A 61,581-nucleotide genomic window follows, 5' to 3' on the forward strand; every position below is an offset into this window, starting at 1 on the left:
AATTATACTCAGCGTTGAGCCTTGTGCCACGTACTTTGGATTTCTCTCTTTTAAAAAAGAAGTTAATATATAAGATAGCACTTTGTATAGCAGATTTTGGATACATGACCTAAAATATTTCCTATTCTTGGATTCTAATGTATTATGAATTAATCATTAAAAATATTTTGCACGATATTCCTAATGTTATCCTGCCTTTTAATATCCAAAATGATTTTTTTACAAAAAAGAATATTCTTAATGATCCTCTCCAAAAACACATGCTAAGAGTCAAGATGATGGCTTGTATTTGCTTATTTTGAAAGCATGAAATACAAATGAAGTCACTGGAATGGTTAATAGTAGCCCAAATAATGAACATGAAAAAAAAAGAAAAGCATTGCTGGAATTGTTTCGTCGAGAGGTTGTTGGTAATTGCATTAGGAAGAAAGTACTTTTTCTAGCAGATATGAACTGGAATATATTCTCATTCATAGAATAGAAGTATGGTGACACTACGCTGTAGGACATCATTGATGTAGTTTAGTCTGAGAATAAAGTGTATCCAAAGAGTTAGTAGAGTTTGATGGGAAGAAGTGTTGAAATGCCCATAAAGCTCAACAGTTGTGGACAATCACCGGAAAGAGGGAATGATGTTGTGTAGATGGATACTAAAAATGGGAGTGATTTTTGTGTTGGCACAATGCCTTTCAACAATATTACCCCTATCTTTGTGGGTTATTGAAAATTCTTTCATGCACTATTTGTTAAGATACTCTTCAGATGTTACATCTCTTTTTGTTGCTCACTAGGCTTGTCTTTGTAATTGATATCTGAACATAGTTTGTCTTTCTCTACATCCTTAGCCATCTCCAGTTTGTTTTTTATTCCATAATCTACGGGTGAACATCTTGGTTGCAACCTTGCAATTAATTTTAGAGAACCTCAATAACTCGCTGTCGCAGTCCTTGAGAAATGACTCTATGTCGTAGTTAGAGAAGTTTTGCAATTTGGCCATGTCAATTAGACCCCTTAATTCCTTGCAGCTAAGAGGGGAGCATGTCATAATGGGAAGAGTCGTTGCTTTGCACAATTAGTCATTGCGTTTGATTAATTGCCTGTGGGGTGAAGCTACTAACACCTCAAAGTCAGAATCTAGGTTGCTTATAGAAAAGGTCAGAATTGAACCAGAGGCCTTCTCAGTAAAGTCTCTGTATTGGCAGCTAAATCAAAGAGGTCATGTAAAGGAGAATTGGCCTTGGAAGCAAGTCTAAAGTAAACATCCCTTTGAAGGTGTCAGTTTTTCCTCAAGATAAGCGACAAAGAAGAGGTTTTCAGATTTGTCCAAGACGTCCTTTGTGTGAACAGGAGGGTGAAAGCAATGCACACTTATTCCAGCACTGCAGGACAACTACAAATCTCTGGCATATATTTTTTTTTAAATGAGTAAGATGGGTTATGCGAGTTCTATGGCACTGTAGAATAACTAGTGGAAGTGGAGTATTGGGAACATAGGCGGGGAGGACAACTGGTTGAAGATCATTGCATTTGGTGGATAGTGTGGAAAGAGAGGAATTCTAGACATTTTGAAGGCACTAGGAGTTCTATCCAGAAAATCAGGACGAATTGTCATAGCTTATCCTTTTTTTGGGTGTAAAAGAATATATGTGATGAGTGGGAGAATTAGTATATTTAATTGACAATGTACAAGTGATAAGGTTCTAGTCAGGGGTTTAAGCACCTTTTTCCTCTTTGTAAAGTTTCGAACTTAGAACCTTTTTTCTTTTGGATGGCTAAGCTTTTTACTTAAAACAATTGTTGTCTAAAAAAAGGCTCAGATTCAAGGCTAGATGAAACACACTTGTTGCCTTCTTTCCTATTGTAGAGCTTTTTGCCCCAGGGACATTTGTCGTTAACTAAGTTGCTGCAGTGGAATGATTGCAGTGACAGCCTTGAAATACAATTTTTATTGACTAGTCGGTAAAATGCTTTGATAAATGATTTCAATAAGCAATGTGATATTCCAAGTGGCAGAGTGACATTGTTTTCATAATCTACTAGGATTCAACCCTTTTGTAGCTCCAGTTCATGTATTATCTCCCTTGTTAAGGTCTTCGCTTTAAGACTTCGACGGATTTGTTGAAAGTCTAGAAAATCTTGAAAAATATTCCACACAATTTTCTTTATAATTCTCTTGACTGAAAAGAATGATCTGGAAACTAAGCAATGATGTAGTTAGAGGGACATGCATTCTTTTATTGTTTTAAAAGGACGCGTTTTTGAGGACTAGATTCTGGCGGGAGTTTTAACATTCCTTGGTTCAAATAGAGGAGCTCTTTTATGGTTTTGCTGTTTCACTTTTTGATAATCGGGTACATTGGCATATTTTGGTGACATTTTGGGGTTTCAAACAGTCAAACCTAATTAAATAACTAAAAGTGTGTATTTTTCAGTAGAACAAACTTTTAAATTGGTTATTCAAGCAAGTGAATGCAATATGAAAGTGGGTAGTGGTTCTGAATTGGAATCCTATTGTCATCCATTAGCAACTCAAGGGTATTCCAACTTGTTTAGTCCACTAAATATAGTTTGGGGAGGGGGTTAACCGGTTAAGTGTGTCAGTCCTATCTGTAATGATACTAGTTTCGCCCTAACTGGCGTGCACCTTGCTATTCCAGCAGGCACTTTGGTACAAGCTTACAACCCTTTTAAGTCCATGCATTGGGTAAACCTGCAGTTTGAAGCGGATGGTCTCTCACTGAGTTATACTTTATTATAAGTGGCTTGCAAGTAACTAATAATGGAATGATGGTTTAAGAGGAATGATGAGTGCGACTTAAAATCATAGCAGAAAACTGAGTTTATTGTTTCTTTCAGTTAATAATGGTTTTGATATGGTGCTGTTTCCTCTTGTTATCCGTTACTCCTGGCCTTAACCGTGCTTTATTATAAAAGTTAGTGTATTGTTTCTTTCAGTTAATAATGGTTTTGATCTGGTGGTGTTTTCTCTTCTATCCACTTCTCCTGTTCTATAATTGTATATATGTATATATTTTTTAGAATTTCTCAATTTTGACGTTCTATTTAAGGTATCTAACTCAGATTCTGACTCCCTTTTGCAGGGTAGTGGATCATCAACTCAAGGTGAAATTTCTTACGTCTCTTGGAATAACAAGGTTCAGCATATATTGGCGTCTACTTCACTTAACGGGACAACAGGTGAGTGAGAGCGGAAGTTGCCTGAGTTATTCTTTCTTCCTAAAGGTCGTCATAATAGCTCCCTTCTTTTTTTCTTGTTTCAGTTGTGTGGGATTTGAAGAAGCAGAAGCCAGTGATAAGGTAAAAGATGTATATAAAATGTAGGCTTTAATTTTGTTAGTATATTTGAGAGTTACTATAAGGTGTACTGTGGAGGTCTTGGAGTTAAAGAACTTGAAGGTTTTTAACAAAGCTCTTTGGGGCAAATAATTTTGGTCTTGTGGAGATTTGGGGAGGGAGAAGCTTTACGGAGAGGGGTAATAGCGGATAAATATGGAGAAAGGAAGGGTGATGGAGAACAAATAGAATAACTTTGCCTTTCAGGTGTGGTGTGTGGAGAAACATTATGAAGGGGTAGGAAGCTTTTAGTGATAATATTGGGTTTAAGGTTGGGGAAGGGAGTAGAGTTAGCTTTTGGGGGCAAAAGTGGTGTTGGAGGCTTGGTGCTTAAGGATGAATTCCCAAGTTTGTTTAGGGTTTCTTGTCAAAGGGAGTTGTCTGTTCCACAAATTAGGGGGACACAAGGGGATGAGACTTCTTGGAATTTGAGGTTCAGAAGGAATTTCCAATTCTGGAGGTGGCTGAGCTCCAGAGACTGTTAGCTATACTGCAAAATCATTGCGAACTAGTCAACAGATATGGGGTTGGGGAATAACAAAGTGTTCTCTGTTAAGTCCTTTTACGAGAAGCTTTTGGCTAGGGTGAATGAGAGATTTCCTTATGGTTCTGTTTGGATACCTAAGGTGCCGAAGAAAGTGAGCTTCTTCATGTGGTTTAGCTACTAGGAGGGGTAATCTTGACGGTGGAGAATCTTAGAAACGAAAGGTTGTATGCTTGAGTTGGTGCTTCCTTTGCAAGGAGACGGGTGAGGACGTGGATCATATTCTATTACACTGCAAATAAGGCACGAGGTTATGGGGGGATATCTTCAAATGGTTTGGCGTTTCTTGGGTGATGCTAGGATCTGTGGAGGAGTTGATGTTCAGTTGGAGGAGCGGAGTTAGAAGAAAAAAGCAAAAGGCATGGAATGTTACTCCTCTTCTTCTAATGTGGGCCATTCGGAACGAGATAAATAGGAGAGCTTTTGAAGGGGTGGAACCGATCCCTTATTTTCTTTTGGTGCACCCATGTAGTTCCTGTTTGTATAGAGGATTGGGTGTCTTTTGGAGAGAACCTTATTTCGTAGTTCTTTTCTTTTTTGGTATACCCCTTGTATACAGCCAAGATGGCCTTGTTATTATCAATGAAATCTTTTACTTGATAAAAAAAAATGATTTAACACCACTAATGAAAAATAAACCTGCATTGGGCAATTCTGCAGTTTCACAGATTCTGTTAGAAGGCGGTGCTCTGTATTGCAATGGCATCCTGATGTTGCCACACAGCTCATCGTTGCTTCTGATGAAGATGGTTCACCTGCACTTAGGGTAAGAATCCCACTCTCTCATCTTTCTCGAACTTGTTACAATTAATAACTACCTAATATATTATTATTTCAGATGTGGGATATGCGGAATATACTGTCTCCTGTGAAAGAGTTCGTGGGTCACACTAAAGGTAAGTGAAGCTGAAAAGCTTGTCTCTTCCTTCTTTGCAAACTTGTCACCAAACCTATAATTTCCATGCTTCAGTTGTCTTAGAATTTGCAAGTTAAAGAGACAAATGATGGGAGAATTCTATCCTACAGATGAAGGCTGAATTCTATTGAAGATTGGAAATGCGAGATGCAGTAATTATCTTTATAGTCACTTATCAAAAAAAAAGTGGGGTGGGGTGGGTGCAACAACTGTTATAGACTGGTATGGCAGTGGTAGTATATTCTGGTGGACTACAAATGATATGCAAGCTTCATTTTATATGAGTGAACTAATTTTTCTAAAGAACGTGGCTGGACAAGTCTGTACGATGGTTGTTTCTTAAGGTGATTCAAGAGTAAAAATTAGTAATTAGTTTGTTCCTGCTCCTTTACTTTGGAGCCTTTTCTTCTTTGCTGCTCTCTCAATGTATTCCTGTCTTTTGCCATTGAGGCATCCATCTGAAATGCTTCACCACTTTGGGATATGGGGGTTTTGGTACTGAATGGCCGTATCCGTGCATGATAATCATACTACATTATCTGGTGGTTTTTGGCAAAAGAAAGAAAACTGTTGCAGCACTTAACTGGTTTCTGAATACAAGTTATTGGACATGTTGTCAGTGGGTACAAAGGATTCTGATTAGCAATTACATGGCTTAGAGTTTAACCTCATGATTGGATGGTAGAATTTGGAAGGAAAGGAAGGAGGGATAATTATGCTAATTTTGTGTTTAGATCACCCCAGTCCAACTGTATCCCCCTATTTCTTTTCATTCTTATGAATGCCAGCTAGGATTAGTTCAGCTCTGTATCCCCCAAGAAATGCTGAAAACTGAGATGAGGAGTGGGGGGAAGAAGAGTCTCTTCTGAAGAGAGTACATGGAAAGATGTAAAGGGATGCGAAGTAGAGGGAGCACAAACTGCCTTTGCCAGATTTAAGTAATATCAATCACATGTCACTTAGTTCAATCGTTTAAGCTTGGGACCTTTGTTTTTAATAGAAATTGAAGATCTTTTAGAGTGAGTTTTTTTTTTTTTTTTTTTTAACTTTCCTAACGTGTAACGAAGTATACTATACTAAATATAAACCGACGGCCCAGTTCCCATGATCTCAGTCTTCAGATATTCAACATAATTACATTCAAAGTCCTTATGCAACCAATAAGGGCAGCATCTTGGTTTACAAGATAATTTGATCTTAAAGTAAAAAATTTAACTTTAAGTTCGTCCTTTTTGTGAGGATTACAGTTCTATTTTGCACTTCATATTATATTGATGTCTTAAACAAATTTCCTTTAATCCTGGATATTTTTCACTCAGGTGTCATTGCAATGTCCTGGTGTCCCATTGATAGCTCCTACTTGCTTACTTGTGCAAAAGATAACCGCACTATCTGCTGGGATGTTGTGTCTGGAGAGGTGAATGAAAACTCAGTTTATTCATTCATATCCTCATGTTGTCAATTTCTGCTTTTTTGTTTCAGAACTGTTGTTCTCTGTTGACCTTCACTTTGTGGTTAAGGTTCTTGAACTAGTGAATGGTTGCTTTTTTGGGTTATCTATGGAAAGTTTTGAAGAAGTACTGATTGTTGTTATCTAATTTGCAGATTGTCTCCGAATTACCAGCTGGAACCAATTGGAGTTTTGATGTGCACTGGTATCCGAAGTGTCCAGGGGTTATCTCAGCTTCATCATTTGATGGAAAAATTGGCATTTATAACATAGAGGTCTTTTCCTTTTAATTTTTATGCTTTATTTATCAGATTGCAATGTAGAGCACAGAATTCTGAATATAAATAAAGAACTCCGGAAGGATTTTCTTTGCCTCCTCCTCTTACCAGTTCTGTTATTATGCTGCAATTTTTGAGTTGAGATATGTTGACTAGCTAAAGTAATGTAGTAGGAAGGGCGGCCTGTATGACAATATCCCTCACTAGACTTAAACATTCAAATAATAAATGTTTTTCATGTTCCGGATGGTTAGTGCTTGGAATTTTGATTGCTTTTGACGACCACATGATATGGTGAGCAGGGAATTTTTTTTTTCCTTCTATTTTATGAAATTTATTTTCCTGTGCCATAACATTTTTATTTTGATTGGTGATTGTGGCACTCAAATTAATATGTTTTGTAGGGCTGTGGTCGAGCTGGCGACGGAGATGGTTATTTTGGCACAGGTTTGATGTAATTTTGTCGACGTTCTTCCTTCCCCCTCTCTTAAACATTTACTATCAACATCTTTGAGGTTCAGCTGTATGTTTCCATTTGAATGTAGGAAGAAGTGCTTTGCTCAGAGACATTTCTTACCTATGGTCAACATCTAGTAACATAAATTTCTGATCTTGTTAAAATTAGCTTGGCTACTTTCGAAACTTGTGGGATCTCTAGATATCAAGAAAGGAATTGGGCCGTAACTCAAAAGCCAAAATATAGAAAAAGGCAAAAATGCACTGCCAATTATGCCTATATTATGAATATAAGAAGATAGAAAGGTTGTACATGAAGTGTGCATCTTCTTTATGCTATTACGTAGTACCCACGTGGGGTGGAGGAACTGTTCCTTTTTACGGATTTCATAGCTTGTCTGCTATTCATTTTCTGCTTTATTGTATGACACAGCTTTTGGTTTCTTTCTGCTTTGAAAGGAGAAAAAAATTGTGACCCTTGTGTTAACCTGCTTGTGTTTTCATTTGCATTACATGTGCTGATCAGCTCCCTTACGAGCTCCGAAGTGGTGGTCTAAGAAAAAGTCCGGAGTCTCATTTGGCTTTGGTGGAAAGCTTGTTTCTTTTGGTGCTGCTGATGCTCCAACTGGACAGACAGAGGTATGCCAGTGTATTTTCTGTAATCCCTCCGTAATCCTTTTGCTTTGCATTGACATTTTCTCCTCTTTAGGTCCATGTGCATAGCATAGTCACTGAACAAGGTTTGGTGAGTCGGTCTTCTGAATTTGAGACTGCTATTCAGAATGGCGAGAAAACCTCGCTGAGGATTTTCTGTGAAAAGAAATTTCAAGAGTCAGAGTATGTCTTTTTCCTCATATTGGTAATTTTTTCTTCCATAAGTTGCATTCCTCATCCGGTTTACACTAGCTTGCTTGCACTTTCTGAACAGATCTTCCGGTGAAAGGGAAGTCTGGGGCTTCTTGAAGGTTATGTTTGAAGAGGACGGGGATGCAAGGACAAAACTGCTTTCTCATCTTGGTTTTAGTCTGCCTGTTGAAGAAAAAGATGCTACGCAGAATGATATATCAGAGCAAGTAAATGCCCTTGCCCTCGATGAGAATCTTTCAAGTAACGAAGCTGCAAAGAAAGAGAACTTAATGCACGTGATGGACAATGGGGAAGATTTCTTTAACAATCTTCCAAGTCCCAAAGCTGATACACCAGTATCAACGTCTGTGAATTCCTTTGCTGTTGATGAGTCAGTCAATGTGAAGGAGTCCCAACCAGAAATGGATGTACAAGAGGAGAGTGCGGACACATCTTTTGATGAAACTGTTCAACGCGCTTTGGTTGTCGGTGACTATAAGGGGGCTGTTGCACAATGCATATCTGCAAATAGAATGGCTGATGCTCTGGTAATTGCTCATGTCGGTGGTGCTTCTTTGTGGGAGCGAACTCGTGATCAATACCTTAAAACTAGTCAGTCTTCATACCTTAAGGTAAGATCCATTTATTTCTTGGTTGTCATTTTCTGAATGGAGATAAATCCATGCTCTTCAGAATTTGAGTTCTTGTTCTAAATAATAATTTCAGGTTGTTGCTGCTATGGTGAACAATGATCTAATGAGCCTTGTAAATACTCGCCCCTTGAAATCCTGGAAGGAAACACTTGCACTCCTTTGCACTGTAAGTTCCTCTACCTAACATCCTATTCATTATTTCCTTTTGATGTCATTGACATAGGTCGGATATATGAAAATCTGCTTAGTGTAGACCTCTGGGATGTTCACTGAGGATAGTTTTATGTTATCCATCTGAAGTGAAGTTCACATGTTAATCTGTTTATTACCTTCATGCAGTTTGCTCCACAAGATGAATGGACTTCATTGTGCGACACACTTGCTTCAAGACTCTTGGCTACTGGTGAAAGCCTTCCAGCAACACTATGTTACATATGTGCCGGGAACATTGATAAAACCATAGAAATATGGTCGAGGGCTTTGGGAGGAAAGGCTGATGGAAAATCATACGTTGACCTTCTTCAGGTGCTGCATTCAGTTTCGTCTGAATTTATGTGTTATCAGTAAGACACTCAACACTATTTTCTCTTCCTACCTGTAGGATTTAATGGAAAAGACAATAGTCTTTGCATTGGCAACTGGGCAAAAGAGATTTAGTGCTTCTCTTTGCAAGCTTCTTGAGAAGTATGCTGAAATCCTAGCAAGTCAGGGCCTATTAACTACTGCAATGGAATACTTGAAGCTTATGGGCTCCGAGGAATTGTCACCTGAATTGACAATCTTACGAGATCGTATTGCTCTCTCCACTGAACCAGGTCAATATGTTTTGCGATGTTATATTTCTCCATTACAGAACGGAACTATTATGCAGTTGACTGTTGTATCTCTTTTTCATGCTGATAATGGTCATATGGTTTAGCTAAGCCTGGGTCTTCTGCAAATATTGTCTTTTCATGCTTTCGTTATAGCACTTGTATACCTGAGAAGTAAGGAAGCAACTGACTGAAGCTTATTACTGAGATTCTTGTGGTGTAAATAAACTACTTCCCTGTAAATTAAGCATAGTATCATTTGCCTTTATCTGGTACTTGGCTATTTTAGTGTTTGCATACTGACATGTAAAATTTTTGGGTTTGGCTGGATGAGGAGTTCGAGAAGTGTTTCTATGGTTTTGAGTGTTGACCAAACAAAGCTGTACCTAGGGGTGTACATAGGTCGGGTTGGTTCGGTTTTTATTAAAAAAAAACCAAACCAATCATGTCGGTTTATTAAAACTATAAACCAAATCAAACCAACATAAAATTGTTTTTTTCGGTTTAGGTTTTAGTCGTTTTTTTTGGGTTTTTTGTTTTTTTCGATTTTTTCGTTTTTTTTTTTATGATCTTTAGTTTTTACAATTATATTGTGATCGAAGATTAGATCAAATGTGTTTTTACTCATGTGCTAATAAAAAATCATAATTATGAAAAAAGGAGGAGTGGAAAACTCTCTTGAAACTAAAAAGTGAGATGAAGAGTGAAAAATTTAGGTTGTAGGTTTATATTGGGTTTTCGATCATTTAATTAGCAATTAATGGACAAATATTACAACTTAAAGGTCCAAATCTAGATATATATCTACATCTACTTTCAAATTATTAAAAATTACTAAAACTAGTTGAAAAAGTAGATTATAATTAATTTTTTATGTATAAAAAAGTTCGAATATTTTATATATATATATATATTATGTCGGTTTGATTCGGGTTCGGTTTGACTTTTTTTTTGGTTAACACCAAACCAAACCATAAGAAGGTTTTTTTTTCTAGGTTTGGTTTGGTTCGTCGGTTCGGTTTGACTTGACGGTTTGGTCTGTACATAGCTGTACCGTTTCACAATTTGGTGTTGATTATTCCCATTTCAGACTTCTAGGCTTATAGTTATTGGGTGTATTCCATTCCACTCTCTTATTCGAACTCTTCAAATTGTGTCAGCCAAACGACTGCAAGAAATTAATCTGTATCCTCTCTTTTCCTCAATATACGAGGATCTAAATTTGGTTGTTAGAGTATAACATAAATATCTTCTTTTGAGCTTTGAAAGGCTAGCAGGTTTGTCTCTCCCCTCACCTTATATCGGAAACAACCTTTCTATCTTTATGAGGCAGGGGTAAGGTCCGCATAGACTCTACTGGTTTACCCTCCCTGGTTCCCACCCGTGGGATTACATTGGGTATGTTGCTGTATATGCACGACTATGTTGTAAAGAAGTGGGACATGGCTGTTTCTGATATTTTAAAAAGTATACTAAGATATCCCTCTCCATGTACCCTGTTTCTAATTGAATTGTGTGATTCTTTTTCTGGTTTATCGTCTAATTATAATTTAGGCAATGGTGGTTTTTTAAGTGTGGTGGTGTTATTTTATTTCAAGTTAATTATCCGAGTGCAGATATGCAATCCCTTTCAAACAGAAATCAATCTGACAATTTTTAGCACATTGGTATTTTGCAGTTAAAGAAGCACCAAAATCCATGGCTTTTGACAACTCACAAATGCACACTGGATCTGGCTATGTTGCAGATCAATCTGGTTATGGAATGGCTGATCCTTCTCAGCATTATTATCCAGTATTATCTTCTTCCGCTCTTTAACGTGTTACCTTTACTTAAAAAAGGACTTCAGAAATTTCGTATGATTTATCCCTCTTTAATTTCTCTCTTCTTAGGAGCAATCATCCAAGCCGCAGCCTAGCATTTCAAACAGTCCTTATGCTGCGAATTATCAACAACCATTTGGTTCTTCATACAATAGTGGCTTTGCTGCTCCTGCCCCGTACCACCCTGCTCCACAGCAAAACATGCAGCAACCATACCAGCCTGCTCCACAGCAAAACATGCAGCAACCGTACCAGCCTGCTCCACAGCAAAACGTGCAGCAACCAAACATATTTCTGCCTACTCCAACACCTCCAGTTCCTCAGGTATACACTTTTTGGTTTCCTGCTCTTGGATGGAAAGATTTTGCTTGCCAAATTAATAGCTGCTGAGTTGTAACAGGTGCCTGCCTCTTGAAGCGAGTTAATGTGAAGTTATTTTTCTAATGTTTGCAGGGTAACATTGCTCCACCACCTGTTGCTACTCAGCCTGCTAAGACCTCCTTCATCCCATCAAATCCCCCTGCGCTGAGAAATGTGGAGCAATATCAGCAGCCCACCTTGGGTGCTCAATTGTATCCTGTATGTTACAGTTTTCACTGTTTCAGCTCAATGTGGTTCTTTTTGGGGTTTGGGGGGTGGGGTGGGTGGGTTGTTGGATTGCGAATTTGTTTTGGGACAAACTAAATGTGTAGTCTGAAGATTTTCGTTGCATTTTATTTCAGGCACCTGCTAACCCTGGTTATGCTGCTGCTCATAATGTGCCTCCTCCGTATGTCCCTCACCCTACGCAAGCTGGTCCAGCTCTTGGACCAAAGATGCCTCAGGTTGTAGCTCCTTCCCAAGCTCCTAGAGGATTCATGCCAGTTAATAATACGGTGCAGAGATCTGGAATGGCTCCAATGCAGCCTCCCAGCCCGACTCAGCCATCTCAAACCCAGTCACCAGCAGCTCCTGCTGCTCCCCCACCTACCGTTCAGACAGTGGATACCTCAAATGTTCCTGGTTTGCTTCTCTTCCACTTTTAAAGCTTGTTACATTCATTTCTTACATTCCTGTAGTTTGGGTGGGTGGCCATACAATCACTACTACTACATATGTTACTTGTTTCAGTGCAATTGTCCGACGCTGCTACCTATGGGTGGTGAATGCGGTCTTTAAGTAGTGATCTTGTGTTAACTGTTCTGCACTTGTATGTTCTTATTTGGGCATCAATCTATACGTTTTAGGAGAAGCATATACCTTTTCTGCTGATACCGGTTACTTCTCTTTAATCACTGCTCATACAAAAACATTTCAATAAAATGTAGTCATCGATATCACTTTCGGCTCCTTAGGCCTAAGCATATGGAAATCCTTTTTATACCTTGAAGAGGGAGTACAATACCAACACCAACAAAAGATTGTTCGGCAGCGCTGACCGACTTTCATGGTTGTAAAGTTTCAGACAGAAAGAATGGACTCTGTTTTTTTCCACTCTTAGATTTTGTATGGTACATCTGGAGTTCCTGTCCAGGAAAGGCTCCTTTTGCTGCTATATTATAACCCTTCTTCGTATAGAAGGCCGATAAAGGAGTAAAGTTAGATGAACTTTGGCTTTACCTTGGTGCCATCCTGATCTGTTTCTAGTTGCCCCTAGATTCTGTGTTTTTTGAACTACTGTGGTCTATGTTAGCGTGTTTTCTTTTTCTCTATTTCTTTTGATGACAAGGTTTGTTTAGTATCTACTTTTAAGTCTTAACTGGGAAAACAAGGTTCTATTTCCCGTGCTTGCATTTTAAATCTAAATACGTGATGGAACAAATCATATGATGTGTTGCAGCCCAGCAAAAGCCCGTGATAGCAACTTTGACTAGATTGTTCAATGAAACATCAGAGGCATTGGGTGGATCACGAGCTAATCCGGCTAAGAAGCGGGAAATTGAGGATAATTCAAAGAAGTTAGGAGCGCTTTTTGCAAAACTAAATTGTGGGGATATATCTAAGAACGCAGCAGAAAAACTGGTGCAACTTTGCCAGGCCTTGGACAATGGTGATTTCAGTACAGCCCTTCAGATACAGGTAGCTATCTGGATAAGATATAGTTCCAGATTTTGAGTCTAGTAATGCTAGTGGAATATCATATGATCTCCATTTGCTTCTTATATTTGCATATATCCTCAGGTACTCCTCACCACAAGTGATTGGGATGAGTGCAACTTCTGGCTTGCAACACTCAAGCGAATGATTAAGATCAGACAGAGCTTCAGATAAATGTGGCAGCGTTGACGTAGGCCAAACTCGAAGAATTGGAGATTCTAGATTCAAATCCTTCTCACCCGTGAGTTCAAAAGGAATTATCATTTCTCTTATCTGGAGATGGTCACCTTTAGACCGTCTTTCTAGTTGTATACTTTCATACCTCTTTTGACCCACTCTAGATATTGGTTTTTAGGTGCGTGCAAATTTTGGGCAGAGGTTAGAGAGCTTAGTTCTCTGGACATGAGCGACGGTGTTTGATTATTTTTTACAGTGTTAAAATATAGAGTTTTTTTTTTTTTTTAATTAATATATGTTTTGGTTGTAACCTCTCTGAAATCTGGTCATTTAATCTTGGATTTTGTAAACTCATCCTTTTTGTTGTCACCAATTCAATGCTGTTAGATTTTATCGACTGCAACTGATTATAGTACTCGGTGATTTTTGAAACTTTTGGTGGTCCTTTTTAAACGCTTGTACTGGTGGTGGAACTCGTACTTGATTCGTTCAGGCTGAACGTGGTAGCGAATTTTGTAGCTCGTGTCATAGCTAACGAAGGGTTGAATTTCCGTTCTTTTCTATAAAAAGTGGTGTTTGCCTGTTGAGCAAAAGGCGCCAAAGGGAAGAATTCTTATTTGGTTAGTTGTTTTTTAACCATGTCCACGCCGTTTGTTGTGGAATTTGGAGGCTGTCAAATTTGACCTACCTAGTGGTGGAAGTTTTGCTCTTGAAAAATATATGCACGGGTACCTTCTTCGTGGTCTTATTTATAGTTTGTAATATTCCAAACCCTTTGTGTATTGTTAGTGCTATGAGAAATTGGGATGGTGCGACTGTGTAAATATTTTTGGATGTGCTCCTAAAGGTGTAATTTTTGTATAAGAGTAGCAATTTGTCTTGATCTCTTGCCTGATCTTGCCATCAATCAAATTAAGGTTTGGTTGGTCACCATTGGTGGTGATAAAATGGCCGAACACATCATTTCAACCAGCCATTGTTTATTTTAAACTCTTAAACTAGAGTTTCGTTGTATTATTTCCACGCTTCTTGCACATTTGGCAGCTCACATGCTTGAAAATCCTTAATATTATTTTATGTCTACACAATTTTTTGATTTTCAATAGTGCTCTTTATCAAGAATTTTCTTATATCGAACCTATATAATTTTAAGTAGATGAAACAATATTAACGATTGCCCCAAATATACATTTAATTAAGTTTTAAAATTATTAATTCCATTGATTCCATTCTTAATCAAAATAGATCATAATTTGTTTAAACATGTAAATTTGATAAACTATATTTAATTAAATATTTTTTTGTAAAAATACACTTTTATAAAATTCTTCAGAAACTATTTTGAAATAACATTACTTTTAAAAATTCAGCACTTTGCTTTTTCAGAAAAAATGAGGATAAAAAGATTGGTCTTTCAACATCTATTAGAATAATAGCACTTTGAATTAATAACTTGTTAATTCAAATAATAAAGTAAGAAATCTGAAACAAACTAAAAAAGTTAGTGCAACTCTATGTCGAGGACATTATGGTGTCGCTCAACAAACTTATTTTTAGACATCTAATAAAAATGAAGAAAAAAATAAATAAAAACAAATAGTACTCTATGGTGATTCACGTTGTTTTTCTTTTAAAATTAACAAAATTTTAAATTCTCTTATATGGCAAATAGTTTGCAACGTGTTGTTTGGATCTATAAACTAAACAAATAGTTGGTCCTTTTTGTCAATAAACTTAGACGAAGAAATCTGTAAGTAAAGGTAAAGTTGTCCTAACTTTACCTAGGGCATCTATACACCTAAAGGCTTTTTAATTTTTACAATATATTTTTCTCTTATCATTTATTTTAGCATTCCTTAATTATTAGTAATTCCTAATATCTATTGTCATATATTTTTCTCTTACCATATATTTTAGACATCTTAATTTTGACAATATATTTTTCTCTTACCATATATTTTGATCTTAAAATTGGCTAGTAAAAAAAACACCTTAAATAAACGTGAAATAGACCGGTGAATCTAAAAGTTTAGCGAAACATACCTTTATCCTAGAAAGAACTTTTATAAACCATCACATAAACAAGAAGGGAAGCCAACACCTTCCTACAAAAATGTCAAATAGTTGCATATAGAAAAGTACATATTCCCTCTGTTTGTCCCATCAATCATCTACATGTAGTCACCAATTACCAATTGCTTTCTGGTGTATAATGGATGTGAGTTACCACCTATGGTGTCTATGCTTTTGATCTGTATTGTTCCGATTTTTAAAAAATGTCATTGAATATGTGTCAGATCCTTCAAAAGTAGTGATCTTTTGAGGAACTGATATAAGTGCAACAACTTTTCTGAGCAACTTAGCTTTTGATAAGCCACACAGTGGAATGAAGCTCAACAAATATGATAAAAGTATTCATAATTTTATGAATCGGTGCATGCACAAGTTCACAGAATTGAAGGATAACTAAAACAATTAGAAAATTATATGAATATTACATAATTAAACAACACATAAATAAATACTACCAAGTTATAGAACCTAAAATCAAAAGAAAAACTCAACTTAAATTTGAGAATATCTAAATTTGTGATGAGAATTATTGATGCGGCCTTGATTGAGACCTGAAATGGGAGAGAGAATATAGGGAAATTTATATATGCTTTTAACAATTTCATCTAAACATCATCTTGTATAATAATCCTACTTCTACCGCATCGAATAATTAATTAAAATATACGTAAAATAAGTACATCATAATCTATCCTATTAATTCTGTATAATATGCTAAGTGTTTCTGCCAATTGTATTTGTGCTTAACCTACAATATAGGTATTATATGTACGGAAAGAGGCCTAAAACTATGTAAAATGGTGCAAAAACGTCCCCCGTCTACCTATTGAGCCTAAAATACCCTTTTAGTCTACCTATTGGCCAAAAATGTCCTTCTCACCTACCTATTGAGCCTAGTTTGCCCTTTTATTTAGGCAAATTACACGAAAAGACTCAATCAGACCTTGTAGCTTGTTCGGCTAGCCCCATAGAATGCATCATGATGTTATTAAACCACAAAGTAGAAGACTTCACATTAGTTATTTCACTAGGATGGTCAATAGTTTTTTCTTTGGTTGCATTTCTAATCCATCGATCTAACAAATAATGTGTTGGAAGCGAGTGAATCTGTTTCTTTATGAATACCATTAATGTAAGACCCCGCAAAATCCTAAGCTTAACTCAGTCCTTTAAAACTTGTTAAGGGGTTACAGACTTAGAAAATTTTAGCTAAGTAATTAGACTTGGTGTCATTTTAGCCTTCATAAGTTGACAACTCTATTTCATGACCTCTATGATCTTAAAATGTCAATCTTTAGGTTAATTCATGATCAGGAATATCAGTAGGTGTTTCCGAACGAGTTTCGTATTTTTCGGACCTCGTTTGAACCACGTTTGGGAATCCAAAACAGTGTATCAACGCGATCTCGGCGCGGCTTGTCGGCCATCACGTCGATCGATATTTTCCTTGGCTCCCAGTGGTAATTTCCAGTGAACCAATGCGGACTCGACGCGGAGCGTTGGCTATCGCGTCGATGCTAACGACGCGACGCGTCCATGGTTCAATTCTCAGTCATTAAAAAAGCTGCATCTTTGGAGGTAATTAGGTCTTTTTTCCACATCCTTCAACCCCCAAAACATATCATTAAGCCATCCAAGAGGCAAAATATACTCATTCTCTTTAGAATTTATCAAGAACAAACCCTAGTTCATCACATTCAAGATCCAAGATTCAAGGTTTCCACCATTATTTTTCAAGAATTTGCCAACTAAGGTATGTGAGGTGTTCATCCAAGGGTTCCTTCCACACTTAGAGTCCAAGAAACTCTTTTAAACTTCAAGTAGTTAGAATTTATGATTTCCATGATTGGAATTAAAGTATATTATTCATAGCAGGGGATTTCAATGGGCACATTGGGGTTTTACCTGGAGGCTATGATGATGTGCATGGAGGTTTTGGTTTTGGTGATAGAAATGGCGAGGGAGCTGCTCTTTTGGATTTTACGAGGGCCTTTGGGCTGGTGGTAGTGCATTTGAGCTTTCCGAAGAAGGAGAATCACCTGATTACCTTACGAAGTGCGATAGCCAAGACTCAGATTGACTTTCTGCTGCTTAGAAAGGGGGATAGGGTATTATGTAAGGACTGTAAAGTCATTCCGAGTGAGCATCTTTCGACCCAGCATATGTTTCTAGTGATGTACTTGTCTATCAAGAAGAGCTAGAAGAGAAGGGCCGGGGAGGGTCGGTCTAGAATTAAGTGGGGTGGCCTGACGCCGGTTAGTGCTTTGGAGATAGGGGAAAAGGTGGCAGGAGTGGAGGTGTGGGAGTATAGAAGGGACATGGATGTTATGTGGGATAGGGCTGCCTACTGCATCACAGAGACTGCTAGAGAAGTGTTGGGTATTTCGAGGGGCCAGGCAGGTCGTCATAAGAGGGACTGATGGTAGAATGAAGAAGTGAAGAAGAAAATAAAGATTAAGAAGAGGGTGTATGTTAAGTTGATTGAGATTAAAGATGAAAAGGAGAAGCGGGCGAATAGGGAGGTTTACAAAGTAGCAAGGAAGGAGGCTAAGTTAGCAGTTACGGCTGCTAAGTCAGCTGTTTTTGAGATCTTCTATGCGGGGTTAGAGGAGAAAGAAGGGGGAAAAAGGTTGTATAGGCTTGCTAAGGCTAGGGAGCGGAAGGGTCATGACCTCGATCAAGTGAGGTGCATTAATGGGGAGGATGGTAGTATTTTGGTATAGGATGTTCATATTAAGAAGAGATGGCAGAAGTACTTTCATAGACTTTTGAACGAGGAGGGAGACAGAGACACTGAGTTAGGGGAGCTGGAGCACTCGGAGGAGAGTCGTTTTTTCAGTTTCTGTAGGCGTTTTAGGTTGAGGAGGTCAGAGAGGCTATTCGTAAGATGTGTAGGGGTAGGGCGACGGGGATTGACGAGTATCCAGTGGATTTTTGGAAGTATGTTGTGGGGCAGATTTAAGGTGGTTGACTGATTTATTTAATGACATTTTCAAAAATGCGAGAATGCCTGAGGCTTGGAGGTGGAGTACTATGATTCCGTTATATAAAAACAAGGGTGACATTCAGAGTTGCAACAACTATAGGGGTATTAAGCTGTTGAGTCACACTATGAAGATTTGAGAGAGAGTAGTTGAGCAGAGATTGAGCAAGGTCGTGTCCGTTTTGGAGAATCAGTTTGGATTTATGCCTGGTCGCTCGACGACAGAGGCAATCCACATGGTAGGGAGATTGGTGGAGCAATATAGAGAAAGAAATAGGGATTTACACATGGTGTTCATTGATCTAGAAACAGACGTATGATAAAGTCCCGAGGGAGGTCCTTTGGAGATGCTTGAAGGTGAGAGGGGTCCCGATGGCGTACATCAGAGCTATTAAGGATATATACGATGGAGGGAAGGCCCGAATGATGGCTGCGGGAGAAGACTCAGAGCATTTTTCGGTCGAGATAGGGTTGCATCAGGGATCGACTCTTAGTCCGTTCCTTTTTGCGTTGGTGATGGACATGTTGACGCAGAGTATCCAAGGTGAGGTGCCTTGGTGTATGTTATTTACGGATGATGTAGTGTTGATTGATAAAATGCGAGGGAGGTGGGGGTGTGTGAAAGACAAATTAGAGGTTTGGAGGCAAACCCTTGAGTCTAAGGGGTTTAGGTTGAGTAGGTCCAAGACGGAGTATTTGAAATATAAGTTTAGTGACTCGAGGCAGAAGGATGAAGTGGTGGTGAGGTTGGACTCCCACGATATGTGTAAAAGGGATAGTTTTACGTACCTTGGGTCTATGATCCAGGGGGATAGTGAGATTGATGAAGATGTTTCTAACCGTATTGGAGCAGGTTGGATGAAGTGGAGGCTCGCCTCGGGAGTGTTGTGCGATAAGAAGGTGCCCGTTAAGCTTAAAGTCAAATTCTATAGAGTGGCAGTTCATCCGACCATGTCGTATGGAGTGGAGTGTTGGCCAGTTAAACACGTTCATATCAAAAAATTAAAGGTGGTGGAAATGAGAATGTTGCATTGGATGTGTGGACTTACTAAAGGGGACAGAGTTAGGAATGAAATTATTCGGGATAAGGTGAGAGTGGCTTTAGTGGAGGACAAGATGCGGGAAGGAAGGAAGAGATGGTTTGGGCATGTGATGAGGAGGGGCGCGGATGCCCCAATTTGGAGGTGTGAGAGCTAGCGTTGGATGACTTCAAGAGGAGAAGAGGTAGACCGAAGAAATACTGAAGGTAGGTGATTAGACATGACATGGAGCAGCTTCAGCTTACTGAGGACATGACCCTAGATAGGAAGGCTTGGAGGTTGAGGATTAGGGTAGAAGGCTAGTGTTAGTATGTGGGTTGTAGCTAGCAGGCAGAAGAATTCTTGTGTAGCAGGATTTAGTAATCATAGGTCAGTGTACATAGGTTTCTTTGGGATGTGAGTGTATGTCACTACTAGGTGGGTATCCTATTTTCTATTGCTTAGTTCCTATTTTTCTTATTTCGTGTTGATCTTATTTCCCGTATTTCATATTCCTGTGATTTTATTCTATTATTTTCTATTGTTTATTTCATTTATGTCATCCATCCCATTGTTTATTATCCTTATCTTGAGCCGGGGATCTATCTAAAACAACCTCTCTACTTCTTTGGAGGTAGCGGTATGGACTGCGTACATCTTACCCTCCCCAGAGCCCACGCTGTAGGAATACACTGGGTTTATTATTGTTGTTGTTGATTTATTATACGTTTCATATGGAATTGATTATTGTGTGTGTAGATTCGTATGAATCTATGTTAAACCCCTTGAAATTGTGAAATTGGAAGTGAATTATGATGCTCACTTATTAAGTGCATATATTATGCTCACCAAGTGCTTGATGAATTGTTCATGTGAACTAATAGGGGAAAGAAATCCTGTCATGCTAGCTTATGTGCAAGTTATACCGTGCAAGTGTTTGATAAAATGTCTCTATAGATACATTATGAACAAGTGTGTATTTTTATGCCATATAAGATCATGTGATTCTTTACTCTTCATGCTATCCAGTCCTGAGGGTATTTAATACCCAACAATTTAGTTGTTTACCTAGAGCTAGTGTCGGTTACAGAATAATCTCAGTCATATCACGATCAGTAGTACTCTCAGTCAGTTACAGGACTCAAAAATACCCAGTAGACTCAGTATCAGTCCAGTCCAGTTCAGTATTCAGTTTAGACCTCAGTAAATTCAGTCAGTTAACAGAATTCAGTAGTATTCCGTCAGTCAATGGAACTTAGTGAACTCAGTTAAGTTCAGTTAGACAGTATAATTAGTAATAGTTCAGTCAAACCTAGTATGAACTAGGAAATCATTCAGTGTCTATTCAAATGAGAGTAGAATTCAACATCGAGTTAACCCAGGGATGAGGGCATTCCTATCAGTAGAGGGTTTGACCCTTAGTATCAATCCCTGCATTACAGAACTACATAACCATCGTAGGTTGAGATATCTTCCTACTAGATATTATGAGGGTTGATACATCTCATTCGAGTTTTCCTGCCAGCGAGGGTTGAAGAAAGAGCTTCTTATCAGAGAGGGTTAACTCACAGTTGTCTTTACCCGTGGCATGGTACTGACACCCTTCCAACTAGGGTTACAGGTTGGACCCCAATCTATTCAGAAAGGGGCATGTCAGTTAGATAATGACCTCCCACAGTCTCAGTTTCAGATTTAGTCTCAGTATAGAACTCAATTCAGTTTTACAGATTTATGACTGTCAGACACAGTCACTCAACTCAGTATGAAACTCAGTATATTTCCACAAAATTAGGACTGTCAGATACAATCAGTTATCAGTAATTCAGTATCAGTATACTCGAATATTAGTTAATCAGTATTCAAACTCAGTATTCAATGTTATCACGATCTCAGTTACAATTTACGTATTCATGCATGTACTCTCATTCAATTATACTCATGCCATTCAGTCAGTATTGCTCGTGCATACTTTTCTTTTGCGCTATGATGTCTTATATCATAGGTTCAGACGCACGGGCTCCCGAGCACCCTTAGCAGTTCAGATCTTCAGCAGTCAGAGTTAGTGGCGAGTCCTCATAGTTCGAGGACATGATTATTTTCTTCAGTATTTCAGTTTAGCAGTACAATTTCAGTAGTTGAAGTTAGTTGGGGGTCTTATCCCATCAACTCCATACTTCATACAATTTAGAGGCTTTTTCAGACTAGAGTATTTTCAGACAGATGCTTCAGTTTTGGTATTGTTATGCCGTATTTAATTTTTATTTCAGTATTGAACCTTATGACAAGTTTCCGCCTAATTTCTGCATATTTGCAGTATTATTATTCAGTTATTGCAGTAGGTACTAGTCATGGGTTAGCTTGTGGTCCTTTAGGGTTATGAGCACCGTGTAGCGTCCGAGGTACATACTCGGGGCATTACAATTAGTACATGTCTACATAGAATTCTCATGAACTCAAATTTGTGGCATAAACAAACAGGTTTTTTCAATGCAAGATTCAAACTGACCATATATGTCGGCTTTTATCTTTGAAGCTGATGCACTTTATAGACATATTCCATCCTTAACCTCAATATTTTCAGAGACAAATTTTTTAGACTGAATTAGTTCTTCTTGAAAAATCTGAAATATTTTTCTAGTGTATTTTTTTGCCGCTTCATCCTCCATAGAATACAAAGTTTTCAAGATAGGCCTTGAATATTTAGTCTAGTAATCCTTCTCCCTTACTTTATCATATCGAGCGTCTATAGCTTTATCATATTACACTACAAATACACTCACTAGAGTACTAGAATTCATATAATCTTTCAAAATTTTGTTCATGCTCTCACTTCTTTGACTTGTCGACATGCCTGCAAAAAAAGTAGCATGCACATATGTAGGTATTCATTTTTCACGAATTGCATATATTCTCTGCAACTAACTATTTTCTCCTAAATCATACATTTTCATTATTTCACTCCATATTATCTTAAATTCCTCAGGGGTGGTCGTACCATGAATACACCCAAAGGCGGAGCTACAGTGCTTAATAGGGGTTTGGCCGAATTCACTAGCTTTTGCATAGACCCTATACTTGTAATTAAAAAATTTAGAAAACGTATATAACCCACACACAAACATGACTGTTAGTCCAGTGGTAGGTGTGTGACTGTTAGTCCAGTGGTAGGTGTGTTACCTCTGCATCCCTGAGATAGGGGTTCGAACCCCACTAAGCACATTACTTTTTTTCTCAGTCTTTAGTGTCACCAATCTAAGTGCACGTGTTTTTTAATTAACCTTTCGTATTTGATTTTTCAAAATTTATACACTAATTAAAGAAAGTAATAAAACGTGTTTCCAATTACCAACAAACCCCCCTACCACCATAAAAAAATATAAATTAGTAATTAAAGAAAGTAAAAAATCGTATTTCTTAAAAAACCTTTGGGTTTCTTCTTCTTCAAACGGTTTCTTCAAACAACGAACAGGTTATAACACTCGTCTCTGTTGATTGTCGTTGTTCGTTGGCTCATCGTCGAATGTTGGCTGCTCGGAAACTGCACGGCGGCGTCGCCTGCTGCTTTCCAATCTCCTACTAAGACCAAAATCAGACTTCTGCAGTAGTGCAGTTCTGCTTCTCTGCCAAGTGCCAAGGTATGCAATTATATTTGTGTTCTCCTAACTCTTTGTGGTAGTAAACTTCTGGAATAAGCAGTCTGTAATACCCCATACTTTTCCTAGCTTAATTTCGCTTCTAGGATGTCAAAGACTAGCTTAAAAAATGAACAACATTTATTCCATGTGGAATTCTTCAGATTTAGACCCTCCATTCTGTAGTTAATTGAATAAGATTTCCATCGATATCAAATTAGCCTAAATTCGATACGCGGTTGAGAAGTTATGATGATTTTAGTGAAGCAGTGTGCCACCTAGGCACTCACCGCGCCGCGGAGATGGTTAAAATCCCAATTGTCAAATTCCAGTGGACCTTCATGGTTGCCCCGCATCGCGGAGAGGTCCAATTTTCCAGTTGGCAATTTCCAATAGGCCAACGAGATTGTACCGCGTCGCGTTGGTGGCCTAAATGACATTCCTATAGAGCACCGTGATGGTGGCGCATCACGGAGATCTTCAAGTTCCCACTAGTCATTTTCCAGTGTGCTACCGCGATAGTGGCGCGTCGCGGTGGCTTGCCAATTCAAAAAAATATTGCTTTTTCCAGTTTCGTTTAAAATATTAAAAGGGGCACTTTGGTCAACTCCCAAGCCCCAATCTGTCTAAAACAAAGAATTAAGCATATCCCAAGCAATTTATGCATAATTTCATCCATTCTTTCTCAAAGTAAAACCTTAGAACTCAAAAGCTTCTTCTCTAAGAAATCAAATTCCACCATTGTTTCTCCAAGAAAGCTCTAAATTGAGGATTTCCAAGACAAGATAATCAAGAACTCATCTTCAAGAACTCAAATAGGAGTCAATAATTCAAGTTTCTTCATCTAATCATCAGTCAAGGTATGTGGGGTTTATGAACAAGGGTCCTCTTTCATCCTTGTGTCCAAAACAAGTTTTCATTACAAATTCATATGATTTTGAATGAATATATATGAGATTTGAATTAGGGTTCATACCCATTATTTTTATTTGCAACATTATGAGATTTCAAGTGTTTATGAAGTTGAGTTGCATGTCTATTTCTATATTTTCATGCCCATTGCAGTAAATTTCAGATTTTGAGATGAATTATCATCGTTTTCATTATCAAGCATGATTATTATGTGTTTTGACATGAGATTGATGCATGGGTTATTATCCCAAGATTTAATATCATTATTTCAAGAAATATTATGCTTTAAGCATCATTTGATCAGTATATTTTCAGACTTTCAGTAAATCTTTGATCTTTTGATCCTCAGATAAGTTTTGGAATCTACTTTACAGATTTTGTTACAGAGTACAGAAATCCGATCAGGTTTATTTACTCATTAACTCAGGTAAATGCATAATTGGTTTTGTAATAACCCTTATGCTAGTTTTAAAGTGGATTTCCAACAGAATGAGTGCAACTTAAAGGGAGTAGTACTTAGCACCGAACGAGAAGAGTGGAATTAGTGTGCCCTATCTTCCACAGAACTACGCAACCAACGTAGGTACAAATTATCAGCTTATTCTCACTTTTATGTGGATGACAGTTACAGATGTGATCAGTTAGCTCAGGTTATACTCCTTGGCAAGAGTATGACACCTCTCCCCATCATGAGGTTTTCCCTATAGGGGAACAAGACGTTGGACTCCATGTTAGCTCACATGATTTATGTCGGTTAGAAGAACCTCCCTAACAGAAAAAAATAATAGAAAAGTTTTTAGAAAACTAAGTGTAAAGGCTCACAGTTTTATTTAGATTATGCTTTACAGAAATATAATAGTTATAGATTTCAGCTTTCAGATTTCAGACATAGAAGTAAGTCCTTTCTACACTTAGACAATATGATTTAAAGATAAGAGTATTAGCATAGTTTTTAGAACTAAATGTTATGACTCACTAGATTTACAAAGTATGATTTGCCATTCATGATTTCAGATTTCAGTATTTCAGATATTCCAGCTTATGTGAGTCATTAACATTTATAGCATGCATTGTTTTACAAATTATGATGATGAGATAATGTTTTTACTTAAGCATTTCACCCCCATATACTCAGTATATCCTCAAAGTACTGATCCACATATACGTTTATGTGCTACATTGTCTCATAGTGTAGGTTCAGGTGCTCAGTATCAGCAGTGTGAGCAGTTCGAGCATCTCCATCTATATCTGACAGTTGGTGAGTCCTCATAGTTTGGGGACTTATTCATTCAGATTTTGTAGCTTATTAGTTTACATGATTTAGTATTTCTTTTCAGACAGTTTGAGTTAGCTGGGGGTTTGTCCCAGTGACTCTCTAGATAATAGTAGTAGAGACTTATCAGACTGCTAGACATTATTCAAACCCACAGTATTGATTTTCTGACATTACCGTTGACATTCAATTTTGGCTCTCCAAACATAAAATTAACGCATTTAGTCTCACTGATCGTTAAATGGCATAAAATGCAATTTTTACATATTTTTTGCAATTGTTAATAAATTATTGATAATCATCATTATTGTAGAATTTTTACTCATTCATTGTAATATTTTAATCTTACATAATTTATTGATAATCATCTTTAATTTTGTAAATTTTAGAATTTTTATCAGTTTATTATAATTTTAATATTTTTGCACAGTACTTTACATATGTACACAACATAGCATTGCAATTTTTTACTACACAATATAATTTTAATTATTTATAGCATAATATATTTTTTCAAAGATAATTATATTTTTTATTTATTAGTTATATATTTCTGTAATTATACATCGGCATTCATATTTTTGTATATTATTTAATATGACGTACATATGTGAGTCGATTTAATTATTTTAATACACATAGTAACAAACTAGTCAAGTCGAAGTCTTATCATTTTTAAAATTTTTGACTTTATTTTCACCTACTATCCCTAATTTAAGGGATTTGTTGGGAAAAAGCAGATATAAATATTTTTTTTTTGTTATTTTTTCCTTTTTAAATATTCCATACATACACACGGATATACGCCCAATATCATCAGATTTTGCTCCCTTTTCTCTCCAACAAGTCACGCATCTCTTTCTATTTTCTTCTTTACCGTCGGAGCTCCGATGAACAAGTTTCGGCCACCTCAAACCACTCTTTCTCTCTCCCCAGTTTCCATCCCTCATCCTGCCGTTCCGCCGTCGGTCGACGAGCGACGACGCACCATTCTCCTCTTCTTCTCTCGCAACCACCAGCCACAACAATCGCCCTTCTCCCTCTCTTTTCCACCGCTGCCTCGTCAGAGGTAGTGACCGGCAAGGGTCGACCTCCAGCCGCAACACCACTGCGCGTCATGTCCACATCTGGCCAGAGAAACACCCCTCCATATGACCTCTATTTTCTCTGATTATTATGCTTTTCGGTGACTTTTTTTTACAGTTTTGATTTATTCTATGCATTTTGATTTGGATCGGAGGAGTTTGGACTTCGATAGCCTTTAATTTTGATGCTATTATCATGTTATTATCATGTTGTTAAAATAGTTATCTTTTATTACTTTTTTTTTTAATTGTTCATTATTATCTGGTTGTTCATATCATTATCTTTACTTAGTTACTTTTGTTCTTTATTTTTTACATTGATATTATTATTTTATTATCCATGTTGGTTAGATTATTTTTATTTTGTTTTGTTTACATTATTGTTTTCATTATACTTGCTATTGATATGTTTTGATTAGTTAATGTTGTTTTGTCGATTGATTGTTTTAGTGCTTTTTTTAAAAGAACTGTTACACTTAATTATCAATTATTTGGCCAATGAAATTATCTCTCCATATGGATATTTGAGGCCACTCCATTACAAAAGACGGATTTTATTTTATCAAAGTTATTATTTATATTAAGGGCCGACACCTGGCCGATGAAGAAATTTTTTTCGTCGATTTTTGAGGCCTTTACAAATAAAAAAGATGGATATTACGTATAAATACGTAATAAAATAAATAAATTTTGGGCGATGACAAAATTTTTATAACAACGAAAAAAGTTTTATGATTCGTATCTTGACAAGACGATTTAGGACGGCTAATAAATCAGCAACCACTTCGTAGCCATGCGTATCTAAAATTTAATCCGAGCCCATCTTTTAGCAAAAATTATACTTTTAAATACATATCTGCACACATACCTTTTAAATTTATTTTGATAATTATTTATTTCTTACTGATATTTTTATTACAAGTGTTTGTACAGGTTCTCGGGAATACTCATCGGGAATGATATTCAAAGAAGAGCATGAATTTTTTTTGTATTTGTATTTTCTTTTATTCTTATTATTGTACAAATATTAATTATAGTGAAGTCTTTATTTTTGGAACATTTGCGGGGATGTTCTTTATTTATACAATCCTTACTACGCGTTAGGTAAATTTAGGCCATTAATATTTATATTAAAATTAATTTAGATATTTGATTAAATAATTCACACTTTTCACACAAAAAAACATCATGTATTTTTTTTTTAAAAAACAATATCTTTTTTATTCTCACTTTGCCTTTCTTTTTTATATATATATCCTTATATACGTTTGTTTATACATCTTATGTGCGTTTATATATATTTTACAATAACATATGTATTATATTATTTTTGTATTTGCAAACATTGATTTTTCTTTTTATCTTTTAATAATAAACCTGAGTCTGGTCGAAAACCACATTTGTGGATTCTGAAGGGTGCCTAACCCCTTTCCTTTGGAATAATTTAAATCCTTACCTAGAATAGAAATTGATTTCGTAGATTAGAATAAAGTCATACTTGTTAAATAAATAAATAGGTTTCCTATTTTCCTTAAAAATTAGGTGGCGACTCTATTCAAAATTAATTCTTTTTGAGTCCATAATGTCGTACTCGTTTGAACTTAGGTAAAAATCGGGTATGACAGTTTGGCGACTCTGCTGGGGAGAATACAAGGTTTTTAACCATTACAGATTTAGGTAAATATTTACGTTATTTATACATTGTCATTTGTTTCATGCTAATTGTCTTGATTAATCTCGTTTATGTGACATAAATTATTTATTTTTTATTATTTTGTATAGATTGTTTGTTTGTTTATCGCTTTATATAAATTGACATTTCATTCATATTTCCTCTATTTTGAAATACTGACACTCGCACACATTGTACACGCGGATTATACATTGTACTTTCCTAAAATTCTTTCAAATCACTTTATATTAGAGAGTTGACGCATACGTGGGGTGAGCGGGAGTTTTACTGCTGTAGGACTATGTGTCTTCTCATATAGGAAATTCAAGTCCGTGTCTACCCACTCTTAGTTAACATAGGATATAGCTAAAATAACACCTTTTAGGTGTATGCATCATTAGTCAACTTTATGTTCGAAGGGTTTACGACCCAAGTGATTAGGACATATTTGTACATATTTATTTGCTCTAAATTGGTTATAGTTTAGTAGGGAAGGTGTTTCTAATTTTGGTTTTGCATAGCAGATCAGTTAAAAAATGCACCTTAGCAACATCGCCATTAGCTACCTATAGGTTTGAACTACATTACCTAATTTTTGTCCTGACAAGATACATAGGCAAACCTGCATTAGGGTTCGGTCTCTTCACTGTTTCAAAATAATTTCTCTGGTATTCAAATCTGGGGCAAATTTTTTGAAACAGTTTAAAAATCTCTCTAAAATTCTACAAGAGCGCAAATCAATAGCCCATCCAATCCAAATCCCAATTGCATTAGTGCCTAACCGGCCTACCTTCAGTTTCTCACTCAATTTTGATCGAGAATGCCTAATTTCTTTTTTCAAACATTATAAATCATTAAATTTATGACGTCTCGATCCTCACTTTCAAAAGCGAGGGTTCAACATTCTTTCAATCATAACAATTCTGCCAACTGCAACGAAATAATGTTAGAATTTCGTCATTGTCTGACTTTTTCAATCTTATCAGCATACTGAAGTTGTGTCAAAGCCCTCCCCATGCTTGACATCTATTTTCTCGATCATTTAATCAGAACAATTTTGATGTTAAAAGCAGTTCTTTTCTGATCGTCTTTCATGTTATTTTTAAGGATGACCATCATTTTTTTTTACAATTATGCATTGCACATATAAATTCACAAATTTGCCTGAACTATGCAGACTTAATTCTTGTTTTCACAAGATACGTAGGCAACCCTCAGTTGGATTCGGTCCCATTTCTTTTTAAATAAAAAATAAAATTGACTTGGTTGGTACTATTACAGTTAGGAGTGTGCATGAGAAAGAGTAAATTGGTATGATGGAAAGGACCGACTTCATGCTAAACCATAGATTCTTTTGGTACCTTTTATCACATCTGAGTAACACCTAAAAATTCTCTTGCATACATCTAAGACAAAAAAGAAGCCAACACCGTCATTTCAAGTGCATTGTGTGGTGAGCTTTAGTTTAATTCATTGCATTGCATTTTTGATTTAGAGCTTGACCTTAATGTTTGTTGAGGCAAAATTACGCGTTGGATTTGGTTTAGGAAAGGACCGTAGGCCTTCTTTGACCCGATTGTGCCTTTCACAACCCACCAAATGACATTAATCTCTAGTATTCCCTCTTTTGAGCCTAAAACCTCTTTTTTGGACAACCGCATCTGAGCCTATACTTTTTGTGTGCTTACATGTACTATATCTCTCTTGGCCCAACCTCCTTGACTTCACTAAATACGTGCAAATTGTAGATGAAGATTCAAGATCAAAGACGCAAGTGTAAAGGATATACTATCCCAAATGAACAAAAGTGAAAAATGACTTCAAAAGGAGCAGAATTCCCCCAAAAAAAGAGAAAAGAAAATATATATATATATATATATATATAATATATATATATATATAATTTGTTGAAAAAAAAAGGAAAAAAACTCCAACACAAGGTTCAAAAGAGTCGAAGCAAATAAAACAAGGGGGCAACAAAGCACAACAAAGAAGATCATGCGACAAAGTGTAACAAACATCAAAAGCGCAAATCCAGTGTAATGCTCATTGAGGGATTAGTCACTTTCATCCCAAATATCGTCCGACCCACCTCCAAGCCTACGTTACAAGCCGATAGCAAGTCCTACGAGATCCCATTCCAAGTGTTCTCACATTAGTGGATACTTACATAAATGTCAAATCTATGGTATCACAATTGCATGCATTGAATTTCTTTCTGAGTGTGAGTGTATTTCTTTAAATATCCCCAAAGTAAAAAAAAAAATTACTCAAATATGTGTGAAATGAGACTTTCTTTCTGGAGAGGGCACTTGAAGCATGAGGATAGGCATAGCCCGAAACATTTTTTTTGTAGCAAGATGAGCAAGCCTTGTCGATACTTAGGCGTGTCTAAGGTACCGCTTGAAGCTATAGGAGTTACCCTGAAGTTGATCCCGATTAGCTGAGAAAAGGATGGGAGAATTCTTATGCACACTACTAATTATTGGTACCAATTGAAGCCAAGACATGATCGTGTCTTCTTCATCTTTCAACACTTTTTATCAAGAAAATAAAAAATTCTCTTTCTTTTTTCAAGATGGCCACTTTCATATACGGGAATTTATTTTACCTTTCATTTAAGGTGTCCACTTTCACATACATGCATTTTTATTTTTACTTGAAGGCATTCAATTTTGAAATATGGGCATTTGACTTTTTCTTTCAAGCACATGCCTTTAAATATCGATATTTAATTTTTCAGTTAGGCGCTCATTTTTTAATGTTTTTTACATTTTTTATAACCCATCCAGTTGAGAGCCTATTACATTTGTTTTGCAGTCTAGAACCTTTTTACATTTCAATAGCCCCGTTAGTCGAAAGGCTATTAGATATCAATCATCTCACTAGTTGAGGGCCTCAGTCTTCATTGACAATCGAAAATGGCAATCAGCATCAATCCCCGTAAGCAATCGAAGACGTCATGCACCTTTTCAATCCGCAATAGGAAAATCATTTTTTAAGTTTTCTTAGAGCAAGACAATGTTAGCATAAATAATAAACTGGGGCAAATTTTGTGAGCCCTTCTCAAAATTCATTCTATTTCTTTATTTCGAACTATATTGACCTGATTCTCGAAACACTCGAGATATGTAGGAAACTCTATGCAGAGTTCGGTCATCGCAATCCTACAATCGTTCTTTCTCCCCAGCAAGTACGCAATCTTGCATTCCTCAGTATCCCAAAGCACGATACTGGGGTAATTTTGAATGTAGCATCGGGAATATGTAAATACTTTCATTCCCAAATATTTTTTTTCTCAATATTCATTTTTTTTACATGGAATTGTCCACCTTAAAATAGAACAAAGTCATTCTGTCATCCAATAAGATAATTGTGCATGTTTTTCTTTAATTAAATATTTGTGTTTGCTTGCCTTTACCTGCACATATCGCACTTCATTTTTTTTTGCACTGTATGTTATCTTTGTCTTTACTTGCACGCATCGCAATGTATTTTTTTTTATCATTTGTTATTTAAGCATAGTATATTTTTCTTGCCTTTATTTGCTTATCTCACAATACATTTATTTTATTATTTAACTACTACATTTCTTTTGCCGTTTGCCTGAACATACCGCAATGCATTTATTTTATCATTTAAGCACTGTATTTTATATTTTTCTTTATTTGCAGGCATCACAATGCATTTATTTTATCGTTTAAGCATCACATTTTATATTTATCTTTACTTGCACGCGCTGTAATGTATTTATTTTATAGTTTAAGCACTACGGTCTATCTTTGTCTCTACTTGCACACATCGCAATGCATTTATTTCATCATTGTAAGCACTGCATATTATCTTTATCTTTATTTGCACACATCGTAATGTATTTATGTTATTCTTTAAGCACTGCACGCTAGCTTTATCTTTACTTGCACATCGCAATACATTTATCTTATCATTTAAGCACTACATGTCATATTTGCCTTTGCTGGCAACATACCACAATGCTTTTATTTATCATTTAAGCACTGCATTTTATCCTTGCTTTACTTGTGTGCACCACAATGCATTTATTTATTTTATCATTTAGGCACCGCATGCTATCTTTATGGACCACATGTTATTTTTGCCTTTATTTGCATGCATCGCAATGCATTTATTTTATTATTTAAGCACCACATGTCATCTTTGCCTTTACTGGCTCATATCGTAATGTATTTTATTATTTAAGCACTGCACGCCTCACAAATATTGCAATGCATTAATTTTATCATTTAAGCATCGCATGTCATTCTTGCCCGCACTTATCGTAATGCATTTATTTTATCATTTCAGCATCGCATACCATTCTTGCCTTTATCGGTGCATATTGCTATGCATTTAAGCGCTGCACGCACATAACGCAATGCATTTATTTTATCATTTAAGCACTGCACGTATATATCGCAATGCACTTTTTCATTTAAGTAATGGATGTTTCGCACATATCACAATGCATTTATTTTATCATTTAAGCACTGCATGTTGTCTTTGCCTTTGCTAACAACGTATCGCAATGCATTTATTTGTCATTTAAGCACTACATTTTATTCTTACCTTTGCTTACATGCATCGTAATGCATTTATTCATGTCATCATTTAAGCACTGCATGTAATCTTTGCATTTGCCTTCACATGTCGCAGTGCATTTATTTTTTTTCATTTAAGCACCTATGTCACCTTTGCATTTGCCTACACATATCGTAATGCACTTATCATTTAAGCACCACACGCACATATCGAAATGCATTTATTTTAGCATTTATGCACTGCACGCCTCGCAAATGTCGCAATGCATTTGTTTTATTATTTAAGCACCGCATGCCATCCTGGCTTTTTCTTACACATATCGCAATGCATTTGTTTTATAATTTAAGCATTACATGTCATTTTTACATTTATTTGCACATTTCAATGCATTTATTTTGTTATTTAAGCACTGTATGCTTTGTCTTTACCCGTATATACCGCAATACACTTATTTTACCATTTAAGCACTGGATGATATCTTTGCTTATATCATTTTTTCTTAATTAGTTAAGCACTGCATTTAGCCTTTTTTATATTTTAAAAAAAAACAAACAAAAAAAAAAAAAAAAAAGGAAAAAGAAAAAAATTCACCTTAGTTTTTAAAATTTTGCAAGCATGAATTGGGTTTGTCCACCCTAAAATAGGACATTTTCGGTTAGTTTGCCCTCTAACCAGATCATTTTTTTAATATATGTTTGTCTTTGATTGAAATTTTTGTATGCCTTTAGTTAAAATCTGCAATGTCTTTGTCTATTGTTCTTTATATCAGTTAAACACTACACGTCATTTTTATGAATTTCTTAAAAAAAAAAACAAGTTTAGTTACTCGTTTGCCTTTATTGAATACTATTTTTCAGTTTCATTAATTTTGTAGGCATAGAATTTAAGTACACATTGGGTTCGTCCACCCTAAAATAGGACATATTGAGATAGCAACTCTAAATTAGAGTTCGCTCGATTTTTTTTTTGTCAAAAATAATTTTTTGTCGAGCAAAATTAGCTATACGTCAACGTTTTCGTCTGAAGACTTCTATATCGTCTTCAAACGAAAAGGAAAAAACCGTTGACACCCAATTATGGCTCTCCAATTATAAAATTAACGGATTTAGGCTCCCTGATTGTTAAATGGCATAAAATGTAATTTTTTACATATTTTTTGCAATTGTTAATAAATTATTGATAATCATCATTGCTGTAGGATTTTACTCATTTATTGTCATATTTTAATCTTACATAATTTATTGACAATCATCTTTAATTTTTTAAATTTTAAAATTTTATCAGTTTATTATTATTTTAATATTTTTACACAATACTCTACATACGTACACGACATAGCACTGTAATTTTTTATTGCACAATATAATTTTAATTATTTATAACATAATATATTTTTTTAAATATAATTATATTTTTTATTTATTGTTGATATATTTTTTGTAATTATACATTGACATTTATATTTTTGTATATTATTTAATATGACGTACATATGTGAGTCGATTTAATTATTTTAATACACAGAGCAACAAATTAGTCAAGTCGAAGTCTTATCATTTTTAACTTTTTTTACTTTATTTTCACCTACTATCCCTAATTTAAGGGATTTGTTGGGAAAAAGTAGATATAAATATTATTTTTTGTTATTTTTTTCTTTTTAAATACTCCACCCATACACACGGATATATGCCCAAATATCATCATATTTTGCTCCCTTTTCTCTCCAACAAGTCACGCATCTCTCTTTATTTCCTCCTTCACTGCCGAAGCTCCGGTGAATGAGCTCCGTCCACCTCAAACCACTCTTTCTCTCTCCCCTATTTCCACCTCTCATTCTGCCGCTCCACCACTAGTCGATGAGCGACGATGCACCATCCTCCTCTTCTTCTCTCTTAACCACCAGCCACAACAACCGCCCTTCCCTCTCTCTTTCCCGCCGCTGCCTCGCCGGAGGTAGTGACCGGAGAGGTTCGACTTCCAGCTGCACCATTACTACGCCACCACATCCACATCTAGCCAGAAAAACACCCCTCTGTATAACCTCTATTTTCTCTGATTATTATACTTTTCGGTGACGTTTTCTTACAGTTTTGATTCATTCTATGCATTTTGATTCGGATCGGAGGAGTTTGGACTCCGATAGCTTTTAATTTTGATGCTATTATGGTGTTGTTAAAGTAGTTATCTTTATTACTTTCTCTTGAATTGTTCACTGTTATCCGGTTGTTCATATCATTATCTTTACTTAGTTACTTTTGTTCTTTATTTTTTACATTGATATTGTTATTTTATTATCCATATTAGTTTGATTATTATTATTTTATTTTATTTACATTATTGTTTTCATTATACTTTATATTGATATGTTTTGATTAGTTAATGTTGTTTTGTCGATTGGTTGTTTTAGTATTTTTTTTTAAAAAGAGCCATTACACTTAATTATCAATTATTTAGCCAATGAAATTATCTCTCCGTTTGGATATTTGAGGAAACCCATTACAAAAGACGGATTTTATTTTATCAAAGTTATTATTTATATGAAGGACCGACACCTGGACGATGAGGAAATTTTTTCGTCGATTTTCGAGGCCTTTACAAATAATAAGATGGATATTACGTATCAAAATAAATAATTTTTGGGCGATGACAAAATTTTTATAACAACGCAAAATATTTTATGATTCGTATCTTGGCAAGACGATTTAGGACGGCTAATAAATCAGCAACCACTTCGTAGCCATGGAGTATCTAAAATTTAATCTAAGCCCATCTTTTAGCAAAAATTATATTTTTAAATACATATATGCACACATACCTTTTAAATTTATTTTGATAATTATTTATTTGTTACTGATATTTTATTACAAGTGTTTGTACAGGTTCTCGGGAATAATCGTCGGGAATGATATTCAAAGAAGAGCATAAATTTTTTTTTGTATTCGTATTTTCTTTTATTCTTATCATTGTACAAATATTAATTATAATGAAATCTTTATTTTTGGGGCACTGGGCGGGGGTGTTCTTTATTTATACAATCCTTACCACGCGTTAAGTAAATTTAGACCGTTAATATTTATATTAAAATTAATTTAGATATTTGATTAAATAATTCACACTTTTTACACTAAAAAATATTATGTAATTTTTTTTAAAAAAACAATATCTTTTTTTATTCAATCTCTGCCTTTCTTTTTTATATATCCTTATATACATTTGTTTATATATCCCCAGCAGAGTCGTCAAACTGTCATACCCGATTTTTATCTAAGGTCAAAACGAGCACGACATTATGGACTCTAAAAGATTTAATTTTATACAAAGTCGCCACCTAATTTTTTAGGTAAAATAGGAAACCTATTTATTTATTTAACAAGTATGACTTTATTCTAATCTACGAAACTAGTTTGAATTCTAGGCAAGGGTTCAAATTATTCGAAGGGAAGGGATTAGGCACCCTTCAGAATCCACAAATGTGGTTCCCGGTCAAACTTAGCTTTATTATTAAAAGATAAAAAGAAAAATCAATGTCTGCAAATACAAAAATAATATGATACATATGTTATTACAAATTATATATGTAAATGCACATAAAGATGTATAAACAAACGTATGTAAGGATATAAAAAAAGAAAGGCAAAGATTGAATAAAAAAAGAAATTATTTTTAAATAAAAAATTACATAATGTTTTTTAGTGTAAAAAGTGTGAATTAATTAATCAAATATCTAATTTAATTTTAATATAAATATTAACGACCTAAATTTGCCTAACGCGTGGTAAGGATTGTATAAATAAAGAAACATCCCCGCCCAACACTCCAAAAATAAAGTTTTCACTATAATTATCACTTGTGCAAGAGTAAGAATATAAAAAATATAAATACACAATTTAAAGTCTTCTTTGAATGTTGTTCCCGATAAATATTCTCGTTAACCTGTATAAACACTCGTAATAAAAATGTTAGTAATAAATAAATAATCAATAAATTGAGAAAGTATATATGTATAAAACGATATAATTTTTGTTAAAAAGTGTGGGGTCGGATCAGATTTTAGGTACGTCATGGCTACAAAGTGGTTGCTCAATTTATTGGTCATCCTAAATCGTCTAGCCAAGATACGAATCATAAAATCGTTTGTGTTGTTATAAAAATTTCGTCATTGGCCAAATTTATTTATTTTATTATGTATTTATATACGTAATATCCATTTTTTTATTTGTGCAGGCCTCAAAAATCGACGGAGAATTTTTTCATCGGCCAAGTGTCGGCTCTTAATATAAAATAATAACTTGATAAAATAAAGTCGGTCTTTGTAATAGGGTGGCCTCAAATATCCGACGGTTAGATAATGTCATTGGCCAAGCATAGTCTTGTTCAAACCAATTTAATAAACTTGTAAAGGGTGAAAATATATCAGGCCACAATATTAACCAGATGAGAATATATCAACCCACAATATTAACCACGCGATGGTGAGCAACTAAAATTAACACGAGCACCCAAATGTGATATGATCTGTCGAAAAATGTCACAAATATAACAAAATCCAGTCCATCAATAGAAAGTAGTAGATAAAATGGAGCAATAATCAACAAAAGGCAGCCATGATGTGAGCCACACAAAGTCACTAAAAAAAAATTCAACAGCATTGCCTGAAAGTATTATTCCTGCCAACAACAATAATATATGCAATAACGATGAGAAAGGAGATACGAGATAATATTTAGAGCAACAATATAAAATCAAACAAAGGAAAGACGCAGAACATTATTTCTCCAGCCAGATCTACCATATTAATAAATTTATAAAATGAAACAGCCCCAAAACAGGGCAACAGTGACAACAATCAGGAGCTTCGCCGATCATCACCTCCGGCGAAGAAGCGATGGGAACAGGGGAAAGGGGGGCGACTGGTCGACTGAAAAATTTGCCTGCCGGTGACCAACTCCTGTGAGGTAGTGGAAAAAAAGGGCGCAGTTTCATGGTGAGGACGATGGCGGTGTTTAGGGGTGTGCATTGGTCGGTTCGGTTTTATGTGTTATTGGTTCGGTTTATCGGTTTTTAATTTTTAAATATGTAAAACCAATAACCAACCAATAAGATATTTCCTTATCGATTTCGATTTTTGGTCCTTAACGATTTGGTTTTCGATTTAACTAATAAGAAAATACTCATAAAATAGAAATAGTAACAACTAGCATAAAAAAATAAAATCTTAGTTACCACCAAAATCCTATATAATGCATTTTAGTTTACAAGAATCTTCAAACTTGAACTGAATGTTAATTCGGAAAAAATCTAAATCCTAATTGTTGGAAGCTACTAAATTCTTCAAGCTTTCTAATACGATAATACCCGAGTTTTATATTGTTCCTTTGTTGCCCTGAATTGGTTAATATTTTGTGAATCACTGAATTGTGAATAAATAGTGCATATATATATATATATATATAGAGAGAGAGAGAGAGAGATATTTATGTATAGATATTTATGTATATAACATAAATAGGGATAAAACAATAAACTTGTTTATAAAACTAATAAAAAATTATTAACCCAATAACTCAATACCAATAACCCAATATCATTTTTATCGGTTTGATTTATCGGTCGGTTCGATTTTCGCACACCCCAACCGGTGTTGGTAGCTAGAGAGGGGTCGCCCGCTGTGGGCTGTGGTGGTGGTTTGGGGCTGTTTTAGTAGCGGTGGTGGTGGTGACTCAGGGTTTGTGGGTTGTTGGGCAACAGAGAAAAAGGGGAGAGGGAGACACGAAAAGGGAGAGGTGGCAAGGTGGTGGTGACAGCCATGACTGTCGATAGGGAGAGGAAAAGAGAGATGAGGGTAGAGAGAGAAAGTGAGAGAGGAGAGAAGATCTGATAATGTGAGATTATGCGTGTGTTGGTGTGTCTATATGTGGGATGTGTGTATTTGAAAAGAAAAAAAAACAATTCATCAAATCTATTTTTTCAACATATCCCTTAAATTGGGGATAGTAGGTGAAATAAAATAAAAAAATTAAAAAGTGAGGAGACCTTGATTTGATTGATTTATTATTTTGTGTATTAAAATAATTAAATCAACTTACATTTGCAGGTCCTATTAAATAACGTACAAAATAATAAATGTCTATGTATAATTAGAGAAAAATATAAACAATCTATTATGCAAAAAATAATTAAAATTATATTGTGCAATAAAAAATTACAGTTCTATGTTGTGTACGTATGCAAATGACTATGCAAAAATATTAAAATAATAATAAACTGATAAAAATATTAAAATTTATGAAATTAAAGATAATTACCAATAAAGTATGTAAAATAAAAATATAACACTAACTGAGTAGAAATTCTAAAATAATGATGATTATCAACAATTTATTAACAATTGCAAAAAATATGTAAAAATTACATATTGTGCCATTTAACGATTAGGGAGCCTAAATACGTTAATTTTAAGCATGGAAAGCCAAAATTGGGTGTCAACAGTTTGCTCCTTTTTGTTTGAAGATGATGTAGAAGTATTCAAACGGAAACGTTGATGTGTAGCCAATTTTGCTAGATAAAAAAAATAAAAAATAAAATAAAAATAATTATTTTGGATAAAAAATTTGAGTGAACTACAATTTAGAGTTGCCTATATTTTTCGAGTTACATGAGGATCAGGTCAGGTATAGCTCCAAAGCTATCCCAACATGTCCTATTTTGGGTAGGATAAACTCAATGCGTCCTTGAATTCTATGCTTGCAAAATTTATAAAACTGAAAAACAGTAGATAAACGAGTAACAAAGCTTGATTTTTTTTTATTTTTACAAGAAATTCAAAAAAATGATATGTAGTGCTTAAATAAGTTAAAGATAAATAAATACATTACAAGATTTTAACTAAAGACAAACAAAATATTCAATTGAAGACAAACATGCACAAAAAGTTTTATTAAAGGGCAGACTAACCCATATTGTCCTATTTTAGGGTGGATGTATCCAATTTATCCACAAATTATATGCTTGCAAATGCATCAAACTAAGAAGTACTGCTGAATAAGACAAGAACGAAAATTAATCTTGATTTTTTTCTTCTTCTTTTTTTTATGAGACATTAAAGATAGCATGCAGTGCTTAACTAATTAAGAAAAAAAGGTATAAGCAAAGATAGCATCCGGTGCTTAAATGGTAAAATAAATGCATTGCGATATGTGCAGGTAAAGACAAAGCATGCAGTACTTAAATAACAAAATAAATACATTGCGATGTGCAAGGAAAAGCCAAGATAGCATGCAGTGCTCAAATAATAAACAACTGCATTGCAATATTTGCGAGGAGTGCGGTGCCTAAATGATAAATAAATGCATTGAGAAATATGTATGCAGAGCTTAAATAATAAAATAAATGCATTGCGATATGTGCCAGCAAAGGCAAAGATGACATGCAGTGCTTAAACAATAACATAAATGCATTGTGATATTTGCGAGGCATGCAGTGCTTAAACAATAAAATAAATGCATTGCGATGTTTGCGAGGCATGCAATGCTTAATAGATAAAATAAATGCATTGCAATGTTTGTGAGGCGTGCAGTGCCTAAAGGATAAAATAAATGCATTGCGTTATGGGCGTACAGTGCTTAAATGCATAGCAATATGCTCCGATAAGGGCAAAAATAACATGCAGTGCTTAAATGATAAAACAAATGCGTTGCAATATTTGCTAGGCGTGCAGTGCCTAAATGATAAAATGAATGCATTGTGATATATGTGTGCAGTGCTTAAATGCATAGCAATATGCGCCGATAAAAGCAAAGATGACATGCGGTGCTTAAATGATAAAACAAATGCATTGCGATGCGTGCAGATAAAGACAAAGATAAAATGCGGAACTTAAATGCATTGCAATGGTGCAGATGAAGATAAAGATAACATGCAGTGCTTAAATGATAAAATAAATAAATGCATTGCGGTGCGTGCAAGTAAAGGCATAAAATGCAATGCTTAAATAATAAAATAAATGTATTGCGATGAGTGCAAGTAAAGACAAAGATAGACTATAGTGCTTAAACTATAAAATAAATGTGTTGCAGTGCGTGAAAGTAAAGGTAAAGATAAAATGTGATGCTTAAATGACAAAATAAATGTATTGTGATGCGTGTAAATAAAGGCAAAGATAAAATGCAGGGTAAAAGAAATAAATGTAGTGCAATATATGCAAGTAAAGACAAGCAAACATAAGTATTTAACTAAAAAAAAACATGCATAACTGTCTTTTGAAGGGCAGAACGACCCAATTTGTCCTATTTTAGGGTGGACAGACCCATGTGAAATGAATATTTAGCAAAGAATTATTTGGGAAGGAAAGTGTTCACTTATATACGTTTGTTTATACATCTTTACATGCGTTTATATATATATATATATATATATATATATATATATATATATTGCAATAACATATGTATTATATTATTTTTGTATTTACAAACATTGATTTTTCTTTTTATCTTTTAATAATAAACCTAAGTCTGACCGGGAACTACATTTGTGGATCCTGAAGGGTGCCTAACCCCTTTCCTTCGAAATAATTTGAATCTAGAATCTAAATTAGTTTCGTAGATTAGAACAAAGTCATACTTGTTAAATAAATAAATAGGTTTCCTATTTTTTCTTAAAAATTAGGTGGCGACTCTATTCAAAATTAATTATTTTTGAGTCCATAATGTCATGCTCGTTTAACCTTAGGTAAAAATCGGGAGTGACAATTACATTAAGATTATTCTCAGTTATCTCAGATAGTTTTTCGCATTTAGTATAACTTTTATGTCCATATTTCCATTATTATGAGATTCAGACTGAGTAGAAGGAAGATAGGGTTAGCTTAAGGATACTCGTAGTCTTGAGCATCGTGTGACGTCTCGAGATCAAATTTTGGGGCATTACACAGTCACTCTCCCATATTTATTTGTTAATTAAAAAATAAAAGAACAGTCAAATAATGTCCCGAAGTTTGTAGGTATATTTGATTCATTCAGAATAAATATCCTAACAGGCATAGTTGATAGTTTTGCATCGGCATTCATGAGCCGAGATCGATAAATTGTGATTAACGTTAGATTTTGGATTAGAGTAATTTAGTATTAATTGTATCTGTAATTCTGTTGCAACATATATGATATATTTTTCGTATTTTGTGATTGCAAGGCAGTAGAATAATTTTGTTGAAGATTTTTTATTTTGTCATTCGTGGGATCTTTAAGCAAGTGATAATATGATTACAAATTTTCAAGCCTCAAACTTCTTCAGATACTGCTCCTATTTCTTCTTTGTCAAGTTCTCCATTGCCTGTCAATCTTTTCGGAGTATCGAATAACGACAAAGATTTGACAAAGTTGGATCTTAAATCAAATCCCGCTGAAAGAAAACTAATTACAGAATTTCCTCCAAATATACGTGACTGGGTGAGGAAATATTACATATATAAAAAACCTTGCCAACCAGATAAATTTGAGTTTCCCATAAGGGATTTTGGAGGTACACCACATCACTTTAATCCTGAATGGTTTAAAACTTCATATTCTCAATGATTAGAGTATAGCATTAAAGAAGATGCAACATTTTGTTTATGTTCTTACTTGTTTAAAAATAAACTCGAATGATATAAAAAAAGTTAGTAAATCTTTCACAACGGAAGGTTTTCGAAGTTGGAACAAAGACATAGAAAGGCTTAAAAAATATGTGGGTGAAGTGAATAGTGTTCATCGTCGATGTTTCAAGATGATGCTAAATTTTATGAATCTGGAAAAATCTATTTTAGCCTCACTTGATAAGTAATCCGAGAAAATTAATGATGAACATCGTATTCGCTTGAATGCTTTGATTGATATGACATGTATTTTTTGAAAGAAGGTTTGCCTTTTTTGGGTCATAATGAATGTGTAACTTCTACAAAAAGAGTTATTTTCTAGATCTCTTGAAGTGGTATACAGACAAAAAAGAAAAAGTAAAAAATGTTGTATTAGAAAAAGCTCCAAAAAATAGCACCATGACTTCTCCGGATATTCAAAAAAACATTGTGAGTTCTTATGCAAAAGAAACGGTGAAAATAATTATTGAAGACTTGAATGGGGATTACTTTGAAATTTTGGTTGATGAGTCTAAAGATGTTTCTCATAAGGAACAAATGACACTTGTTCTACAATATGTCAACAAAGAGGGTAAGCTTATTAAGATATTTCTTGGTCTTGTTCATGTTAAAGACACATCTGCAAAGTCGTTGAAAGAAGCGATCAACTCTTTGCTTTTAGATCATTCTTTGAGTCAATCCCAAATACGGGGACAAGGTTATGATAGAGCTAGTAACATGCAGGGAGAGATTAATGGTCTTAAAACTTTGATTTTGAAAGATAATTCTTCAGCATATTGCATACATTGCTTTGCTCATCAGTTACAATTGACTCTTGTAGCTGTTGCGCAGAAACATGATGATGTGAATAATTTTCTTGACATTCTTCCTAATATTTTAAATATTGATGGAGGTTCTTTTAAGTGCAGGGAGATGCTTCGAGACGATCAAGCTGAAAAATTAGAGGAATTACTATTGCTTGGTGAAGTTCATACGGGAAGTGGATTAAATCAGGGACTTGAACTTCAAAGACCCGGTGATATCTGTTAGGGGTCTCATTTTAAGACAGTACGTAACTTCATTTCCTTACTCTCATCAATTATTCATGTACTTGGAGTTCTTGAAAAAAAAGGTGCAAATTATCATGAGAAAGCATTTGTAAAAAGTCCAGTGGAAGATATTAGATCCTATGAGTTTATCTACATATTGCATTTGATGTTGAAAATTTTGGTAGTTACATATGATTTGAATATGGCTTTACAATGAAAAGATCAAGATATCTTTAATGCTATGAAGCTTATGGATTTCTCAAAGAGACAATTTCAATTGATGAGGGAATGTAAATGGAATTCTTTGTTAGAAAATGTCTCTTTATTTTGTGAAAAGAATGATATTGCGATTCCTGAAATGAATGAGAAATACGATCTTGGAAAATCGAAATGCAAGAGCTCAAGTATTACATATTCTCATCATTTGCGTGTGGAAGTTTTCTATGGTGTTATTGATTTGCAATGTTCAGAGCTCAACAATTGTTTTAGTGAAGTGAATACTGATCTACTTCTTGAAATGGCTAGTTTGAGTCCTAAAAATTGTTTTTCAAATTATGATAAAGAAAAGATCATGAAGCTTGCTACATATTATCCAAATGAGTTTAGTGCCTCCAAGATTGAAGATCTTAGTTTTGATCTTGACAATTATATTTACTATGTGAGAGAAGTAGATAATGGTTTCTCAAATTTGAAAGGACCTGGAGATCTTTCGATAAAATTGGTTGAAACAAATAAACACAAGACATGGGGACTTGTTTATTTGCTTGTGAAATTAAGCTTTATATTACCCGTGGCTACTGCAACAGTGGAAAGAGCTTTTTCCTCCATGAAGTTTATCAAAAATGGTTTGCGAAGAAGGATTGGTGATGATTTTTTGAATGATTGTTTAGTTTTTTATATGGAGGATGAAGTATTTGACAGTGTACCTAATGATGCGATCATTGATTGTTTTCAAAACATGACAACTCATCGAATGCAATTGTAATGATAATGCTTATATTTATAGTGTTTAAGTAATTCATAGCTTTTTAAAATATACTAAATATCCTTATTTGTTAGTTACTTTGACTAAGGTTATACATTATCTTGAGATCGTTGTCTTGATTTGAAATTCAGAATCCACAAACTTTAAATCCCGCTCTGTCTCTGAATACACCAACTAAACTTGCTACCAAAATCGTCATACTGATGATAAACATGACTTAGATGTTCTGGAATCTTCTTTATTATGTGCCACATACAAAAGTGGTGTGCATTGTTAGGGAATACCCTTGCAACTGCATTTGTTATGGCAACATCTTGATCAATTATAATTATACAAAGTGCCACTCCAAATATTGCCTCTTGCCAAGTACAAAGTAACCACTCAAAAGTGTCTTGAGTTTCATCCCAAAGTCGAGCACAACCAAACAAAATATATCGATGATGATTGTTAATCCCAATAAATGGAACAAAAGGCATCTTGTATTTATTTGTTAAATACGTCGGATTAAAAACAACCACTTCTTCAAAATTCTTGTAGGCAATCCTAGATCTAGCATCAACTCAAAAATAATTAGTTAAACGACCATCAAATCCATTTGTATAGCGTAAAAGAAACCTGGATTCTCTGATTGACACTTTTGAAAATATTGAAGCATCAGTTCTGCATCTCATTTCTTAAGATCTTTTTGTCTTCTAGTTCGCAAATAATTTTGAATATCTTGACCTATTAAATTAAGCTGATCTACACCCCCAGCTTGAGTTATCAAAATTGATGCTATCTTGCTTGGACGGACTCCAGAGTTATCAAGCAAATCAATAAGAGTTTTTTGGGTCTCAGACTTTTTTCTTTGTTCGCAAGAATTTTTAACTGTTTGGAGATGCAAGCTCATGATTGTGCTCAGTGACAAGCCTACAAACAACCCATTTACCTTCTTCTTTCTTTGATATATATAACAATATTTTGCATCCTTCTCTAGTTTCATATTGTGGTTTATGCTTTCTAATTTTTTCTTTGACTGAAGTCCTTGCTTTGAACAAACAAACTCTTGACCAATTATTAACTTATCTTTTCTTGATCTTATCATACGATCTCGGCGGATACTAAAATCACTACGATGAGCATAATCAAGATAAAACTTAAATGAATCCTCACGTGACTGAAACTCCTTACCAATGTAGGGGTCTTGCGAATTTTCAACATCTATATAGGAAACAATTTGTCCAGTTTCATCCATACCAATTTTCTCTAATGGAACTTCAACTCCTATACTTTCCTCATCTTAGTTTGAGTTTTCCATGAATCCTGCGAAACAAAATCACAAAAAAAGAAGAAGATAATTTACAAAGTCTATCATAACTCTTCTAAATGTTGATTCAAAATTAAAGTCACGAACTTTATGCCATTAAACAATGTTAGATAGAGATAAAGAAATTTTCTTCTCGTAGAAAATGGACCATTTATACCATTAAACAATGTTTCAATTCTGACACTTTCAACATACGGTTCCTTAATTTAATAACCATTTGCTCTTTATTTATTTTCATAGTATGGCCAGATTGATGATACATTACACATTTACACCACTAGATCAGATTTCTACATAGTGTGCTTTTAAGATTTTCATTTTTTAATACTAACTTTGATGAACTTCTATATTCTTTTTACCTGAAGCTTGAGACTGAAAAATAATAGATATGTGGAGAAGATACTTACTGTAATTAAAAATCTATTCAGTCCAACCACCTTATTCTCCGTTTCTTAGTTCGGAAAGATTGAAGGAGAATTAAAAGTTTATGCAGTAGAAGAATCACAAAAAGAGAAATTGGAGAGACAACGACGTAGAGGGAGAAAGGAGAGATAAGGTAAAGCGTCGATGTAGAGGGTGGAAAGAGAGATAGGGTAAAGTTAAAAGTCTTTTTTAATTTTATATTTTTTTACAAAAAATAAAAATACATGAGCTGTGGTAAAAATTAGGTGATGGTGTAAAAAAAGTACACTGACGGTGCATCAAATTTAATATCTTTAATATATTATAAATTATAGATATAGATTATAGATTATAGACGAGTAGGAAGGGTTTTCTTTGTGCTAAAGGTGCTCGATCAAAAAAGAGCACATGCACTTTTCACCTTTTTAGAATTATTTTCCTGTTTCTCTCTCCTTGGTGCTTTTTTATTTTGTAGTTTTGATGGATGATATCAATGGTAACAACTTCTTGTACATGTCTTGCCTCATGATAATACATTTGTCTTGCTTTAAATTCCATTGAAGAGTTATTGTCTTTAGTTGGCTTTTATAAGAGAATAAGTGGGGAGAGGGGGTCTTGAAAGGTGGTGGCTTACCTTGCGGTGGATGTCATCGGTTCGAATCCTTTTATATTCAACTTTGAACTTAGCTGATACAAATATTTATAATAGCACCCAATTATTCTGATATGGTGGTTCTATCTATGATTTATCATTCATGGACGTTGATAAGATCCATCACTTTAGCAGCACCATAGGATGTCATAGCCTTAAAAATGAAGGGCAAGGTTCAAACGAGGAAAAGCTTACCGTGGATACCTAGGCACCAAGACTCCGAGAGATGAGGAAAGGTGTTGTAATCAACGAAATACTTCAAGGAGTTGAAACTAAGTATAGATTCGAAGATTTTTGAATAGGACAACTTTTTGAACTGCTGCTGAATCATGATAATAAACTTGTCTTGTAGGTAATTTTATTTAAGGGCTTCATGTTTGAGTTTGAATTTCATTCAATTGCATGCGCTTGTATTGCTGGAAAAAAGTAACCTTTAATGAGGCAAATTTCTCTCTCTCTATCAACCCCAACACACAACATATAAATAATTGCATCATAAATTTTGCCTTACATAATATTTAATTTAATTCATATATTGAATTTAAAAACGCATCATAAATTTTTCCTTACATAATATTTAATTTAATTCATATATTGAATTTAAAAACTGTTTTTGATGAGAGAGTCTCTTTCTCTCTCTATATATATATATTTAGATAGATAGATAGATAGATTTTTTAGTTTGTTAGGGTTATCTGATCCTTAATATAATACATATAGATATAGGTAATGGCTTTTGCTTCTAAATTAGAGAAAATAGCCAAATACCCCCCAACCTTTACCCCAAATTCCAACTACACACTTATACTTTGTGGGGGTCCTATGACCCCCCTAAACTATTTTAAAGTGAAATATTTACCCCCCTGAACGCTGACATGGCAAGAGAGTGCTAAATATTTCTATATTCATTTTTACTTCTTCTTCTTCTTCTTCTTCTTCTTCTTCTTCCTCTTCTTCTTCCTCTTCTTCCTCTTCCTCTTTTTTCTCTTCCTCTTCTTCCTCCTCTTCTTCCTCTTCTTCTTCCTCCTCTTCTTCCTCCTCTTCTTAGTCCTCTTCTTCTTCTTCTTCTTCCTCCTCTTCTTCCTCTTCTTCTTCCTCCTCTTTTTCGTCTTCTTCATCATCATCTTCTTCTTCTTCTTCTTCTTCTTCCTCTTCCTCTTCCTCTTCTTCTTCTTCTTCTTCTTCTTCTTCTTCTTCTTCTTCTTCCTCCTCCTCCTCTTCCTTCTTTTTATTCCTTTTCTTCCTCCTCTTCTTCCTCCTTCTTCCTCTTCTTCCTCTTCTTCTCTTCCTCCTCTTCTTCCTCCTCTTCCTCCTCCTCTTCCTCTTCCTCTTCTTCCTGTTCTTCCTTTTTCTTTTCTTCTTCTTCCTCTTCTTCTTCTTCCTCTTCCTTTTCTTCCTCTTCTTCCTCTTCTTCCTCTTCCTCTTCTTCTTCTTTCTCTTCCTCCTCCTCCTCTTCCTGTTCTTCTTCTTTTTCTTCTTCTTCTTCCTCTTCTTCTTCCTCTTCTTCTTCTTCTTCCTCCTCTTCTTCTTCCTCCTCTTCTTCCTCTTCCCTCTCTTCCTCCCCCTCTTCCTCCTCCCCCTCCTCCTTCTCCTCCTCCTCCTCTTCCTCTTAATATTGTCTTTTTTAATAACCTTAGGCTTGATGCTTTGAAATAATTGAAAAACTTGGTGCGCACCAAAGATGTGCAATCAATAAATTTTACCAATTTAGAGAAAAATAATTGAAGAATCTTAAACTGTTTCATTATGGATGTTTGAACCTCTCTCTTATTTTGGTTCAAATGAGTAATATGGTAAATTTATCTAGATTACATAGAAGTAACAGCAAGAAGATATCTGTCATTCAGTTAGAAATAACAACATTTGTTTTTTGCGTCCTTTCACGCGTTTGTACAAGTATTATGCATATCACGCTAGATCATCAACCCTATATAAACGCTTAATGGTTTCAATTCATCTCTACATCCTATCTGATAGATTTGAAGAGCTACTTTTTTTTTGTCCAAACATTTGATTAATGGACAAGTTAGTAAAAACTTCTTACTTTTTTAGGCATAAGTATTTTTCTTAAAGGGAGTACGCAAGCTAAAAACCACTAAAATGAGTTTTTTTCTATTCAAAATGAAAACTAATATTTTGCGTATAATTTCTTGAACTGGAAAGGTATGTAGCCGACACCCCGGGCCGTCTCGAGGAAATTTATGTTGTATATTTCAGACATACTGTTAAGTTTACTGATTTAATGGTGCCATGCCTGTAAGTACTTGTGTCCTCTAAATTTCATTTTTCAACTTCTTCTCTTGTTTGGTCCTTACAAGTTTGATATGTATGTATACAGGCAAGGATCACCCTACAATTCTCTTTCGATAGACTGGATCCTTGATTGATATAGAGGAAAAACCTCAATGTGAGTTTTATTTTCTTCTTTTTTCACTGCTCCTAGTTTGTTTGTTGTCAATATCGTCTTGTTTTTACCAAGTGTACTCTGTGTGCTTGCAGTTTTGAAACTACAAGAGTGACACATCAAATCGATTGTATGAGGAACAACATGAAGGATGGAAATTTCAAAGCGTAAGATCTAAGGAGGAAATTTATATCTTTATTATTTCTTGATGAATGTATTAACTTCAGAAATGTTTGCAGGTGCAAAATAGCATTTGAGCATATCAAAAGGGAAAGTGAGATTCTGTAGCTCAAACTGGAGAATTACCTCAAGGTTCTTTTTAAAATCGTATAATAGTTTCTTATCTTTTGCATCTATTTTGTCACTGTTGTAATCACTCCGTCTCTATGAATTCTGATAGCGAGTGAATGTGACGTCTCCGGTTAATCAGTGACATCAGTAGGTAGTCAGTGAAGTAATTGGATTTAGAAGATTAAGTATGTAATAGAAACAAATGGGAATAAGAGGGCAAATTCAATTTTTCTTTTTCTTTGTATCCCTATTTGTAGTGCTAAAAAAATGGAGTCACTGATTTAAGTTCTAGTTATAATAATGTGACTTTGTAATCTGTTTTCATATTGTTACTTGTTGCTTAGTGAAAGTATTTGGAATTGTCTCTTTCAATTTATTCGTCTTTTTTTTTTATTTGGTATGTCCCAAAAAGAATGTTTCTTTTCATTTTTAGCAAAATTTTAATTCTAACTTGTCACATGACATGTTTAATATCACAAGATAAACTTTTTTTCTGTTCATTTTACGTATATATAGTTTAAAACCACAAGATTAAAAAATCTTTTTACTTTCTTAGACACTATGCCAAGCCTAAATCAGACAAATAAAATGAAATGGCAGAGTGTTGTATTATAACGTCCTCAGATCTCACTTGTGGGATGATATACAGGTATGATATTGATTCATTATAACATGATATATAACCGCGTGTTCACCGTTGAGAAAATCATTTTTTAATTTTTTTTTTAAATTCATGTTTAGTTGGTTAAAATATTTGTATTATATGTTTTTTTTTTTATAAAAACAAGCCCCTTAAAAATGTTAAAAATAACTTTTCTAGTGGAAGTAGAAAAAACGAATTTCACAACTGATATTCCATATTAATTGAGTCATCCAAGTCCTCCAACACACCTTATTTTCACCTCAACCTTAATATATTTTGGATATTATTTTTTACAATTGCACCGAACACAAAAGATTAAGTAAGAATATTTATTTATTATATAAAAAATATTTTCCTTTCCTATCGAACACATCCAAATGAACAAGCTATGAAAACAACTCTATACACAAAATAATAAATGAAATTAATCCATTACAAATAGTACAATTAATCCAATACTCTTAAGTCCCTAACAACCTTCAATATAGAAGAAAATCTGTGATACAAGAATAATCACGGATATGATGCGCGTTGGTCTTGAGACTTGGTGTGTGCAATTGAAGTGTAGAAGAGGTCCAAAGCACACCAAAATCAGCCCATAACTTACACTTGATGGGCAGTCCACTCTTTGAAGGCCCTTTTGGTCATTTTAACTTATATCTTGTAATAGTTATATAAAGAGCAATGTAGGGTTTTATTACTTAGTTTATGAATGAAGTTGTAAGTCTTATAAGACAAAGAAACACAAGTCCTCTTTCCTTGAGGCAACCAAAACCAAAATTAGGGCCTAGACAAGTGTAGAATCACTTGTGTTTGCATTTGCTTGGAAACGTTGATGCTTGGGAGGTGGATTCCGATCTTGTGTCTTTGTAAGAGATAGGTGTATTGTTGTGTGTAGTGTTAAGGGTCCAAGAGTTATCATTCTTGTGTTCTTAACATTATACCTTCATGTGGTCTATCTATCTATCCTTTTTCATTTGTAATCTTGTATCCGTTTTGTATCTTGTATTGTGAAGCCATTTTTGTTGTTGTTGTTGTTCTTCTCACTGTTGTTTCATCTTATGTTGTTAACTTAGTTTGTTTTTTGCTGCAAAAGGAGTCAAACACCTAGTTATATTGTCCTTCTTGTATTTCATTCTTGAATCCGAGAGTGGTCATCAAAAAGGTCCTCGATTCTTTGAATTAGTGGACTGTTTTTGAAGTGTGTTTGAACTATTTTGAGCCAATTCCGTGTGTTCCTTAGTTTTCTTGTATCATTTGGTATCAAAGTCATCTTTGATTTTGTTCTTACAATACCAATCTTGGGCTTTCTTGCTAAGAAAAAAAAACGTGTTCTTGAGCTTGAGATCGTGACCGAGAAGTTGAACTTGTTGTTGTTGTATCTTGGCTGAATGTTATGTGTCTAGGTCTAGAATTTATTTTTCTTGTGTTGTTGTTTCAAGTGTTAGTATTCTTATCCATTAACACTTTAAGTCGATCTAGATTTGAGCATCACTTTGAGTCGATGTAGATTTGAGCTTTAAAAAAATTGATGTTGTTGTTGTAAACAAGACCATGGCCGTGTGTTGAAGTTGTTGTTCTTGGACTTGTGGACTTGTTGTTATAGTCTTGGTTGAACGTTGCTGGTGTTGTTGTTGCTCTTGATAAAGTTGTTGTTGAGTTCTTGACATTCATCACAACCTTCACCCTTGCTAAAACCAAAATACAACACCAAAAAGAACCTTGGCCGTGTGTTGACACTAACGTGTGTTGATGTTTGCCGTGGGGTGGAAATTGTTTTTTGTTTTGTTAATGTGTTCTTGAAGGTTATTGTGGTGTTCTTCTTGTTCTTCATCTCATCTTACAACTTAAGACAACCAAAAGTGTAACATAGATTCAAAAAGGTGAACCTACAAGTTGTAAAGTTGTTTGTGAGAAGACTTGAGTCATCACTTTCTTGACTTGACATCTACTTTTCAACCACTTTCCTTGTTTCAAAGGACCTTTTTTTGTGGGAATTGTACAAATTCAAGTCTTGCCTTTTGAATATTAGCCCTCCAAAACTAATTGTTTTCATTACATAGTAACTAAAGTTTGTAAACTTCAACTAGTGACTAATTGTGGGGCCGTGACCAATGATATGCTGCCACGTCATTCAAGTTACTATTCACATAAAAATTTTAAGCTCAAAATTTGATCTTCTATTTTCATTGTGTTGTTTCTTTAGTTTCGTTTGTTAATTCCATTACTAACTTACAAGCTAGTACTAGATTGTAAGTTAGTTTTGAAACCGTCCATTACTAACTTACAAGCTAGTACTAGATTGTAAGTTAGTTTTGAAACCGTCCTTCGTGTATATGTTCCTTTGTGTGTCTTATTCTTTTGAGTCATTGTAATACTTGGTCCACTTCTAGATGCCTCACGGAGTACAAGCAAGGTTACGACACTTGTGAGATAAAAGTATGAAAAATTAGAGATACAAAATAATAGAGAGGAAATGTGAGGACCATTCTTGTACAACTAACTTATTTGTTGTTTTGTAGGTAACTTTTTGGCCATAATGGAAACCATTTTGTCCCTCCCTGATGCTTTGTCCCGAGACTTTGCTAGGGTAAATGTGGGTCTTGAAAAAATTGACTCGGATGTGGTAACTGTGAGTGAGAGGTTGGATTGAATGGAGAGTCAAAGGAACTCTCGTGCTTTTACTCCCAAAAATTTACTTCCAATAATCAATCCTCCAAGACCACCAAATAATGCCACAAGACAAGCTTCAAATAGCCCTTAAAACCGAGAACAAGATAGACCACTTTTCCCGCAAGTTGATCAAGTCCAACAAGGAGGACTTGTGACACAGGATCGATAAAGGAGACACAAAACAAACACCAAAATAGTCCACAAGTTGGAAGAATCGAGGACCCCTTTGGTGACCACTCTCGAATTCACTACAACAACAATGAAAACACAATAACAACAAGATATTAAGGTGTTTAACACCTCTAAAATCAGTGAGACAACAAACTAGATTAACAACACAAGCACAAGAACAAAAAGAACACAAAGTCTCGATTTTGGGACACCAAGCCCGAGAATAAACAACAACAACAATAATGAAATAGATAGATAGATAAGTAACTTGATATACAAATGTACAAACACTATGAATCTAGATGTATATTAAACACAAAGACCCAAGAATTCATACAAGTAACACCAAGATCTACGGTGACCTCAAGGGAACGAGATTCCCAAGCAACCAACATTTCAAAACTAGCACCAACACAAGTGATATCCACACTTGCTTACAAGGAATCCAACTTTCAAGACTCTCTCTCTAGAGCTCTCAAAATATCATCAAAGTTATGACAAAATGACCTAACATGTACTATTTATAGCCTAGGTTTCAACTTAATACAAAATGACTAGAATGCCCTTAATAAGCCAAGACAAAAGGGAGGCCTTGGAGTGTGCATGTTGGATGACTTTAGAGTGTTGGGACTTGTTCTCTACACTTTAAAGATTGTTCCATTGGTTGGGCAGACATCCGACCTCGAGTCTTTATGTATTGGTCCACAATCACGATCGTACTTGTATCATCCTTCTTTTCTTGAAAAAGGATTTGACCTCGAATCCGAACCTTGCAAAATAATAGGAAGGACAAGCAAACACAAGTTCCTCAAGGTATGAGGGTTAGGGTTGGTGTAATCAATCATATCATCTTACCAAGGTGGCTCAAACTTCACATACACCCAAAGATCCTTCTTACCCGAATACCCTCCCAAGAAAGAGTCAACTAGTCTATTCATATAAGTGTGACAAGAAACAAGGAACAAGAGTTGCTCATCAAGTGGAAAACATAGACTCTTCTTGAAACAACAAAGGGGCTTGAAAGCTGAGATAGGAAGGCCATACAACAAAAACAACTAGAGGGTCATCCATAGTCATTCGGCCAACATGTACAACATCACCATTTTCACACACAACTTGGTCTTCATGACTTCCATAAGACAATGTACTATCACTTTCCACAATAGCCTCAACACTAGATGGATTAACTAGTGTATCCACAATCTCAAGTTGTATATTATCATCTTCAAATGGAGGCACATTCGGTTCACTTAAAGACAAACTACCATTCACATTTAGTTGGCTACTAGCCTCATTCACTAGAGTGCAAGAGTTAGTTTGATTACCTTGTAGCTCATGTGTATCATGTCCACTCACAAGAACTTGATTAGGAAGGCTTGGATTCTCTATCAAGTTATCCAACTCCTTACAAAGAGAGTTTTTCGTCCCTTCCATTCTTCCTTCCACTCGGTCCATTATTTTTTTCATTCTCTCCATTTGGCTACTAAGGTCATATTTCATACCTATTATGGCAGCCATCAAATCGTTCATGGTCACCATTTCCAATGCCATAGTTCCTAAAAAAATAAATTCTAAAACAAAAACACAAAAAACAACAAACTAGTTAATGTTAGGAAAGAAAACATCCTCACAAGCTCTCAAGATCGCACACTTTGAAATGCCTCTCAATTGGCCTCACAAGTGTTGGTAACTCGTTTATACTCCAAGGAGATTACTTGGTACCAATTGGAGCTCGAGGTCAGAATAGATTCTGTTTTGAAACAACTCAAAGAAAATACGTACGGACTTGAACCAAGAAACTACAACGAATTTTAAAAAGATAAAAGCACACAAAGAAATGTAGAAACGAATAAACGGACCCAAAAACTAATTTACAACCTAGTAGACAATTACTAGTTTGTTAATTAGCAATAGAATCAACAAATTGCAACTAAGAAACAAAGATTAAAAACTAAGAAATCAAAAATTTGAGCCTAAATTGGGCGTGTGAACAGTAAAACGTGATGTGGCAGCCATGTATTGGTTGCAGTCTTAACAAATTTTATTTTACAAAATTAGAAGTCTTAAACAATTTGTGATTTGGAATTGGTGGGAATTGATTTAGGAGGGAAACAAGTCTTGAAATCCTATTGTCAAATTCAAAAGTGAAAGACTTGATTTTTTTGTACCATCCCCCTTAAAACAAGGAAAGTTGTTGGGAAGTGATTGATTAGTTGATGGGTGATGGTAAGTCTTTCAAGACTAACAAGCTTTCACCTTTTTCTCTTCAACTTTATAGATCTAGTATTCATTTTATTTTAACAAGTCTTGAAAGGGATGAAGAACATCAAGAACAACTTCAACGATCACCACGAACACAACAATCCCAACAACCAATTCCAACAACAACAATGCCAACAAATCACGGCCAAGTCCACCAAGATGACAACACAACCGGCTAAGGCTTTAAGTTCAGAACAACACTTCAACAAATGCAAGCTCAAATTTAGATATTGACTCAAGAGTGTTAGTGATGAAGAAAACTAACACTTGAAATAACAAGACAAACAAAATGACTCCTAGATCTAATGTTCAAGTCTCGGCCAAACACAATAAACTTTCGGCCAAGATCCAAACTTAAGAATACTACTTTTTTTTGTATTTTCAAGCAAGCTAGCGTAAGATTGATCTTGTGGGAACAAAATCAAGCCAGGCTTTGATACCAAATGATACAAGATCGATAAATGAGACACAAAACAAATACCAAAATAGTCCACAAGCTGAAAGAACCAAGGACCCCTTTGGTGACCACTCTCGGATTAACTACAACAACGATGAAAACACAATAACAACAAGATATTAAGGTGTTCAACACCTCTAAAATCAATGAGCAAACAAACTAGATTTACAACACAATCACAAGAACAAGAAGAACATAAAGTCTCAGTTTTGGGACACTAAGCCTGAGAATGGACAAAAACAACAACGAAATAGATAGATAGATAGATAGATAGATAGATAGATAGGTAACTTGACATACAAATTTACAAACACTATGAACCTAGATGTATATTAAACACAAAGACCTAAGAATTCATACAAGTAACACCAAGATCCACGGTGACCTTAAGGGAACGGGATTCCCAAGCAACCAACATTTCAAAACTATCACCAACACGAGTGATATCCACACTTGTTTACAAGGAATCCACTTTGCAAGACTCTCTCTCTCTAGAGCTCTCAAAATATTATCAAAGTTATGAAAAAATGACCTAACATGTTCTATTTATAGCCTAGGTTTCAACTTAATACAAAATGACTAGAATGCCCTTAATGAGCCAAGACAAAAGGGAGGCCTTGGAGTATGCATATTGGATGACTTTGGAGTGTTGGGACTTGTTCTCTACACTTCAAAGTTTGTTCCATTGATTGGGCAGACACCCGAGCTTGAGTCTTTACATATTGATCCACAATCACGATCGTACTTGTATCAACTTGGAAGCCAATTTCCTCCCATCCAAGCTCCACAACGGAAGCTCCACGTTACCAAATCGATTCTCTTAACAAAAACTTCCTTTTCCAAAAACCGACACATCCAAAAAGAGAATCATGGTAGAAAGAGACATAGAGGATATGGAGTCTACAACGATGCTTATATGATAGAAAGATACTTGAGTCGGATGAGATTGAAGGCCAATCTCAAGAGGGAGAGGAAGCCTAGGGTCAAAATGAAGATGTTGGATCCAAGACTTGTTGTCATTATGCTCTCAGGTTTGGCTAGCTTGTGGACTGTTTTTGTGCATTTCTTGTGGGTTGTTTTTATCTCGTGTTTGATACGTCCCTTGTTATCATTGAGCTACCGGGATCTTCATATTTTGCGGACTATTTTGAGTGGGTTTTTTTTAAGTGGCAATTGAATGAGATGAAGCCGTAAATTTGTGGGAAAATTCCTCTCAAGATGGAGAGGATGATACAAGAATAATCACATATATGGTGAGCGTTGGTTCTGATACTTGGTGTGTGCAATTGATGTGTAAAAGATACCCAAAACACACCAAAATCAGCCCATAACTTACACTTGATGGGCAACCCACTCTTTGAAGGACCTTTTGATCATTTTAACTTATATCTTGTAATAGATATATAAAGAACAATGTGGGGTTTTATTTACTTAGTTTATGAATGAAGTTGTAAGTCTTACAAGACAAAGAAACACAAGTACTCTTTCCTTGAGGCACCCAAAACCGAAATTAGGGCTTAGACAAGTGTAGAATCACTTGTGTTTGCATTTGCTTGGAAACATTGATGCTTGAGAGGTGGATTCCGATCTTGTGTATTTGTAAGAGATAGGTGTATTATTGTGTGTAGTGTTAAGGGTCCAAGAGTTACCATTCTTGGGTTCTTAACATTATACCTTCATATGGTCTATCTATCTATCCTTTTTCTTTTGTAATCTTGTATCCGTTTTGTATCTTGTATTGTGAAGTCGTTTTTGTTGTTGTTGTTGTTGTTCTTCTCATTGTTGTTTCATCTTGTGTTATTAACTTAGTTTGTTGTTGGCTGCAAAAGGTGTCAAACACCTAGTTATATTATCCTTCTTGTATTTCATTCTTGAATCCGAGAGTGGTCTTCAAAAGGGTCCTCGATTCTTTGAATTAGTGGACTGTTTTTGGAGTGTGTTTGAACTGTTTTGAGCCAATTTCGTGTGTTCCTTGATTTTCTTGTATCAATCAGTGTGTCAGAAACAAACACAAGGAACTTGGCCATTCACTTCTATATTATTTAGCATTTAATAATTATTAAAAGTGTTTATATGATAAAATTAATCAAAAAATTATGAGTAGATCATTTCCACCTTATGTTTTTTCTTTAACTTATTAATATTTTTAGTTTGATAAAAAAAATTTACTATGTAATCAATTTCATTTGAATTGATCATATAAGCAGACTTTGTAGTCCATTATAAATTCATTTTTGTTTTTTGTTTATTTAATTAACTCAAATGCCCGAAACGGCTTTTCAAAAGAAGATGTGTTCACAATAGTGATTTATTTTGCTAAATCAACCTTATTAGTTATTTTTGAAAACGTAAGTTTGACTAATAGTAACTTATATAGCTATTTAATAATAAACATAATATTGAAAAAACAACTCTCTTGATTTGCTAAAATGAAACGAAGGAAGCAACAATTTTACTTAAATTCTCATTAGATATATAAATTTTTGCGCTCATGTGGTTCACTGGTTCCATCAACTAGACCAAAAGAGTGATTCAGTCGATTCAGAGTTGCGCTTGAAGCGGAGGATGTGTTGTCCCTATTGGGTTGGGCCTTTCCCCATAAGGCCCCCACCATTGGGCATAAGTGTCTTGCTACCCATATGTGAAGTGTTGTCTTACCCTTCCCTGACCGTGATCACTCCCACACCTGTAGCGTTCGTGTTCGGCCTCCTCAACTTTGTATTGATCGCAAATATTTTAAATTAAATCGAATAGAATAGTGATTATGTCCCTTCCAGATTGTGGGCTTTATGAACAAGTTTGTTTAGATCACAAGCCCATATATTCAACAAGCAACTGAAATTTCAACCCAAAGAATCTAGTCAAATGACACCTTATTTAAAATATATATTCACTTCTTCAAAATTATTTAAAATTTAATCACTTATGACAAATTTCTAGATATTTCTAACTATTTATTCTGTGTTTTCTTTTCATACCTTTGTGTTCGATGTTCTGAAGTCTAAACTATCAAAGTGTACCTTCATAATTTGAAGTCTGAAATTTGAATTGTCAAAATGGAAATTTTAAATTTTAAAACTACATTCAAACTTTACACCTTTAGATGTAATCGTTCAAACTTCAAATTCAACGATGTAAAGTAAATTGCAATTAAGAGATGTTAATTTTGACTCATTTCTCTACATTGGGTTATCAGATAATTTCTTAACTATTTTTTTGAAAATTTGAAATCAAATTCTATTTTGTGAAAAAAATGTGATCAGGAGGTCACGGGATCACGCCATGGAAACAATCTTTGACAGAAATACAAGGTAAGATTACGTTTAATAATCCCTTGTGATTCGATACTTCTCTAAACCCCTCACATAACGAGACTTTAGCGCACCGTATTGTCTTTTATGCGTAAGTTAAATTAGAATTTCAAATGAATATATTTAGTGGAAAAACAAGACATATAATATTTAAGAGAAATTGATTGCTCAGCAGTTTGTGAATACAATTGTCTTTTGGGCTCCTAAAATGAAAGTACAATTATTTCCTTATTTTCTTATTCTTCTTATCATTTTAGTTATGCTACATTATAATCGCTAGTGAAGTTGAAGTTGGATTAAGGAGATAAGGTCTTGTTTGAGGTGAGCCTAAAAAGTATATTTACATTGCTTTTGTAGTTTTTGTTTGCTTTTGGGAATGTATAGTATATTGTTGATTAATCTTTTTTCACATGATATGTTAGCATAAGATACTCTTATATGCTTCATAAAGATTGTTTCAAAATCTAGAGAGAGTCAAAAGATCCAATATTATTTTGCTTTTTGATGGTTACGGATCTTGTGCTGAAAAAATAATGCGCAATATCTATTTTGGTTTTTAAGACGACTGATTAACGATGAAATTCATATTTAAGCTCAACTTTCTTTTCTTATTGTATTTTTGTCAAATGAGGTACGAGCTTTATTCGAGTAAATTTCTGTTCGGTTTATTTAAGTTCGGTTCAGTTTTGTTTCAATTTAATAAATTCGATTTTTCGATTTTGAGCTTATTTAATAGGCTAAATTATATTTATAAATTGGACTATCTTTTAAGATTACAAAATTAGACAATATAAAATTATAAATCCTAGCTCTTGAATTTCTATTTATATAAAGTATACGGCTTTCTTTTCGTATAAAACATTTGAATTTTCAACGACCATGCTTTGAAATATTAATATTTTTATAACAAACTTGAATATTTGATCACGTGATAAAATTGTAAATTGTAAAGTTGTAAATTGTAAAATTTTAAACCTAATTGGCTAATTTGTACAAAATTGTAAATTGTAAAGTTGTAAAGTTGTAAATTCGTATAAAATTGTAAATTGTAAAGTTGTAAACCTCTAATTAGCTAATTATGATTTACCCTTTGGAATTTTGGTTTTGGATTTTGGGTGTAGGGCTGTGGACTGGTTAGTGGGTAAATGTTAATGGGCCGCGTAAAATATTTGGACTGGTTACTCGTTAACTATAAGGGAAAAAAGACGATCCATTTTAAAACTAATAGCTCAAGTTTGGGTCTTTTACCATTTTGTGGTCTGTTGGCCTAAGTAATTCCATTAAATAATGAAAAAATTACAGAAAGTAGCATACTTAAAATTATAATTACAATAAATAGTAACACTTTTGTAAAATTATAGTTTATAGCAAGAGTAGCATTATTTTACTCATTAACTAGGCAAATGTATGTTTTACTCCCATTACTTTGCATTTTTCTATTTTTACTCCACTATTTCACCTCCCCCAAATATAGCCAAATCTTTTACCCTCTTTTTTTTCATCTTATTTTCTTTATCATTTTATTTATTTTATTTTTATTTTTTTAATTTTCACTTTATTTTCTCTCTTATATTTCTCTTCTTTTTTCCTTTCTCTTTTTTTTTTTTTTTCCTTTTTCATATTTGAAGATAATTATCTTCAAGATTTTAAAATAAAGCATCATTATTATCTTTCACTATCTTATGTCTCTATATTTTTTTTTTCTTGTTAGTTTTTCTTCATCTTATTTTTTTATCATTTTATTTTTTTATTTTGATTTTTTTTTCATTTCCACTTTATTTTCTCTCTTCTATTTCTCTTTTTTTCTTTCCTTTTTCGTTTTTTTTTCCTTTCTTATATCTTTTTTTTCTTTTTCGATTTTCATTTTCTTCTTCTTCTTCTTTATTATTTTATTTTGTTTTTTTTTTCTTTTATTTTTACACTTCTATTTCTCTTTCTTCTTTTTTTTTTCTTTTTCACTTCCTTTTTTTTATTATTTTTATATTTTTTTTTTTTTTTTCTTTTTTCCTCTTCTATCTCTAACTTTTATTTTGAAAAGACAAATATGTATATCACATACACATATTCAAAAAACATATAAAATACATAGCCATACAGATCTGGATATGTATTTACGGTACAAAACATACATATGTATTTACGATATATATATCATATTCATATTAAACAGTAACAAACATAACTATACTATATATCTTCATATGTATTTGCGAAAAACAAAAGTGACTAATATAAAATAAGAATATACATATGGATCAGGTATGTATTCTGTAAATACATATGTAGAGTTATATGGATTTTATACGGTGTTGGATTTGTCTTTGAACTGTACATACTATGTCATTTTAGAGGGTAACATATGTACTTATTTATTTTCTTTTGCTGTTTAAGATATCTATCATGTATTTTTTTTATTACCATTATGTATATGTATATAATTGTCATTTTATTATAGAGATTTTGTGTCATATATATTTATATATACATGTGAGTCAGATATGTATTTCTGTAAATACATATGCAGATATATATGCATGTTTTTTTACCGTAAATACATATGCAGATCTGTATGTCTATTTATTTTGTATATTTTTTGAATATGTATATATCATATAGATATTTGTCTTTTAAAAATAAAAGATAAAGATAGAAGAGTAAAAAATAAAGTGAAAAGGAAAAAAGAGAAGAAAGAGAAATAGAAACTAGAAATAGAAGTGTAAAAATAAAAGCGAAAAAAAATTAAAAAAAGAAGAAGAAGAAAATGAAAAAAAAAA

The 61,581-nt window shown here is 34.4% G+C and overlaps 2 protein-coding genes and 1 long non-coding RNA gene across 6 annotated transcripts in view; all 3 read left to right on the forward strand.

The window, feature by feature from the left end:
* Nucleotides 1–13,788, forward strand: part of LOC107839750 (protein transport protein SEC31 homolog B) — a 16,386-nt gene extending 2,598 nt beyond the window's left edge. For 2 of the 4 annotated variants that reach the window (XR_001665131.2, XR_007045560.1), the window contains exons 4-23: nt 3,102–3,198; nt 3,282–3,318; nt 4,559–4,664; nt 4,737–4,794; nt 6,134–6,231; nt 6,420–6,539; nt 6,947–6,989; nt 7,525–7,637; nt 7,708–7,835; nt 7,927–8,476; nt 8,571–8,663; nt 8,837–9,022; nt 9,099–9,312; nt 10,988–11,103; nt 11,202–11,456; nt 11,586–11,711; nt 11,855–12,134; nt 12,952–13,190; nt 13,293–13,449; nt 13,564–13,788. Coding sequence is in view for 2 of the 4 variants with exons in the window: in XM_016683371.2 (XP_016538857.2) it covers nt 3,102–3,198; nt 3,282–3,318; nt 4,559–4,664; nt 4,737–4,794; nt 6,134–6,231; nt 6,420–6,539; nt 6,947–6,989; nt 7,525–7,637; nt 7,708–7,835; nt 7,927–8,476; nt 8,571–8,663; nt 8,837–9,022; nt 9,099–9,312; nt 10,988–11,103; nt 11,202–11,456; nt 11,586–11,711; nt 11,855–12,134; nt 12,952–13,190; nt 13,293–13,382 (2,949 nt within the window). In the remaining 2 variants the exon portion in view is untranslated. Of the gene's footprint in view, nt 1–3,101; nt 3,199–3,281; nt 3,319–4,558; nt 4,665–4,736; nt 4,795–6,133; nt 6,232–6,419; nt 6,540–6,946; nt 6,990–7,524; nt 7,638–7,707; nt 7,836–7,926; nt 8,477–8,570; nt 8,664–8,836; nt 9,023–9,098; nt 9,313–10,987; nt 11,104–11,201; nt 11,457–11,585; nt 11,712–11,854; nt 12,135–12,951; nt 13,191–13,292 lie in introns of all 4 variants that reach the window. The other 2 variants (XM_016683371.2, XM_016683384.2) reach the window with 1 other exon arrangement.
* Nucleotides 13,789–42,621: 28,833 nt separating this feature from the next.
* Nucleotides 42,622–43,251, forward strand: LOC107858763 (zinc finger MYM-type protein 1-like). Its single transcript, XM_016703547.2, has one exon. It carries the CDS (start codon nt 42,622–42,624, stop codon nt 43,249–43,251), a length of 630 nt encoding a protein of 209 aa, XP_016559033.2.
* A 5,427-nt stretch (nt 43,252–48,678) lies between these two features.
* LOC107856455 lies at nt 48,679–49,662 on the forward strand. The gene is made up of 4 exons (XR_001670557.2): nt 48,679–48,851; nt 48,934–49,002; nt 49,095–49,166; nt 49,239–49,662. It is a non-coding gene; the product is annotated as an uncharacterized LOC107856455 (long non-coding RNA).
* Nucleotides 49,663–61,581: the final 11,919 nt, after the last annotated feature.

The sequence above is a fragment of the Capsicum annuum genome, chromosome 1 (assembly GCF_002878395.1).
Source record: "Capsicum annuum cultivar UCD-10X-F1 chromosome 1, UCD10Xv1.1, whole genome shotgun sequence".
In the NCBI taxonomy this organism is placed as follows: domain Eukaryota; kingdom Viridiplantae; phylum Streptophyta; class Magnoliopsida; order Solanales; family Solanaceae; genus Capsicum; species Capsicum annuum.

Bases quoted from the DNA above. Each gene is read 5' to 3' on its own strand.
- LOC107858763 (XM_016703547.2), top strand. From the start codon at position 42,622: ATGACTTCTCCGGATATTCAAAAAAACATTGTGAGTTCTTATGCAAAA.